At 44.7% G+C, this 60,948-nt stretch overlaps 2 protein-coding genes across 53 annotated transcripts in view; one reads left to right on the top strand and one right to left on the bottom strand.

The window, feature by feature from the left end:
* Positions 1–21,486: 21,486 nt before the first annotated feature.
* LOC110967738 (UPF0606 protein KIAA1549-like) lies at positions 21,487–48,696 on the bottom strand. 3 transcript variants are annotated; one of them, XM_051946012.1, is made up of 21 exons: positions 48,058–48,696; positions 45,706–45,920; positions 39,210–40,472; positions 38,254–38,336; positions 37,839–38,138; positions 37,562–37,748; positions 37,064–37,123; positions 36,799–36,950; positions 36,399–36,576; positions 35,334–35,518; positions 35,045–35,250; positions 33,100–33,227; positions 32,987–33,001; positions 31,971–32,170; positions 31,103–31,338; positions 29,730–29,865; positions 29,351–29,644; positions 29,205–29,257; positions 29,006–29,133; positions 28,682–28,836; positions 21,487–28,181 (listed from the first exon to the last, which is right to left on the bottom strand). In XM_051946012.1, the coding sequence occupies exons 2-21, from the start codon at positions 45,857–45,859 to the stop codon at positions 27,957–27,959; spliced, it is 4,338 nt and encodes a 1,445-aa protein (XP_051801972.1). In that variant the 5' UTR covers positions 45,860–45,920; positions 48,058–48,696; the 3' UTR covers positions 21,487–27,956. The 3 variants fall into 3 exon arrangements, with proteins under 3 accessions (XP_051801972.1, XP_051801977.1, XP_051801974.1); XM_051946017.1 differs by having other exon boundaries at positions 29,450–29,644; XM_051946014.1 differs by lacking the exon at positions 32,987–33,001.
* Positions 48,697–57,955: 9,259 nt separating this feature from the next.
* Positions 57,956–60,948, top strand: part of xpot (exportin, tRNA (nuclear export receptor for tRNAs)) — a 19,014-nt gene continuing 16,021 nt past the window's right edge. For all 50 annotated transcript variants that reach the window (XR_007946777.1, XR_007946771.1, XR_007946684.1 and 47 more), the window contains exons 1-7: positions 57,956–58,095; positions 59,114–59,239; positions 59,893–59,975; positions 60,051–60,107; positions 60,185–60,254; positions 60,328–60,546; positions 60,801–60,948. The exon at positions 60,801–60,948 is cut by the window's right edge and continues 37 nt beyond it. Coding sequence is in view for 1 of the 50 variants with exons in the window: in XM_051959114.1 (XP_051815074.1) it covers positions 59,159–59,239; positions 59,893–59,975; positions 60,051–60,107; positions 60,185–60,254; positions 60,328–60,546; positions 60,801–60,948 (658 nt within the window). In the remaining 49 variants the exon portion in view is untranslated. The remainder of the gene's footprint in view (positions 58,096–59,113; positions 59,240–59,892; positions 59,976–60,050; positions 60,108–60,184; positions 60,255–60,327; positions 60,547–60,800) is intronic.

Below are 60,948 nucleotides of genomic sequence, written 5' to 3'. Positions count from 1 at the left end.
CCTCCACAATGGAACCCTCAGGATCTACAGCTAATCTACAAGATTATTCTGTCCTAAATGAATCTTTAATCAGTTAAATAATCAATAATTAATGATTGATGACTAACATCTCTAGCATCAACTCCAAAATCCCTACAAGATTTTTTAAACCAGAAATCTGACTTTTAAAAAACACATAAATCTAAGAAATACAAGAAAATGTAACTTTTTCAGCAATTAAAAACTTTAACAACTTTAATTTTTGTATGCTTTGTGAAAAGGTTTGCTTGATTAATGATTCATTTAAAAATGAAACTAAACTTTTGTGAGATTTTCCCTTAAGTTGCTTCTTGTTTCGGTCTTTTTGTGTCTCTTTGTTGATGTTTTGAATCTTTTTTCCAGTAAATGTGTGTGTTTTTGTCTCAGTTTTGTGTCATTTTGTGTTCATTTTGTGGGTCTGTGTAGTTGTTTGTCTGTTTTAGTCACTGTTTGTGGCTCTTGGTGTCTGTTTAGAGTATTTTTGCACATATTTGAGGTTGTTCTGCCTATTTTTGCGCTGGTTTTGCGTGTCTTTTTGTTCATTTTGCATTGATTGTCGTGAGCTTTATTCTCTTTCTGGTCGTTTTTCTTTTGTGTGTCTAACAGGTGAATTTTACCCTCATTTGCGTTGAATCAGAATCTGTTTGTGTTCTTTTTTTTATTTGGTTCTGTCTCTTTATGGTTAATTAGTTTCTCATTTTGAATCTTCATATTTGTTTTGAGTAATTTTAAGTCTTTCTTTGCATCATTTCTGAAGCTGTTTGTGTTCATTTTACGTTTTTTATCGTCTGTTTTACTTTCTTTCTGGCCTTTTTGAGTGTTTCTGTAGTTGTTTGTGTCTTTCTGCTTGTTTTGTTTCTCTTTCTTGATGTTTTTGATGTTTGTTTGGATCTAAACATTCAGTAAATAATAAATATTGGATTCTTGTAACTAAGCCAGCCTCCCTAAACTAAACTGTCTGTATAATAAGAGTCATTCTATTTTTAATTTAATGTTTTTCTAAAATTTTCTATCCAGATGAGGAACCTTCTCCGAGCCCCGACACACCTGCTGGCTCCGCCTCCAGCCCGCTGCCCTCCACACCCCCCTCCGTGACGCCGTCCCTCGGAGCCACGCCCTCCACTGCCTCATTCGTCACCACACCTGACTCCACTCTGGACGAGGAGGCCGCCATGGCTCCGCTCACACCTGCCGTAGTCGTGGAGACTGCTGCCCTGACACCTGCTGCTGGAGGGCGGGGCTCCTTTGATGACATCACCCCCGAGCTGCCGCAGAAGAAGCCCCTCTTCCTGAGAGAGAGGGAGGTGGGGTCAGATGATGAGGGGGTGGAGTCAGAGGAGGAAATGGAGTCAGAGGGGATGAGGAGGAAGAGACACAAAGGAGCTCGCAGCCTCCCCCCTCACCACCTCCTCCCCCCGCTGCACACCGGGGGCAGGGCTCTCTTCCTCCAGCTGAAGAGGCTTGCAGAGGCTCCGCCCCCCGGACAGGTGGTGGAGGGAGGAGGTGGAGCCAGAGCCCTATTGAAGGCGGTGTTTTCTGGAAAAGAGCCGACCAAGAAGAGGAGCGGGACTTTACCTGGGGAGAGAGCAAGGAAGGAAACAGCCAATGAGAGGAGGCTGACAGGTGATGATGTAATAACACACGCACAGACAGTGTGATGCCACTGTGATGATGTAATAACTGGGCTTTCTCTGTTCAGGCGTGAGAGGGGAGGAGTCTGATCTGGACTCGACGACGGTGCTGCAGAGATGTTCGCTGGAACCCCGGAACAACGTAAGAATCAAACCAGCCAATCAGAGCACAGCTGCACGCCAGCCAATCAGAGCACAGGTTAAAACCAACCAATTAAAGCATAGCATCTTATCAACCATTTGGTGCACAGGTACACAACAGCCAATCAGAGCACAGATATCACAGGGATCAGACTAACACCTGGATGTCCTTCTGATGTCCCTTAGTTGCTGTTGGACGTCGCGACGGAAATCCAGAGAATCACAATAAAGGAGGAGGAGGAGAACCAGGAGGTACCAGCGTTGTGTTCAGTCGGTGTTGGTTGTTGTCACCTGGTCAGAGTTTACCTAGTCCTCCAGTTTGCTGCTGGTTGTTGTTACCTGTCTCTTTCGTTGCATGTCGGTTGTTGCTGCCTGAGCAGAGTATACCTTGTCCTGTAATTCAGTATTGGTTGGAGTTACCTGATCTAGTAGTCCAGTACTTCAGTGTTGGTTGTTACTTGAGCAGGGTATACCGAGTCGTCCACTTTAGTGCTGGTTGTTGTTACCTGGGTAGAGTGTACCTGATCCTGTAGTTTAATTTTGATTGTTGTTTCCAGGTCAGATTTTGCCTGGTCCTCTCGTTTAGGGTTGGTTGTTGCCTGGTCCTCTAGTTCACGTTCATTGTTACCTTATCCTCGAGTTTAGGGTTGGTTGTTACCTGGTTCTCTAGTTCAGGGTGGGTCGTTACCTGGTCCTCTAGTTTAGGGTTGGTTGTTACCTGGTTCTCTAGTTTAGGGATGGTTGTTACCTGGTTCTCTAGTTTAGGGTTGGTTGTTACCTGGTTCTCTAGTTCAGGGTTGGTTGTTACCTGGTTCTCTAGTTTAGGGTTGGTTGTTACCTGGTTCTCTAGTTTAGGGATGGTTGTTACCTGGTTCTCTAGTTTAGGGTTGGTTGTTACCTGGTTCTCTAGTTTAGGGTTGGTTGTTACCTGGTCCTCTAGTTTAGGGTTGGTTGTTACCTGGTCCTCTAGTTTAGGGTTAGTTGTTACCTGGTTTTCTAGTTTAGGGATGGTTGTTACCTGGTTCTCTAGTTCAGGGTTGGTTGTTACCTGGTCCTCTAGTTTAGGGTTGTTTGTTGCGTGGTCCTCTAGTTTAGGGTTGGTTGTTACCTGGTCCTCTAGTTCAGGGTGGGTCGTTACCTGGTCCTCTAGTTCAGGGTTGGTTGTTACCTGGTCCTCTAGTTCAGGGATGGTTGTTACCTGGTCCTCTAGTTTAGGGTTGGTTGTTACCTGGTCCTCTAGTTTAGGGTTAGTTGTTACCTGGTTTTCTAGTTTAGGGATGGTTGTTACCTGGTTCTCTAGTTCAGGGTTGGTTGTTACCTGGTCCTCTCGTTTAGGGTTGTTTGTTGCGTGGTCCTCTAGTTCAGGGTTGGTCGTTACCTGGTCCTCTAGTTTAGGGTTGTTTGTTGCGTGGTCTTCTAGTTTAGGGTTGGTTGTTACCTGGTTCTCTAGTTCAGGGTTGGTTGTTACCTGGTCCTCTAGTTTAGGGTTGGTTGTTACCTGGTCCTCTAGTTTAGGGTTGGTTGTTACCTGGTCCTCTAGTTTAGGGTTGGTTGTTACCTGGTCCTCTAGTTCAGGGTGGGTTGTTACCTGGTTCTCTAGTTTAGGGTTGGTTGTTACCTGGTCCTCTAGTTTAGGGTTAGTTGTTACCTGGTTCTCTAGTTTAGGGTTGGTTTTTACCTGGTCCTCTAGTTTAGGGTTAGTTGTTACCTGGTTCTCTAGTTTAGGGATGGTTGTTACCTGGTTCTCTAGTTTAGGGATGTTGTTACCTGGTTCTCTAGTTTAGGGATGGTTGTTACCTGGTTCTCTAGTTTAGGGATGTTGTTACCTGGTTCTCTAGTTTAGGGATGGTTGTTACCTGGTTCTCTAGTTTAGGGATGTTGTTACCTGGTTCTCTAGTTCAGGGTTGGTTGTTACCTGGTCCTCTAGTTTAGGGTTGGTTGTTACCTGGTTCTCTAGTTTAGGGTTGGTTGTTACCTGGTCCTCTAGTTTAGGGTTGGTTGTTACCTGGTTCTCTAGTTTAGGGTTGGTTGTTACCTGGTTCTCTAGTTTAGGGTTGGTTGTTACCTGGTTCTCTAGTTTAGGGTTGGTTGTTACCTGGTTCTCTAGTTTAGGGTTGGTTGTTACCTGGTTCTCTAGTTTAGGGTTGGTTGTTACCTGGTTCTCTAGTTTAGGGTTAGTTGTTACCTGGTTTTCTAGTTTAGGGATGGTTGTTACCTGGTCCTCTAGTTTAGGGTTGTTTGTTGCATGGTCTTCTAGTTTAGGGTTGGTTGTTACCTGGTCCTCTAGTTTAGGGTTGGTTGTTTCCTGGTCCTCTAGTTCAGGGTGGGTCGTTACCTGGTTCTCTAGTTTAGGGTTAGTTGTTACCTGGTTTTCTAGTTTAGGGATGGTTGTTACCTGGTCCTCTAGTTTAGGGTTGTTTGTTGCATGGTCTTCTAGTTTAGGGTTGGTTGTTACCTGGTCCTCTAGTTTAGGGTTGGTTGTTTCCTGGTCCTCTAGTTCAGGGTGGGTCGTTACCTGGTCCTCCAGTTTAGGGTTAGTTGTTACCTGGTTCTCTAGTTTAGGGTTAGTTGTTACCTGGTTTTCTAGTTTAGGGATGGTTGTTACCTGGTCCTCTAGTTTAGGGTTGTTTGTTGCGTGGTCCTCTAGTTTAGGGTTGGTTGTTACCTGGTCCTCTAGTTCAGGGTGGGTTGTTACCTGGTCCTCTAGTTCAGGGTGGGTTGTTACCTGGTCCTCTAGTTCAGGGTGGGTTGTTACCTGGTCCTCTAGTTCAGGGTTGGTTGTTACCTGGTTCTCTAGTTCAGGGTTGGTCGTTACCTGGTCCTCTAGTTTAGGGTGTTTGTTGCATAGTCTTCTAGTTTAGGGTTGGTTGTTACCTGGTCCTCTAGTTCAGGGTGGGTTGTTACCTGGTCCTCTAGTTCAGGGTGGGTTGTTACCTGGTCCTCTAGTTTAGGGTTGTTTGTTGCATGGTCTTCTAGTTTAGGGTTGGTTGTTACCTGGTCCTCTAGTTCAGGGTTGGTTGTTACCTGGGGAGGGTATACGTGGTGCAGTAGTCCACTGTTGGTTGTCGTCTCTCTAACAGCCACATGTTTTCCATTTGTCTAACTGTTTTATGTCCTCCGTGTTTCTTCTCTCTGGTTCTCAGCTGGCATACGTTCCTCATGCTCTGGCTTTCAGACGATCGTACGTCATCAAGGTACCTACAGATCTGACCTCCGAGGCTCCTGCAGTCCGATGCTCTGTCTGTACAGTAAACTCTCTGTTGTTTCAGAGACGCATTCTGAGGGACAGAGTTCCCCTCCAGGACTCTGATGGACGGTCATCCTGTCCCACCGAGGTGGTGGGCGTCCTGACTCAGCCCAAAGAGGCGTCCAGCATGAGCGTGAAGGAGACGATGTTCCTAAAGAAGCACGAGGACGAGGACGAAGACCTGGATGCCAAAATCACTCGACGGGTTCAGAGAGCCGCAAGACGACAGGCCAAACAGGAACAGCTGAAGAGACTCCACAAGGCTCAGGTGAGTTTACCTGTCTGAGGTCAGGACCATGTGACTTTACCTGAGGTCAGAGACAACCAGGTTCAGGTCTATGTGAAGGACAAGTACATTCTAGGTTCAGGTGAAGGGCAGGTAGAACCAGGTTCAGGTCCAAGTAAGAGACAGTTACAGTCCTGGTAATGGATGAGTATGGTCAAAGTGAAAGACAGGTACAGATCAGGTTCAGGTAAAGTAGAAGGACAATGAAAGGACAGGTGAAGGACAGGTCCAGTTGAAGGACAGGTGGATGTAAACTGATGTTCTTTGTCATGTGTCTCAGATGATCCAGAGGCAACTGCAGCAGGTGGAGGAAAAGCAAAGAGAGCTGGAGGAGAGAGGAGTGATGGTGGAGAAAGCTCTGAGAGGAGAAGCAGGTAGAAACACCCTGAACGTCTCCAGGCTGAAGGAACACCTGAACTTACCTCAGCTCACCTGAACTCTCCTAAACTCATGTGCTGTTCTCCTTCATCAGATTACTGGGAAGACTCCACCAACAGTCCAGACATAGAGCTCCACCTTGGAGGTCAGATCACCTGTACCTCTGTGTCACCTCATACTGTAACTTCAGGTGTTCTCTGCCGGTTCCTGCAGTATCGTGTGTTCTACAGGTCTGGGTAAACTGGAGAACCCGGCTCTGATGCAGCAGTGGTTCCAGCTGGTCCAGCAGAAAAACGCTCTGGTTCGATACGAGTCCGAACTGGTGATATTGTGAGTATCTGACCTGCAGATCAGAACCTCCTGCGGCAGGTTCAGTGAACCAGAACCTGCTGAGACCCACCAGGTTCTGGTTCATGTGGACCTTGTCCTGTTTCAGTGCCCGAGAGTTGGAGCTGGAGGACAGACAGAGTCGACTGCAGCAGGAGCTCAGAGAGAGGATGGCAGTGGACGGTAACACACACCTCTACACCTGTCTGTCACCTGTCCACCTGTGTGTGTGTGTGTGTGTGTTACCTACTCACCTGTCCACCTGTGTGTGTGTGTGTGTTACCTACTCACCTGTCCACCTGTGTGTGTGTGTGTGTGTTACCTACTCACCTGTCCACCTGTGTGTGTGTGTGTGTGTGTGTGTGTGTGTGTGTGTGTGTGTGTGTGTGTGTGTGTGTGTGTGTGTGTGTGTGTGTGTGTTACCTACTCACCTGTCCACCTGTGTGTGTGTGTGTGTTACCTACTCACCTGTCCACCTGTGTGTGTGTGTTACCTACTCACCTGTCCACCTGTGTGTGTGTGTGTGTGTGTGTGTGTGTGTGTTACCTACTCACCTGTCCACCTGTGTGTGTGTGTGTGTGTGTGTGTGTTACCTACTCACCTGTCCACCTGTGTGTGTGTGTGTGTGTGTGTGTGTGTGTGTTACCTACTCACCTGTCCACCTGTGTGTGTGTGTGTGTGTGTGTGTGTGTGTGTGTGTTACCTACTCACCTGTCCACCTGTGTGTGTGTGTGTGTGTGTGTGTGTGTGTGTGTGTTACCTACTCACCTGTCCACCTGTGTGTGTGTGTGTGTGTGTGTGTGTGTGTTACCTACTCACCTGTCCACCTGTGTGTGTGTGTGTGTGTGTGTGTGTGTGTTACCTACTCACCTGTCCACCTGTGTGTGTGTGTGTGTGTGTGTGTGTGTGTGTGTGTGTGTGTGTGTTACCTACTCACCTGTCCACCTGTGTGTGTGTGTGTGTGTGTGTGTGTGTTACCTACTCACCTGTCCACCTGTGTGTGTGTGTGTGTGTGTGTGTGTGTGTGTGTGTGTTACCTACTCACCTGTCCACCTGTGTGTGTGTGTGTGTGTGTGTGTGTGTGTGTGTGTGTGTGTGTGTTACCTACTCACCTGTCCACCTGTGTGTGTGTGTGTGTGTGTGTGTGTGTGTGTGTGTGTGTGTGTGTGTGTGTTACCTACTCACCTGTCCACCTGTGTGTGTGTGTGTGTGTGTGTGTGTGTGTGTGTGTGTGTGTGTTACCTACTCACCTGTCCACCTGTGTGTGTGTGTGTGTGTGTGTGTGTGTGTGTGTGTGTGTGTGTGTTACCTACTCACCTGTCCACCTGTGTGTGTGTGTGTGTGTTACCTACTCACCTGTTCACCTGTGTGTGTGTGTGTGTGTGTGTGTGTGTGTGTGTTACCTACTCACCTGTCCACCTGTGTGTGTGTGTGTGTGTTACCTACTCACCTGTTCACCTGTGTGTGTGTGTGTGTGTGTGTGTGTGTGTGTGTGTGTGTGTGTGTGTGTGTGTGTGTGTGTGTGTGTGTGTGTTACCTACTCACCTGTCCACCTGTGCTCAGACCACCTGAAGGGGGCGGGGCAGCTGGCTGAGGAGCGTCTGATCCTGGAGGAGATGCTGGAGGTGGTGGAGCGTAGAGACTCTCTGGTGTCTCTGCTGGAGGAGCAACGTCTTCAGGAGCGTCAGGAGGACCAGTACCTGCAGCAGGTGATGTCAGCTGGAGGGCTGGGACTCACCTGGACCTGACTCACCTGGACCTACCAGGTTAGGACTGTAACCAGAAATCTGATGATCCACCAGTGGCTCAGCGGTGGAATAATTTGGTCTTTAGCTTCTGTTTGTCTGTGAAAGCAGTTTAGTTTCAGTTTGTTCTTCATGAAGTCTACATGATGTTCTCACTGAGGGGAAAACCTCCGGTACAAACTGAGGATGAACTTTTTCTACAGACATGCAGACAGAAGAGATTTGGACCTCCGAGATTGTTCTGGGTTTGATACGCCTCAAACTGTTTCACACAAATTCAGATGGTTCGAGGTTACTTAAATTAGACAGTTTCAGAAGGTATCAGGAGGTTTTAGATGGTTTGTTTTGGGCAATTTTAGAAGGTTTCAGAAGGTTTCCAGTGGTTTATTTTCGATGGTTTCAGATGATTTTAGGTCTCTGATATTTTTACAAGGTTTCAGATGGTTACAGAAGGATTCAGATGGTATTAGAAGGTTTCAGACATTCAAAAGGTTTTGGGAAGTCTCAGATGACTTTAAAACATTTAAGGAGATTCAGAAGGTTTCAGAAAGTTTAAGATGTTTTTTTGATTATTTATTTTGAATGGTTTGAAAGATTTCAGAGGGTTTCAAGTTTTAGAAAGTTTTAGGTGGTTATTTGTGGACAACTTTACGAGCTTCTAGATGATTTCAGAAGGCCTTCAGGTGGTTTGTAGTTGGTGGTCGTGGTTATAGACATTTTTACAAGGTTTCAGGTGGTTTTGGGAGGTTTTAGACAGTTTTAAATAATTTCTTTCAGAAGTTTTCAAACTGTTTATGAGGGTTTTTTGGGGTATTCTGAGGGTAATAGCAGGTTTCACACCACTTAAAAGGTTTTGGGAAGTCTCCAATGACTTTAAAACATTTAAGGAGGTCCATGAGGTTTTGATCAGCTCAGATCAGTTCAGTTTCTACAGTTTTAGGTGGTTTATTTCAAAAGGTCTCAGGAGGTTCGGATGTTTGCAGGTCGTGTCAGGTAGTTTGTTTTGGAGGGTTTCTGACAGTTTTAAGAGGTTTCAGGAGTTTTCAGAAGTTCTAGGTAGCTATTTTTGGATGTTTCATACGGTTTGAGTTGGTTTGCTTTAGATGCTTTCAGACCGTTTCAGAAGATCTCGGGTGATTTTAAGAGATTTTAGGAGGTATGAGGAGGATTTATTTGGACAGTTTCAGTTTGTGAAGCTTTTAGAGTATTTCAGGAGTTTTCCAAAGGTTATAGGAGGTTTGTTTCAGAAGGTTTCAGAAAGAGTACAAAAGGTTTCAGAAAGTTTTTGACCTTTTTTTTTTTAGGGTTTCTGATGTTTTAGGTAATTAGTTTTGGACAGTTTCAGCTGGTATGAGGCGGTTTGTTTCATACTGTTTTAAATCGTTTCAGAGCTTTACAGAAGGTTTAAGTCCTTTTATTAGAAGTTTTTGGAGGTTGTCTGAGGTTTTGGGTAATTAGTTCTGAAGTGTTTCAGCTGGTATGAGGCGGTTTGTTCCGGATGCTTTCTGTCTTCATCGGTCTTCGTGGTGTTCTTGCTGCTGTTCTTGCTCTTCTTTCTGTAATCCTTCCTGTTTCTTCAGGAAGACGGTTGATGGTGAAACTCAGCAGACTTCTGATGGACGATCCGACTGAAGCAGGAAGAGGAACCATGAAACCTTCTACAGAATGAGCTGAAGTCTGCAGCCTCTCATGTTGGTAACAGAATCTGAACTGGAACTGAACGATGCAGTTGGAGAACCTGATTTACCACAGTGCTTCATTTCTAACGCCATGTTCTCACACATTTCACCTTTATTAAAAAGCTGTTTGCATGTTCCACTTCCTGTTGATTAAGAACAACAGAGAACTTTTTTACTGGTTAATCTGACAGGTTCTTGTTCTAACAAAGCTCCCTCTGGGCTTAGGATTTGTTTTCAGATGGTTCTTGGTCAACTTGCAGGGAACGTTCCCACAACATCACAAGTTCTAATCCTGTTAAAGTTTGTTCTGACAGTTATAGAACATTTCAGGGACATGTCTCATTTCCAAAAATGCTCCCGTGAGGTGAAACGTTTTAGCGTCAATGTTAAAAAGATGTTTTTAGAGCTACGGAACACGTTCTATGATAACAAAGGAAGAACGTTCTCAAACATAAAATGCTTTCCAGATTTTATTGAAGGGTCCCAATGTTCCACGATGACAAAGTAAGGACAACATTGAAAAACCGTTTTCCTGATGTCATCAAAGAGTCAGATGACAGAACATTGTTAAGAGAACCCATCACAGAACATTTTTCTGTTAAACATTCTTACAAAAGAGAAATGTTCTCAAACGACATTTGGAAAACATTATCCAGATGTTATTGAGGGCTCCACTGTTCTTCAGACGTCTTCTTTGAAAACAATGTTCCATGGCGTTGGCAAATGGAGAACGTTCTCACGGCATAAAAGACCAAAAACGCCTTTATTTCTTCTACCTTCATGGATAAGGTTCTGGGAGCCAAACAAAGACCAGGTTCTGGTTCCTACCCGTGAATCCACATCGATATTTAGCCTGAACATCTAAAAACTGGAACCTTTTCTCTTCAGCCTCAACAGTTGGAGACACCGACCAGCCTGGACTGGAGATTTGTACGATTCCATTTTCAAGGTCATTCTGAACAGGTTTGATGTGTTTCTAAGTGTTAGACAATTTTTGTGCCACTTTAGACATTGTTTCAAGACTTTTTGATTAATTGTTCAGGTGATTTTTCACTGTCATTTTCAAGGTCAAATAATGATTTATCATTGTCATTTACAGTCATTACAATTTTTTATCTTATTTCTGGTAAAGTTTTGAGTCATTTTAAGCAGGTCTCAAGTCTAAAGGACAAAAAAACTAGAACTTTCTCTGGTCAGACTGTAACCCATCAGATTCTACTGATGTTGGAGAAATGTGGACCAGACTGTATTTCAGTAGAAATATGATTCATCCATAGATAAACAAGAAACATAAATGTAGCGTACGGGGAACACTGGTTTTGGAGGTTTGGTTCTGCCAGAGGGAGCTTTGGAACCTCTGGGTCTTAATGATACCAGACTGATCTGTTGTTCTTTGATTGTTTGTGTTTCTACAGTTCACTAACTCGAGTTCCTTTAATGTTCTGCACTGATCAGCTGATGTTCTCGGAACCTTTTGTACCGCTGTTCTCACCTCCTACCTGTTCTTGCCTTCAAGGTCTCTGACCAAACACTCGCTCAATAAAGAGATTTTTTTCACAGCTGTGTGGATGTTTTTCTCAGCTTCAAAAACATATTTCAACTTTTATTTTGAAAGGCCGCTTCAGCAGGAAATGAAGGTTTAATCAACAGGCCGATTTCAGGAGTTTAACTTAATTACTTGGTCTAATTAAAACGTTCTGGTGAGACAAAGAAGAACTCGGAGCTCAGATTTAGTTTATTTCTTTAGAAAATCTGTTTGATGCCAACAGAAAGAAGAGAAAAAAACCAGCAAAGAAACTCTTTAATCAGCCGAGAAACAAAAACCGCAGCCGGTTAGTAAGGTTTAATACTGATGGAGCACTGCTCACTGGTTAGACTGCTTATAAACTGGCTTCTAAACTGGTTACAGACTTTTAACGGACTGGTTACTGGCTGGTTTCTGACTGGTTTCCAGCTGGTTACTGGCTGGCGGTGCTGCTGCTGTCCACTTTCAGGTCCTTGCTGACCAGGCCGGAGGTAACCGGGTGCATCGCTGCTCGATGTTCCAGAAACACTTTGACAGCTTCATTACGAAACTTGTCGAGGTTAAAAACTTCCCTGAAAACAGCAGAAGAGAAAGGTGAGGAAACGGTAGAGTGAAGGGAAATGAAGTGAAGTCAGAGCAGACGTACTTAAAGAGCGGCCGGGTGAACTTCATCCTGCCCTGCTCCGTCGCCATCTTCAGCGCCAGGGGAACCGCCTCCTCCCACTTGGACCGGACACACAGCCGCAGCCACCTGGAGGGAGAACAGCCAATCAGCAGCAAGCTCACGGCAGGGGGCGGGGCTTACAAGCAGGAAGGAAGCTCACCTGAAGCGGATCTCGGCGTTCATGCAGGCGTTCAGGTCGTAAAGCTCCTGCATCTTCTTCACGTGAGTCAGAGGGAGCGCGTCCTGAAGGAAACGACAGGAGAACGGAAAGGGAACGGTGAGGGAACGGTGAGGGAACGGAAGGGGAACGGTGAGGGAACGGAAGGGGAACGGTGAGGGAACGGAAAGGGAACGGTGAGGGAACGGAAAGGGAACGGTGAGGGAACGGAAGGGGAACGGTGAGGGAACGGAAAGGGAACGGTGAGGGAACGGTGAGGGAACGGAAGGGGAACGGTGAGGGAACGGAAGGGGAACGGTGAGGGAACGGAAGGGGAACGGAAGGGGAACGGTGAGGGAACGGTGAGGGAACGGAAGGGGAACGGAAGGGGAACGGTGAGGGAACGGAAGGGGAACGGAAGGGGAACGGTGAGGGAACGGAAGGGGAACGGTGAGGGAACGTGAAGCTGAAGTGTGGATGAGGTGGACGGTGTTGAGTTGAAGTGGACTGTAAGGTAGACTGTGGGGAGTTGAAGTGGATCTGTGAGCTGTAGAGGACAGTTAAGTGAAATGAGGTGATCTGAAGTAAACTGTGGTGATTTCAGGTGGACTGTGGTTAACTGAAGCGGTGGTGAGGTGGACTTTGGGGTTGTGGTGAGTTGAAGCGTCAGACCTCGTGCAGCAGAAGCGACAGGAACTCGATGAGCTGGTGGGAAGACAGCGTCTTGACGTCCGACTCCTTGAAGCCGCTCAGGTCCTGGTCTTTGGCCTGAAGGGGGACGAAGGTTTGAGTCTGAACATAGAATCAGCCATAGCAAATCCAGGTTTGAGTCTTACCTTGATCCACTTCTGGCTCAGAGCGATGCAGGCGTCAGCCAGCGTGGTATCGTACCTGAAACACAACGACCAATCAGAAGAAAGGGATCAGGTGTGAACGAGAACCAGGTCCAGGTCTGAGAGGATCCACTCACTGAGGTTTGACAGGAGGCATCCCAGGAGTGAACATCCAGGCGTTCCAGTCCACCTTGTTCAGGACGTCCACCTGAAAACACCAGGAGTGTCACGGTTTGTTTCTCTCTGTGAGTTGTCTCACCTGAGGGTCCAGGTGTTCCTCACCTTGTCTTTGAAGTAGGTGAAAAGGTAGTTCTTCCACTGTTCTGTGGTGACGCTGCTGTAGGCAAACAGCTGGATGTAGGACTTCACGAAGCCCATGAACACCTCTGAGGAGAAAACCGACAGATGTGTCAGCACAGGAGCAGGAGCCAGGTAGGAGTGCAGGTGTGTCTACAGGTACCTGGTCCTCCCATCAGCTCCTCCAGGTGGTACAACAGAGCGAAGCCCTTCTCGTAGGGCACGGAGGAGAAGGCATCATCAGGGTCTACGTCCTGCAGACTGGGGACCAGGTTGGTCAGAGGGTTGTTGGCTCCAAAGGTGTTCACCTGAGAGCACAAAGACCAAAGTCAGATATGTAGAAGATCTGAGGCAGGTTCAGGTCCTGGTTCTGGTTCTCACCGAGTCCTGCAGGTCCTTCCAGCCCCCCATGGCTTTAAACTGCCTGAACTGTTCGCTCTCCATACTCCTGCCGATCATCCTCTCCAGGTAAACCGTGTGACCTTCGTTCAGCCTGAAGGTCAGAGAAGGCAGCTGATTGGTCAGAACTAATCAGGTTTGTTTGTCTCACTGGTTGTTTATCTGTTTGTTTGTGTGTTTACCAGAAGTGCTCCCAGGTCTTGTTGGTCACCAGGTTACCGGTCCAGCTGTGAGAGATCTCGTGGGCGATCACCTGAGCGACACATGATCACAGGTGAACACGTACGTAAACATGTCTGACAATACGCCTGTTGCCTGGCAACGGCGGAGCTGTACTCACGTTAGACAGAGATTTGTCTCCGGCCTGTGGAGAGACAGAAACAGCTGATCAGTGTGACATGGTAGCAGGTCAGATGACCTCATTATGACATCATCAGGTGTGTGTTTACCAGGAGGGTGGGGGTGGCGAAAGTCAGGCAGGGGTTCTCCATGCCGCCGTACGGGAACGACGGAGGGAGAACCAGGATGTCGTACTGACCCCAAACATACGGACCAGCCAGATCCTCAGCCGTCTTCAGCATCGTCTCCGTCTGACGGACGCAGAGACGCGTTAGAGTTCTACATGTTCTGTATGTTCTACGTGTTCTATATGTTCTATGTCAGTGGTCGGCAACTGACGGCCCGCGGGCCAAAAGTGGCCCGTCAGGAATAATATCTGGCCCGCCAGATGATTTAGAAAATTTGATTTGGCACGGAGCCAAGCCAGTCCGTCACCGCAACACCAAACTCTCGTGGTCGGCTGCTGCCGGGCATTTCCGTGTTTACACTACTGGTCTGACACGGTTGTAGCCAGATTTCACTGAGCAACAGTGTGTGCAAAACATGTGTGTGTCTCAGGAGTCATTTTTAATACATTTGTGATCAGAATTGAGACGTGTGTCCCAAGCAGCAGCGATCAGCTGTAGAAGCTCCGCTGCTCGCGGTATCGCCCCCCCCCCGCAGGTTGGCCCGCTGTTCGATTGTTTACAAACATTTTGGCCCGAAGCCACATCTACTTGCCGACCCCTGGTCTACATGTTCTTTATGCTCTACACATGTGGACAAAACTGTTGGTACCCCTCAGTTAAAGAAGGAAAAACCCACAATTCTCACTGAAATCACTTGAAACTCACAAAAGTAACAATAAATAAAAATTTATTGAAAATTAAATAATCAAAAACAGCCATTACTTTTGAATTGTTGATTAACATAATTATTTAAAAAAACAAACTAATGAAACAGGCCTGGACAAAAATGATGGTACCTCTATAAAAGATTGAAAACTATTTGACCAGAGTGACATGATTAACTCAGGTGTGTCATTTAATTGACATCACAGGTGTTTCCAAACTCATAATCAGTCAGTCTGCCTATTTAAAGGGAGACAAGTAGTCACCCTGCTGTTTGGTGAAAAGGTGTGTACCACACTGAACATGGACAACAGAAAGCGAAGGAGAGAATTGTCCCAGGACATCCGAAAAAAAATGATAGACAAACATCTTAAAGGTAAAGGCTATAAGACCATCTCTAAACAGCTTGAAGTTCCTGTGACAACAGTGGCTCATATTATTCAGAAGTTCAAGACCCACGGGACAGTAGCCAACCTCCCTGGACGTGGCCGCAAGAGGAAAATTGATGACAAATTGAAGAGACGGATCGTTGGAATTGTATCCAAAGAGCCCAGAGCAACCTCCAAAGAAATTAAAGGTGAACTCCAAGGCCAAGGTACATCAGTGTCAGATCGCACCATTCGTCGTTGTTTGAGCCAAAGTGGACTTCATGGGAGACGACCAAGGAGGACACCACTGCTGAAAAAAACTGATAAAAAAGCCAGACTGGAATTTGCAAAAATGCATGTTGACAAGCCACAAAGCTTCTGGGAGAATGTCCTTTGGACAGATGAGACCAAACTGGAGCTTTTTGGTAAGGCACATCAACTCTATGTTCATAGACTCAAAAACCAAGCATACGAAGAAAAGAACACTGTCCCTACGGTGAAACATGGAGGAGGCTCAGTAATGTTTTGGGGCTGCTTTGCTGCATCTGGCACAGGGTGTCTTGAAAGTGTGCAAGGTACGATGAAATCTGAAGACTATCAAGGCATTCTGGAGAGAAATGTGCTGCCTAGTGTCAGAAAGCTTGGTCTCAGTCGCAGGTCATGGGTCTTCCAACAGGACAACGATCCAAAACACACAGCCAAAAACACCCAAGAATGGCTGAGAGAAAAGCGTTGGACTATTCTAAAGTGGCCTTCTATGAGCCCAGATCTGAATCCCATTGAACATATGTGGAAGGAGCTGAAACATGCCATTTGGAGAAGACACCCATCAAACCTGAGACAACTGGAGCTGTTTGCTCATGAGGAGTGGGCCAAAATACCTGTTGACAGCTGCAGAACGCTCATTGACAAATACAGAAATCGTTTAATTGCAGTGATTGCCTCAAAAGGTTGTGCAACAAAATATTAAGTTATGGGTACCATCATTTTTGTCCAGCCCTATTTCATTAGTTTGTTTTTTTAAATAATTATGTTAATCAACAATTCAAAAGTGATGGCTGATTTTGATTATTTAATTTTCAATACATTTTTATTTATTGTTACTTTTGTGAGTTTCAAGTGATTTCAGTGAGAATTGTGGGTTTTTCCTTCTTTAACTGAGGGGTACCAACAATTTTGTCCACGTGTGTATATGTTCTGAGTTATATATGTTCTGTATGTTCTATACATTCTGTATGTGCTGTAAGTTCTGCGTGTTCTATATGTTCTATGTGTTCTATGTGTTCTGTATGTTCTCAGCAGTTCCTCCCAGTAGAACCAGTGGGACTGATGTTCCTCTGGTTGCCATGGTGACTCACCTCGGAGAACTCGAATGCTGCTTTGTCCACGAACTCCTTCTCAGACCAAACTCTGGACCTTGGACCGATCTCCCTGTCGACCAATCAGAACACAGAATCACTGTCAGTTGATGCAGGTAGCATGATGACATCACAGCAGGCGAGCCAGACTGTACCTGCTCTCCAGAGCTCCGACCACAATGGCTATCAGGTAGGACGGCATGGCAACCTGAGGACAGACAGAGCAGTCACACCTGAGCTCAGGTGATGGTGATGATGTCATAGAGAGAAGAGGCGGCTCCTCCTACCGGCTGCCTGAACCTGTAGATGATCCGGCTGCTGTCCTGAGGGTCCACCTCATGTCCGTCTCTCACTGCACTCATCACCGCCACCAGGTCCTTAGGGACGGACACCTGGACACAACACACAGCTCACCTGAGACACATTTACAGACACACCTGAGACGTAGGTACAGACACGTTTGACTCTGGAATGTGTGTTACCTTAGCAAGTGTTTTTTACCTGAGTGGGTGAGGGGTGTCATCTAAGCATGTGTAGTGAGTGTGTTACCTGAGCAGGTGAGCGTTACCTGAGCAGGTGAGCGTTACCTGAACAGGTGAGTGTTACCTGAGCAGGTGAGTGTTACCTGAACAGGTGAGCGTTACCTGAGCAGGTGAGTGTTACCTGAGCAGGTGAGTGTTACCTGAGCAGGTGAGTGTTACCTGAGCAGGTGAGTGTTACCTGAGCAGGTGAGTGTTACCTGAGCAGGTGAGTGTTACCTGAGCAGGTGAGCGTTACCTGAGCAGGTGAGTGTTACCTGAGCAGGTGAGTGTTACCTGAGCAGGTGAGCGTTACCTGAGCAGGTGAGCGTTACCTGAGCAGGTGAGCGTTACCTGAGCAGGTGAGTGTTACCTGAACAGGTGAGCGTTACCTGAGCGTAGTAGGAGTGTTTGATGGACGGACTGTCCTGACAGGGAACCATACTCCTGCAGTGATGAGCCTGTAAGACAGAACACAGGGCTCAGGTCCATACTGGTGACTAACTGGTTCCACTGGTTTCTGCCACTGAAACCATCATTATGTTGAAACCAGTTAAAAGCAGAAGAAGCAGTGAAGCAAACAGTTTGTTACAAAAAGATTCTGTCAACAGAAAAACCACAAAATCTTCAAACCACTGGAAGAACAGGAAGAGAACTCAGAGCTTTGATTATTAAAGTTACAGAGAGAAACTCGCCATAAACATCAGGAAAGAACGTTCAGAGTACATTCAAATAAATGTTTAGAGTTGACTGATTTTCAGTTTACTAATGTTGAAGTTTAATCAATGAGACCGAAACATTTTAATGCAATAAAGAAGAAAGTGTTTCTTAAATTAAAAAGTGAACATCTTTTAAAATCATCTAAACTTCATATCTGATTGTTTAAATTTTCTCTTTTATAACTTGATTTTAGGTTTACTTCATACATTTTTATTTTTTATCTTAACAGAGCTTCAACAAGTTTATTATTGTTTTACTGATAGTTTATATTGAAACCTGAAAACATCCAGAGAATCAATAATTGATATAAATATCAAACTATTGATATGGTGGCAGGTGAGCTGCTCGGTGAGGCTCTTGCTGACGTCACAGCTCACCTGGCACTGGCTGAACAGGTACGGCTGTTTCTTGCCGGCGGTCTGCTCAGGTCTGAGCCACTGCAGCGCCGACGCTGATGGAGACGTCTCATAGTTCACCTCCACGATCACGTGCTGCCCTCTGATTGGTCCAGACAACAGACAGCGGTCAGGTTTGACATCAGGAACACTCAGGTGTTTGTGGACGGAGGCGGAGCTCACCTGGACAGGTCGAAGGGCAGCGTGATGTCCAGCGGCGTCCCCTTGAAGCTGTGTTTCTGGCCCAGGCTGAAGCGAGCCGGCTGCCCGTTGGCCGACACCGAAACGATCTTCAGGTCTTTGGTGTCCAACGTCTGACGAGGAAAAAACACTTTTATTATTCCTGACGTGATAAACACCGGCCCAGCTGTCCTAGCGGAGCAAAGTCCACACTAATGCAGCCTCAATAATCACCGAGAGCACACTCCATTCAGAAACACTCCATTTAAAAATCTGTTTATAAGGTACAGAAACACTGGACTGAATGTTAGCCAGGTGCTTCACAGGTGAGTTAAACCTCAACGTTTCAGGTGCAGCTCTGTGGAAATAAATCAAAACATTTGCAGAATGACACTAAATTTGTCCAAGATGCTTAAATATCATCCAAAAATGACTTGAAAATGATCCAAAATTGGAGAAAATTTGTCCAGAATTTCACAGAAGTTATCAGAAAAGACAAAAATTCTTCACATAATGACCGAAAATATTCACGTTTTAGAGTCATAAATGTTTAACTGTGGAAAAATCGTGATTGTGATTACATTTGCAGTTCTAAATGGCAGCATCATCATCAAAATGTTGGATTGATTCATGGACTGGAGTGCTAGTTTGGGTTTTTAACCGCTTACAGTTGGACTTTGATGACTGAGAACAACTTTAAGATCTGTCCACATAAACAACAAACACGCCTTAGAAACCGCTTCCAAACCCTTATTGTCCAAGATGCTTCAAAAATGATCAAAAATTATTCAAAATGCTTTGAAAATGATCCAGAATTACAGAAAAGTTTCTAGAAATGATCTAAGACACCGGAAATTTGTTCAGACCGGAACAAAAATAGGTTAAAATGATTAAAAATGATCCAGAATGACTGAAAATTTGCACAAAAGTAAGCCTGCTCAACCAGATCACATCCATTACCAACACACCTGAAGAAAATAAAACAGGTTGTGAGAATTAAACGTACCTGCAAACACCTTCAGGTGCAAAAACAACGGCTACACTGAGCAGAAAACTGTACAGTAATAGAAAATATATGTAAAAACTGGAATAAACTCGGTAGGTTTGTGCAGAATTCAACATGTTCAGATAGAAGTTTTGTTCATGAAGCTGCAAAGTGAGTTGATTTGATCTCAGGTAAGCTCACCTGTCCAACCAGATCAGCTTCACAAACAGGCTTAAGAGCGCCAATAAAATCTACTCTGGTGAATGCAACGACTACAAACAAAACCAGAGAATAATTCAACATTAAAGCGACAAACTTCTGTCTGCAGAAGGATTTAGGTTTTAAAAGGTGACACTCAGCACGTCACCTGATAAACACCTGTATCAGCCTGAAGTCAAGGTTCAGCTCCACACAGTCCTGATAAATCCACCTACTAGTGACGGACTTCACACCAGACTCCATTCAGAAATGGAGCAATTTAAGATTTCCTTCCTTAAATGTGTTTTTTATAGGAGGCAGCAAGAAAAGTTTGCTCAAAAACAGAACTATTTAACATTTTCTGACTAAAAAATATGTGAATATTAAATGTAAAAGCCTCAAATAATTACTTTCCAAATACCACAGAGTCGGTGTACATTAGTTTAGAATTGTTTGATCAATTATTAAAATCAAATCTGGACTTTTAGGGAATATTTTGTCAAACTAATGTAATTAATAACAGTAATTTAAAGTTCCCATCATGAAATAGCATTTAAAGCTCTCATAGGACCTCAGTAGTGTTGCCTGAATGAACGGATAAAAATTTACTGTTTATTACACTAAATAGTTTGATTTCAAAGTAATAAATCCACACCAAACTCCTTTCAAAAATACAGCAATTTAAGGTCAATCTAAACGGACAAGTCTCCCCAGAACTTAGTGACAAAAGATTAAATATTATTAAATATAATACACACAAAAAGAAGTGGACCGAGCCGAATTGTAGTTCTACATGTGAGGGATGAGCAAAAGTCCCCAATTACCGCTGAAACCGGGTCCGTTCATAACCAGACAGCGGTTCCGTTTAAAACTGCCGTTTTGATGTAACTGCAGGCGGTTATTTTATTATAGCACAGACCAGACTCCATTTAAAAAGATTTTATTCAGTTTATCTCATCTGTGAGATCTTAAATGTGTTTCATGTCAGCAAAGAGACTCGTGTAAATTTATTATGTGACAGGTATAAGCAATTAATTCAACATTTATTACACTTAAGTGCAATTTCAACGATAGTCATATTTTAATAACGTGTTTTTGTGACTGTTCGGCCTTTAAGTCCAAACACCATTAAATTCAGTCCTCTTGTCGCCCAACCAAACTCCATTCAAAAATTAATTTTAAAGTGTTCCTGAATGGAAATACTCTCAGACCTCGGTGATAAAAGGTAAATTTTATTAAATATGACACAAATATGAAGAAGTGGAAAGAGCCGGAATAAAGTTCTACATGTTAGGGATCGGAAGAGTCAAACAACAACGCTGAAACCTGGTCCGTTAAGAACCGGACGTCGGTTCCGTTAAAACGCACACACAGCTGGTGTAGTACTGCGCTGTAACACAGACCAAAGTCCGTGTGGATTCTGTGGGATTTTAGCGGGACTTCCGGTTAGCTCAAGAGGCTAGCAGCCCCGGTACCGGAGCACCGGGGCCGGTAAACGTTACCAGAGTGGAGAACCGGTCCTCCAAAGCCTCCACGGTGAGCGCGACCCTCCCGCTGATCACATGTCTGTTGAAGTCCACGCGCAGCAGCAGGTTGAGGTGTTTGGTGACGCATCCGGTGAAGGAGCAGAAGGAGCAGGGGTCCACCATGTTGGTCCGTCCGGGAGCAGCGACTCTCTGAAGGTTCCGAGCGAAGGACGGCCGCTTTTCTACCGGAGACAGCGCCGGTAAAATGACGTTAAGCTTCCTGTGATCTACCGGAATACGGTGAGTACACATCCGATTCCTTTTCACAATAAGACACATTTAACCGGTCTTTTCATAATAAAAGTCACAATAATAATAATAATAATAATAAAAATAATAATGATTCTACTACAAGTAAAAATACACTTTTGCTGACATTTTTATATTTATTTTTCTAATTTTTATACAGCTTAAAAAAGATATATTTTTAATTACTTAGTTCATTTTCTCATTTTTTTGTCATGTTAATTTTAACTTTTTTATGTATGTTGAATTTTCTCTATAATTTTTTAAAAAGCATTTCAATGTGTGTATTTGTCTTAATTTTAATTGATCTTTTTTCAGTATTTTTGAACTAGTATTTTCTAAATCTGTTTATGTACCTTAAATTACTTATCACAAACTTTTTTCTTTTGCAGATATTATTGTTATATTTTTGATTGTTTATAATTTTATCTATAATTAATTCCATAAATCAAAGTAAAGATTCGTTAATGATCAATAAAGACAAAAGTGGTCTGTGTGGATCTGAACACATCTCTTTAATGTTTAACACAATCTTTCAGACTTGAAACACCACAGGATGCAGCTCACACAGAGTTTGGGTGGAACGAGTTCCTGTCATGTGACCCGCTCAGGTCAGCTGATTGCTCACCTGGCCTGTTGGACAGGTGAGGCTGCTGGCAGTGTTCCCAGCTCACGGTTTGACGTTAAAAGAACTTTACCCTCTGACTCCGTTTCCACAACGCAGCTTCGCCGAGTCACATCTGGAACCTGGACAGATGTGGCCGAACCTGCAGTGGGCGTGACCTTAAATACAGGGGGCGTGGCCTCGGCGATGCTACGTTTTGTACCATAGTCTGAAGAGGAACAACAGGAATGTGGTTGGACTCAGAGCAGCAGCTGTTTGAAGGTTCATTCATGACAAAACTGATGTTTCATAACAAGAGCAAGCAGAAGAGAATCAATGATGAGTTATTTATAATTTAGTACGTCTGTAACACGGTTAGTATATTTCTACACAGGCTGAAACATCTTGTTTCAAAAGTTAGAATCTTGTGCAGCCAGGTTATTTTACTCCTTTTAGTGTGAATGCTTGGTCACAAACATCTGGATCTTGTGCACAAATGTTCGTATCTTGTTTACAGAAGTTTGCATCTTTTGCATTCAGATGTCATTTGTGAAAACATTTGTACGTTGTGTGCAAACATTTGTATCTTGTGCAGAAATATTTTTCTCTTGTGCACGAGTTAGTGTTTTATTTCAGGATTTCTGTATATGTTGGTGTTAAATGGGATCTAAAACTCTGTGCACACAGGACCAGAACCACCCGGAGACCTCGTGGGATTTAAAAATGAACCTTCACATTTGGTTTTTCAACGATGTTTAACTCTAAGTAAATCAAATCGGAGTTTTACTTGAGTTTACCGACATTATCTGTGAATGTGTTGTTAACAGGCTGCCATTTATTAATCGTCCAGACAGCAAAATGTTTCTTACTGCATACTGCCAGGCGTTTACCATCTAATGATCATTTAAGATGTTTAATGAATTTGTTCATTCTGTGAATCGGTCTCTGTGAATTTGCTAAGAATGCTTAAAAATTTCACTTGTAATCGCCAACCGACCTCCAAAACTCTGGAAGAAAGCAAAAGAAAGGTAGAACAGGTCCTCGGTTTACGGCGTCCTCGACCTACAGCGTTTCGTGGTTACGTGGCCATCTCCCATAAATTTACTCAGGTCTTGTTCCTTCATTTCAACGTACAGCAATGTTAAAACAAATTTCGGATCGAGTTGGCGAGCGGACAAATACGTCGTCATGCGGCGCTATGCGAGGAAGACGGCTTCGTTTACATTCACCACTTGTACGCCACCTTGGACTGTGCTACATTCACAAACTTTCACTTGCCTGGGTTTTTTGAAACTTTTTGCCCTTCATTATGGCAAAAAGAAGGGCATTAGAGATTTTCAGACGAGACGCGTTTATCTGTGAGAGAAACGGATTAAGTGGACACGTACCATAAGTCGAGAAAACAACCTTGAAAAAAAACAATGACCAAGATATCGCTTTGGGCAAACATCATCCCAGGACTTCTGTGTTCAGCCAAATGTGGTTGACAATTTGTGGTGAAAGTTTTGAACAAATTTTGGTCACAGAAGATCCAAAGATCTCAGCTGATCGTTACAAACCACCAGAGGTCAGCAGGTAGAACTGGTTCTGTGTGAAACCGTCTGACTCCAGAGTGGATCGGTAGTTTTGTCATGGCTGAACGTCCACAGCTCGCCTGGTCGTCTGCTGGATTCTCGCTGAGGATCTAGAAAACACTGAAACTCTAGAAAACACTGAAGAAAACATTCAGGAGAAGCTTGTGACGCCTGCAAAGCAGCAGCCGAGTCCACAGTTTGACATGAAAAGACAGACTTCTGCAGGTTTTTAAAATGTTCGAGGAGTTTCCGTCACACCTCGAGTTGTTGAAGTAGCACCATGTGACCCTGTAGGCGTGGCCAAGTCCAGCAGCTTGACTGACAGGTGCCTGGTCCAATCAGAGAGTCTCCAGCCGGTAAAGAGTTCTGCGGTTGGTTTCTGGTCCATGAATGATGTCTTGGCAGATGTCTTGGAGTCCGTTCAGCAGACTATATATTTTCTATATATATTGTTTTCTATTCAACACCATATCCACTTTCATTTATACACTTATACCATCTTCATTTAGATTCAAAAATATCTTTTGGAAATGCGAAACAAAAAATAACATGACGTTTCTCAGGATGTATTTTTTTCTACTGTGCTTGGATGGACGATGGATTCATAGCACTGTGACGTTAATCACTCTTTGCTCACTCTTTACTCGATGTGGAACAACTCTTCACTGTTTATTTGAATAACTTTAACATCTTTTAGCAGCATGCTAAACATTAACTGGAACATCACGAATAGCTAAAGCCTCAAACTTAGTAGAACGTGCTGAAGAAGAGCAGAGACGAACAAACCCCCCACATCACCAGATGTTCATGAACAACCGACCTGCTGATGACGCCACAGAGGAACCGGCAGAGAGGAACCGTCATCAGGCGGAACAACCAGAACAGGAAACTAAAAGCTGAGTCTAAATTACTCAACACTGGCTACAACGGGATGATTCCCAGGAACTACAGGAGTGTTTGTGGAGCTGGTTTGTTTGTTTGTAGCTTCAGAATTAGACATGCATAAGTTCGTATTAGTTCAGTTAAGAAATGGTGAATGGACTAGCAATCCAGACTTAATACTGAAGCCAATACCGACAATACTGGAATCAGTCTCCAGAATGTTTTTTTTTTTGTCCTTTTACTGCTTTAATGAAAAAATGCCCAAAATGTTTGAACCAGGGATGAGCATGACTGCTGAACTTGAACGATTGAGAATTCCTATCTTCTGCTCGAGGAAAGCATTCATAGCTGGTTTAAATAATTATTCTGGGATTGGTTCTCAGTGTTGCATTTTAATTAGTATCAGAACCAATCGAAGCTTGAACCTTTGCTAACATCTCCTTATCACACAGCAGTCAAACTGTGGTAGACACCTTAAATTCTCCCAACTGGAGGTCATTAAGCACCACAGAAGTCTTTGTCATGGTGCCCATTGCTAGCAAAACTCCCACAATGCTCTCTGGTGTAGTCTGGCCTCTACAGTACTTAACAGGAAGAGGCTCCACTTGGTGGAAGAACCAGGTACTACTACAGTTAAACTACGGTTAAAAATGATCAAAACATCTCAAACGTTCTCCACTGTGACTCAAAATTTGTCTGAGATTACATAAAATTTGCCAAAACATCCTCAAAATGGTCCTAAATGGTGCATCAGAGAGCATCATCTGAGAGCAGACAATAGATATGAATATTTAGATCATTCTCCAGAACAAAAAACAGCAGAATTAGACACAGGAATGTTGTCCCTGTTCATCGCACTCTGAGATTTGGCTGGAGGTTAGTAACCTCCACACAACTCTTCGTCATGGTGCCCTTTGCTGGCTAAGCCCCGACAATGCTTTCTGCTTTAACACGAACTGTAATCTGAGAGACGCCTTCTCTGGTCTCTACAGGATTAAACAGGAAGAGGCTCCACCTGCTGGAACAACCAGGAACTACAGCTGATCTACATTAATGACTTTATATAGAGAATACAGTTTTTTTTCTCATCTTTTGGAGGCTCAGAACATCCTACCTTCTAATACTACAGTTCAGACAGTGTCCTACCAGTTATATTGCCTAATGCACGGATAAACTAATTAGTTTCATCAGATTGGTTTGGTGGACGATATCTGCAGGTAGTTGTTGAATGTTTTATTTTGTGAGTTGTAGTTGTGTTTTGTAGGGTAATATTCATGTGAACGACCCGTCATTTCAGCTGCTTGTAAAATACAGTTTGGTTATTGGAGACAGTAATACCTTCAAAAGTCCTCTTCAGAAGCTACATGCAGTATTTTTTCCTCATTGGTAAAGTGTGGAAATAGGAAGCTGATCTTTAAGAATATGCCTAATTCTGATGCAAATGTTGAGTCTAGAAGTGTAAAATTTGGACTTTTGGATTCAGCAGCAGAAATTACTCCTGAATTCTGACAGAAACTATCCAGACTAGTTTCCATCTCTGCTCCTCACTTTTTGGTCGGTGTTACTCATCTGCAGCGTTCTGAGCACAGACTGATGGATGCAACAAATCAGCAACAAAAAGCTCGATACCAAAGCGATGCATTAGCTGTAATTTTTTCTTTTTTAAAAAGAATTTGCCACCGATACATGAACACGCGAGCGAGCAGCTACGCTAAGCAACGTCTTCACGGAGAAACAAACGCCGGCTCATAATCTACAGCGAGCTCAAACACAAGAGGATTACAACCATACAACAGTAGTTTGGTCTTTTTTTGATCAAAATAAATGATTTAAAGTATACTTTCATATATAAGCAATAAAAAATAAGTAACATCTCAATACTCCAATAATAACTCTTACATTAATATTGTGCTCATTGGGTTTCTATCTCTTTACATATATTTTATTAATTCTTATAGATATTTAAATATATTATTTCGCCTGTTTTGTGTTCCCGTGCTGTAGGAACTGTACGGCACCTCCAGCTGTCAACAGTGCAAAGACCTCATCGATATGGTTGATGAACAGAGACCTGATCACCGTGGCTGATGGGAGTGTGGAAGGCAATAAGTGGTCGATGAGGAGATGGTATGAGGCTGACGGTTAGCACCACAGAAGGTCCAGAGGGACAATCCACTTTAGAACTTTAGGAGAGGCGATCAAATCCAGACGGTCCAGAACCACCATCCACTTGGAAGGCTGAGAGCAACCATCTACTTCAGGATGTCTGGAAGGACGATGCAACCGAAGGCCAGGAAGGATTAGAGAATGTCCATTCATTCTGGGGGTCTAGCAGAGATGATCCACTCTACAACTCCTGGAGGGACCATCCACTTGAGAAGGCCCGAAAGGTTCAACTCTGTCCAAAAGTCCAAGATGAATGACAAATCTCTGGACGGCCATGATGGACCATCAGCATCAGAACACCAGGGTAGATGATATACTCCAGAACTACCAGAGAGACCATCTTCTCCAGAAGGCCAGGAACCTTCAATTTGGTGATCCACTTGATAAGCTAGAGAAGGTCCATTAACTCTGGACATCTAGGATGGATTATGCACTCTGGAACTCCCGCAGGGACTATCTGCAACAGAAGGCCAAGAACATTCAATTTGACGATCCACTCCAGATGTTAAGAAGTTTCATTAACCTCAAAAGTCCCAGAGAGATGATCCACTTCAGAAGCTTAGGTAGGTCCATTTACTCCAGAACTCCAGCAGAGACAGTCCACTCCACAAGGCCAGGAACATTCAACGATGCACTACAGGTGTTAAAAAGGTCCATTCACTCCAAATCTCCAGGACAGATGATCCACTCTAAAACTTAAGAAGGTCCATTTACTCCAGAAGTCCAGGATTGATCAACCACTCCAGAAGGCCAGGAACACTCCATTTTTTTCCAGAAGTTCAAAATGGACGATTCACTTCAGATGTTTAAAGGAGATCCATTCACTCCAGAACTTTAGGACAGATGATCCACTGTAGCAGGGGCCATCCACTCCAGGCACCCATTAATAATTATTTTACTCCAAAAGTCCAAGAGGGATGACTAAACTCTAGAAGACCAGGTGGCCTACAAGAATTAGAGCTCTCAGAAGGGTAATCCATTCCAGAAGATTAGGAGGGAGCATCTATTCCAGAACTTTGAGGAGAAGATTACCTTCTGAGGGAAGGTCTAGAGCAACCATCTACTCCAGAAGGTCTGGAAGGCCAGGAAGGGATGGTGTGCTTCAGAAATTCAAAAAAGATGATCAACCTCTGAAGTTCAGAAGGTTCATTACTCCAGAACTCTGGGAAAGATGATCCACTCCTGAACTCACAGAGACACCATCCACTCCAGAAGGCCAGGAACATTCGGTTTTCTCCAAAAGTCCAAAAGGGACAATCCACTCCAGAGGCTTAAGAAGGTCCATTCACTCCAGAACTCCAGGGCAGATGATCCACCCTAGAACTCCAGGAGGGAACATCCACTGCAGGAGCTCAGCAATGAATCGCTGCTCCAGATGATCAAAAGGGATGACTCAGTCGAGAAGTTCAGGAGGAATGATCACTGAATGATACACTCCAGGAAGCACTTCAGTGGAAATGTGAGTCAAACTTATGTCCAATGAAACACTGAGTTGGGGGGGGGGGGGTGATGGATCGACAGACGGAAAGACGGGACCCTGTAAAATACCGGAGGTCTTCAGGAGACACTGTCCTAGTTTTCAGACATGGATCGCGGTTCAGAGTTATTTTGGGCTTCGTGGCACAGAGTCCAGAGTGTACATTAGTTAGTTTTAGGGTTTTAATCCAGTCTTTGCAGGCTCTGAGTGGTTTACAATGTTTGAAACCAGCTGAGTCCTGATCCAAAGAGGTCCAAACCAGTCTAAGGGTAGCTAGTCACTGCAGCCTGTTTCTGGGCCAGACGTCGCAGCTCCTCCCTGATAGCCTTTATAAGGGAGGCCGAGGTGTGGGCGGATGGCGAGGCGTCATCCGGCGGATACTCGGGAGTCGGTGAGGTCAGGAGGAGAGGTGGAGCCGACGGATCCCGCAATGAGGAGCTGGGCATCTGGAAAACCGAGGAAGAGGAGAACTCAGGAAAGGACAGCACCTGTGGGAAGAAGAGAGAGAGAGTGAGGAAGCCAAAACCAGAAAATCAAGAGCATCTATTTATTGGTCAGTATCCAAAGATGACCAGTTTAAACAAGTTTATAGTCATTTCAGAGGTTTCATGCTATTTTGGACCATTTTTGTCATTTTTGACTAGTTTTGAGCCAACTTAACAACGCGTGTCCTCCTAATGATGCACAGCCCTTCTACCAGTTGAAAATATATTAGTCCAACCATGAACAGAAGACTCTCCACAGGCACTCTAGATGTCTGACAATGTGATTCTGTCTCCTAAAATTTCCGTTAATTGCAATGGGTACTTCAGACGAAGAAGCATCATGTCCCTATTGTCCTGTCCACTGTAGTCGTATCTCACTTGTACAAATCGTATTTGTTAGAACAACAAATATTTATTCTCCAATTTTGAAAATAATGAAAAATATAATAAAATATTAAATTCATATTTTTGTTCAGCATATTTTGTTTGACTTTACGACTCACGCTCTCTCTGCTGGCTCCCGGTCTGGACAGGTCCTGGTCTGAGTGCTGCTGGTTCCAGCTGGAGCCGGTGGGCCCAGACATGCTGCGACCCACCCCAGGGTACGCACCAATCTGACTGGACAGGCCCACCTGGGTCAGGTGGTGGAGCTGTGCACCTGGAGGTCAATGAATTCAGTCACTAAAAGCAACAAACGCAACAAATGTTTGCCCCCATGTGGTGGAGGGTCTGTGGGCTAAAAAATGTGTTGGGGATGGATGGGTTGGAGTGTTTTCTGACTTTCAAACATCAACAGTGTGTGTGAATGTGTCACAGTATGATTGTACCTGTGCTGCCCCCTACAGGTCGTGGTCTGGAGGAGGAGGGGGGGTCCTCATACTGCCCTCTGCTGGAGTAAACTGAGTCCTGCAGCTGGTCTCCAGTAGAAACATACCCTCCAGAGGTCAGGCCCTGCCTGGATGAAACATGCAGAGAGTCAGTGCTGGTTCAGGTCCTGGACCTGGTTTTAAATGTGCTGACACTGACCTCTGCAGCAGACCCTGGACCGATGAGGGCGACATCCCCAGCTCCGCATATCTCTGCAGAAAAAACAAAAAGACCAGGACATGAACACTGAACATGGATCATGACAGAATTATTCTGTAGCTTCAGCTGCAGACCGACGCACTCACTGCAGAGAAGGGGCTGTGAGAGGGGACTGCTGGGTAAGAACCCCACTGCCGGCCCGGGGGCCTGGCCTGAGGGGAAGGGCTGGGCAGGGCAGGGCTTACCCCGCTCACCCCGGCGCTGCCCTGCGAGGATGGCGATACCAGGGCGAAGGCGTCATCCAGGAGGGAGTGCATCTGCTGCCGAGCCTCTTCAATGGATGGCTGGGGGGGCATGTAGGGCGGAGGGGCCGGGGCGGGGTCAAACACCTCATCAGTGGGGGAGGGGCTGCCGTGGTCTGGGGGCAGGTCAGGGTCCGACTGCAAGAGATCAGACAGAAGGTTAGCATGCTGGAGTTTACCACAACGACATTACGGTTTGATGGTTACAGTCCATCTGTGTCACCATGTAGGCCACGTTGTTGAATCCGGGGTACTTTCTGTAGGTGGCGCTCTGGTCGGTCAGCAGCCGGTCTCGGTCTGTATCAGGAAGACTTCCAGGTCCTGGTTGAGCCCGGTGACCCCGAGGAGAGCGCCTCCCTCTGGACAAAGAAGCACAAAGGCAGTAAGACTCCAACAAATAAAATGCTTCAAGTCTTTGTAGCAAAGAATGCTGGATGTGATGTTGGGGGGTCAATCAATATCGATCAATAATCAGCTGCAAAGACTCCAGTAAATGTTCATACACCATGCTGATAAAGCCATTCTTTGACCACAGACATTCATCATTCACCACACAATTAGCTACATTAGCATTTGGGCTTCAGGATGCTGTACTGGTAGCCTAGCCATGCTAGATCCCATGTTTCTGACGGCACAAGGGTCTAGGGAAGCTCGACAGGGAGGGAGGCGGGCTAAAAGGTTGTCTATCAAATCCCTCTGCAGCAATTGGGTAGGTATACAACCAATCAACGTAACGAATAGGCTGACGGAGTTCCGAGAGCACCGGCGGATTGTGTGGCTAAGTCCCATTAGCTTCCCAACCAGCGGAGCCGCGGAGCCAACTGGTATATTAAAGATTTGCCATATCCCGTCGGCATAAGTCCAAATACGTCTTTCTTCTCAATGAAACACTTCAGTGCCGTCCTTTGTTTATCTTTCAAGTTGAATTTTAGCTTCAAATCTTTAAGGGCTGTGGCCAAAGCCGAGTCGAAAGATAACTGTTTATTGTGCGCCGGTTGTTTCTGTCAGAATCGTCACACCTCTGTCGTCACTTCGTTACGCCCGCCTTCTGACTCTACACTTCATGGTGATTGGTCCGGCCAGTTTTAGGAGAATCCAGCCTCGAGCCTTATGGAGGGTAACTAGACCCTCCCTGGCAGAGAATTAAATTCGTTGCCGTGGGTTGTCTAGCGCGGCTAGGCTACTGTACTGGTGGAGTTATGCTCATTCTCAATGAATGAGCACTAGCAGTAACTCATTAACCTTCACAAAGTATTTGTCATGGTGCCCGCTGCTAGCTAAACCCCCACAATGCTCTCTGCTTGCCAACATGAATTGCCTGCTGGACTTTTCTGTGAATGATTAAAGACGGTTCTTGTCACCGTACATGCAGATGTTCCACCAAAACAATTCCCTTGTCACTATCTTGCTAAGACCCCATTGCTTAGCACTGCCCAGGATGCTTGGAGATGACTGGGATAAAGAAATAAAAACAAGCCAGAGAGATTTCCTGATGTAGTTAAATGACGAGGTGCAGTCAGACCATTCTACACTGCAGTGGGTCAACAGTAGAGAATAGTCTGACTACACGAGTCTACCGCTTGGGTAAACTCTCACCTTTTCCTGGAGTCGGTGGGGGTGGGGGGTGAGGGGGCGTCGGCTTGCAGGATGCAGTCCATGTGGTCATGGGCGGAGCTATAGAGTCGCTGCGCCACCTCGCTTTGGACCGGTCCATCTCCGAACGCGTCCATGATGTCATCCATGGACGGGAACTCACACTGGCCCCGCCTCTTAGCTCGCTGTCGCAGTTTGTTCCTGTGATGCTCGATCTCTGACTTGTGCCGCAGCGCCACCTGCAGGAGAACCGGTGAGAACACAAGTCAGATTTATTCATAAAGCACTTTTAGAAACTGCTGGTTAACCCTCTGAACCACAAGAAGCTTCTGGACGTTCTGAGGCATACGTTGAATTTCTTTAGGACAGTTTTGTCTGTTTGTGGTCAGTTTGTGTCTCATTTCTCTTATGGTGTTTGTCATTTCTATTTTTGTGTCATTTCATGTCTCTTTTAGGTTTTTTTATCTCCACAAAAAACCTGAAATCCACATGTCAAACACTGTCCTCAGGTGGCACCAATGGTGAAAAAAATGGTCTCTACAAATTATAGATATTGTAGTACTTGTATTTTAAAATTTTCTGTCGGTTCAAACACGACCTGCAGTTCAGCCAAAAAGTCCCTGAGCTGAAGGTTGGTTGGAGGTTTGTCACAATCTGTTTAATGCAAAAGGTTTATTTTGAATTGAATGAAACGTAGATTCGTTGGATCATTTTCCCAACAGAAGTACCCATCACACGATTAGCTCAAGGACTGTTGAGTTAAAATGAAAATCCAACGATTCTTTGTGTTTTTACAGCTTCTAATAAATGGTATTTTATTGGAGGTTCAAGGGTTTTCAAGGTGAGTGTTTGGTTGCCGTCATCGTCCCACCTCAGTGTTGACCTTCTCGGTGAGCGAGGGACTCGGCTGCAGAGGGGCGTGGAGCGGTGGCGGACTCGGTCGCGGCTGCATGGCGATGAGCTGCACCTTGTTGGCCTGACGACGGGTGCCGTCGGAGGAACCGCGGGACAGACGGTCGACGTGGTCAAAGATGGAGGACGAGGACAGGAGTTCGTCCGGACCGCTACCGGCTGGACCGGTGGAGGAGGACAGGTCAGAGGTGAGAAAGGGTTGGAAGTCAAACTGTCGGTGTTGGCCTGCTGTTAACCGCTCATTTTTAGCTGCTTTCTCCGCTCCTTCACTGGCTTCAGGTTGTATTTGAAAACCCCCTTAACCACAGTAAACCAGTTTCTACCAGGGTTTGGATCATGCAGTGGATTTGTTTTCTTGTTTTCTTTGGCAGTTTGACAGTTTTCACCTCCCTGCATGTAAATATTCCACCAAAACACTTCCTCTGTCACTATTCAGAATATGACTGGTGCATTTTGTGTCTTGTTTTTGTCATTTTGTGTCTTGTTTCTTATGTTTTGTGTCTTGTTTTTGCTGTTTTGTGTCTTCTTTTTGTCATTTTCTGTCTCGTTTCTGTCATTTTCTGTCTTCTCTTTGTTGTTTCCATCATCCAACAGTTTTCCTACAGAATGGGTAGAGCAAAGCTATGTCCTCTCTTCTATTTTCCATCTTTTCATCCATTGTCAGCCTTGATTGAATGTCCCACTCTACCTCATATAATCAGGATCAGACTCATTCTTTGGACTGTTTTCCATCAGTGGTCAGCAGTAACAGCTAGCTAAATATCTAGAATCTGAGTGAATCAATACCTATTATTGATCAATATGGAGCAGAAAACTGGAACAGAGAAGGCTTAGTTTTCAAACATTTTGAAGCCCCAGTTCTAGAATGACCCTAATTAATGAATTGTTTGCAGCCCCAGTGTGCGGAGTTGGTGCAGCTTCACATTTGATTCAGTGATCAGAGCGCCGTTATGAATGCCGTCGGTGTAAACGTACCCATCTTGTTCCTCCCTTCAGGTTCGAAGGCATTAAACAGAAAAGGTAAATGGAGTTTAATATTGTTAATATAACAATAACACGCCACGTCACCATCACAATCAATGTCTGACCATTTTTGGGCATCTTCCTGTGCTGTTTTGCGTCACTGGGCGTGGCCACAGGTCTGGTGCTCTCTTCTGCCGACTCTCTGCCGCTGGATTGGTCGCTTCCTAACGAGTCGCCGTCAGACGGGCTGAGCCTGACGAGAGACACGACAGGTGAGTTCGTTTATTATTCTAACCATCCTGAATCCTGTTTAAACCTTCTGCTGCTTGATTTGTTCACATGATGTCGAGTTTAATCTCATAAATACAGAATTCTGGAGCATTTTAGTGTTTTTAGTTCATTATTTTAAATGCAACAGATCAGGAATCCAAGTTACTGATGAAGGTTCTTATCCTCCAGAAAATTTCACCACATCAGACAAAGAATGAAAGTTTTTTCTTTTTATCAATTTGCCATGAACCTAATCCCAAACATTTGTCTACCAAGGACAGGACTTAACTCATAAATTCAGTTTTATTCATCAACAGGTCTCAGGTTTTCTTAAGCACATTAACTCTGGTTGAGGTCATTAACCACCACAGAAGTCTTTGTCATGGTGCCCTGTTGCTCACTAAAATCCCACAATGCTCTTTGCTTGTTGACATGAAGGCTGAATCCCAAACCCCCCCTACACACTCCCCCTCCACTACTGAGTGTCACTCCAAAAGAAGTCACACTCGCAGCTGTGGAGGGCACCTATTATTGAAGGGGGAGGGTATAAATACGATCGTCAGGAATGGGACGCCCAGTCGCCTCACCGGAAAACGGAAGACGTCATCGCCATGGTAACACAAAGACGCCTACTGTCATGGCTGTAGCGCTGTGGCACAGGTTGCAACTAACAAGGATCGCTGCTGCTTCCAGAAGACGGAAGCATCCCACTTTTTTTTCACTCACATGTTTTCCAATCCTATTATCTGGCATTTCAAATCCAACAAATGAATGAATGAATAAATGAATTCTGTCAGTTGTGTTCAAATTTTAAGGTGTCAGGGGGTGCACAATTAAATCAAACGTCAGCAGAGAAGATGATTTGTTTCTTTTGTTTTATCTTTTTTCACCACTCTTTTTGTGATGTTCTGTCAGTGTGAAAAAGGCGTGGGAGAAATAAAGGACGCATGTGGAACTTACATCGATATGTTGTTTCCTCCTCCATTTGGACGTTGCACTTCCTGAAAAAGTTGTCCAGAGTGAGCATCGATGCAGACTCGCTATTTAAGGGCTGAACAGTCCACTCTCCCTCCGCACTACGCGGTTTGGGACGGCCCTTAATATGGAGGACCCTCCACGGGAACGCGCAAACGGAGGGGTAGTGTGTAGGGATAGTGTGTAGGGGGCGGTTTGGGATTCAGCCGAAGTGTAGCCTGAGAGACACTTCCTAGTCTCTACAAGATTAAACAGGAAGAGGTGGAACAACCAGGTACTACAGTTAAACTCAAGAACATCTTGGAACTTCTCCACAGTTACTCAAAATGTGCATAAGATGGCATAAAATTTGCCCAAATATCCTCAAAATGGTCCAAATAGATTCATAAGAGAGCATCATCTGAGGCCAGACAGTAGACAAGAACATTTAGATCATTTTCCAGAACAAAAACCAGCAAAACGGAACATTTTCACAGTTGATCCTACTTTGTGTAAAACAGCTGAGCTCTGGTTGGAGGTCTTTAACCTCCTCATTAGTCTTTGTCATGGTGCCCCGTTGATGCTAAACTCCCACAATGCTCTCTGCTTTAACATGAACTGTAGTCTGACAGACGTTGGTTTTGTCAAGACTAGTTACAGTTTTAGACATTTCTGCAAGTGAACAACAACTTTCAGACATTTTTAGAAAGGAGATTTTGATGACCGCGGTGTTGGACATTTTGAGAAATTTGGGATAAATTTGTTTGGGAAAAAATCCAACGCTTTAGAAAGTCAGGACATCTGAACATTTAACAGCAAGGTAAAATCGTTTAAAATCATCCTGACCTTCCCCTGCGGCGGCTTGACCGGGCCGCCTTGGTGGACGACCCTTTGGACTTTGGGGTGTTGAGGTCTCCGGCGTCAGAGGGCGTGGCCTCTTTGACGGGTGCAGGTATGGGACCGGGCTCCTGGATCACCATGATGTCGTCTTTGCTGTGCTGCCCTAGGTGAAGCTTGGCGAAGTCGAAGCCTTTGACGCTGGGAGCCTGAAGCTGAAAGACGACAGACATTTGAGCCGGCAGGTTGTCTTCATACCTGACAGGTGAGGTAAACCCGCCTCCTGATGACCTCTGACCTTCTGCCGCTGCTGGATGGTGTTGATGGCGTCCGGCTGGAACTCGAGCTTCTCGGAGCCACACAGCTTCCAGTAGAGGATGATGATGATGAAGACGGCCAGCAGGACGGGGACGACCACGCCGACAATCAGCCAGATGCTGCTGCTCTGGGTCTCCGCCGGGGGGACAGAAAGAGTCTCCACAGCTGGACAGGTGAGAACAGGTGAGACGTGTTGTCACTATCCAATGAGGAAGTATGTTCGTCAGCTAAAGGTGTGTTTGTTTGATTGAACAGATGAGTTCTATTGGGTTAAATTAATGGTGGATGTTTAACAGTTGAACTGACTGTTGGATCCATTTTTTCACTAAATGAAGCAGAATGTTTTCAGGAAGCTGGACGTAGAGGAAGACCACAAACAGCTGGAGCAGTAATCATGAAGTGTTTTGTTTTTCTGTTGTTGTAATGGATGTCTAACCCTTCAACTCTAAAACACGCCATTGGGGTTTAAAGGCATGTTTTTTTTAATTTAAATCACCAAAATCACACCATTTATCAGCCAAAAACTAAAAAGATTTTCAACTTTACAATGGTCTTTAAACATTTTTGGTTTGGAAAAGAACCAAATCCAAGGAAAAAAATTGAAATATTTAATTAAAATCACTTTATTCTATGTGTCTTTTTGGATTTAGAAAAAAATATAATCTGTTTGCTTTGAACGGATTCTGTAAAAACAAAAAATTCTGCACCCCTCGCCACCAACACGTACCTGGTAAAAACTCAGAGGTTTAGGATGAGCTGCAGGCAGTGTTTCCACAGTATAAAGAGGAGAAAGTTGTTGGGAGATACATGCTGCATGGTGAAGCATCTGTCAGCAGCTGGTGTTATCTAAATGAACTGAACTGGAGTCGGTTTCCATGCAGCCTCTCTGCCAATCACCTTCTAACTCCTGTTGTACATTAGCATGTTAGCATGTTTTCTGCTTTATTCTTTAGTCCTGATGGGCCTGATTCTTTCCTTTTCCTTCATCCATTCAGTGTGTGAACCACAAACATCCTGGTTCTGGACCGACTGGGTTCTGACTCACGTTGGGCCAGCGGTCTCTGGACTCGGTGTCCGAGGACGATGGCGGCTCTCTGCAGGTCCAAGCGGTTCAGAGTGGCGGCGGTCACCTCAGCCGGGATCCTCTCTCCACCTGGACCCTCCACAAAGTAAAACACCTCCAGGGGGCGCTCTGGTCCAGACAGCCGGGACACCCGGACCACCTGAGAACAACAGGTGAGGCTCAGTCACACCTTCTGGTCTTTGATGTTTAGCTTGGTTTGAAGACACAGGAGACGCATTAAGAGGTCAAATACACAAAGTTAACCTACACTTCACCACTGTACACCTGGTATGTAGATACACCTGTATGTTTGTGTCTACACCTGTGCGTTTGTGTCTGTACCTCGATGTTTGTGTCTACACCTGTGTGTTTGTGTAGGTACCTGCAGACTGTTGTTGCCCACCGATGTGGCCCTCCTCCAGCGCCTCCTGCTGGTCTCCTGCAGTCCTTCCTCCAGCAGCAGAGCCAGACGTCTCTCCAGTCGAGCTTTGAAGCTTCTCTCGGCCACTAGCTGCTCCTGAACTCCCAGCAGCACTGAAACCACACAGACTGGAATTCACCGGGTTCTCTGGTGGAACGTCAGTTTTCTACCACAGAACCCCTCTAATCTGACACACAGGTGTAGAGTCCAGGTGGGTGTTTGTTACCTGTTCGGACCCAGGTGGATCTCAGGTGGTGACTCGTGTTTAGCTCAGGGTAATGAAACGCTGTCAACACAAACACACAAATCACACGTTAACAACATGTTTAATACAACACTAACAGAAAGCTATACCTGTTTTCACACATTTTGATTTAAGACAAAACGTTTGACATGTTTCAGTTTTTGTTAAAAGTTTGTTAATTGTGTTTTTTGTCAAAATCTTTGCTTTTGTTCATAATTTGTTTCCTTTATTTTTTAAACCAGAGTTCCTCATGTTTTTTTACTTCTGCCTTTTGTCTGTTTTTCCCTCTTTTGGTCTCACCACTAAACCCTGTGAATATGTTAATATATCATTCATCGTATATGTCTTGTCGTCTTTGAGTTTCCAGTTTGTCCTAAATTTTTGTTAAATTTAATTTAACATTGTAAATGTGTTTTCACAAGTTTGTTAAATGCTTTTTAAAGGTTGTAAATTCGTTCTAAATGTGTGTCTCTGTCATACGTTCTGCGATCTGCAGGGCAGGAAATCCAACGTAGAAGCTGAACTCCACCAGGGTGAGCTTCCTTAAGTGTTCGCTGACCCCCGACCCTGGCAGGTAGCCCCGCCCATCACGCACTGCAAACGTGATGTCAACAGGAACCTTCTGCTCTGCTGCCGGCCGGGCTACGCCCATAGTGATGTTCAACAGCTGTGAGATGGAAGAAGACCAGCCGGTTGGATAAAACAACGACAGAAGTGAAGTCAGACAGGCAAGACTCACCTGTACAATCCGACTCACCTGTACGGTGACATTTCCCGCCTCGTGCGCTCTCCTCCGTGTCTCGGCGTATGCCAGTGTCAGGCCTCTCTCCACCCGTTCGCTGAAGTTGCAGACCCGGACATCGACGTGGGCGGGGACGAACTGCAGCACCGAGTGGATCTGGTACCTGAGGTCAGGTACGGTGTAGAGCGGTGACACGGTGGGAACCGGACCGGAGCTGCGCGGCGGCTGACGGAGGGCGTTGATGACGGACATGGCGGTGAAGATTAACGGTCCTGACACGACGCGAAAAGCAAAACTGGACGGAGTTCTGAGGAACTAAAGAGAAACAGGAGACAGACAGCTGTCAGTCATCATCGGTTTATTTATTACAATAACAGGAAGTTAAGGTTTGTGACCTGATGGAGCAGCAGTGAAGGTGAGATGTTCGTACCTGAAGCTCCACCGAACGGTTGAACTCTTTCTTCAGAAGATCTCTGACCTGACTGAAACCAGCTGACGAACCTTTGGAGCTCACTGTAGGACGCAAACACAAACACATCAGAAACATTGGTGAAACATCAGCAGAAGACTATTTCAGTAGAGATATGGATCCATCCATATATATGTACACTGACAGGAACTTCATGGAGACACAATACCAACCTGGACTGAATATTTTTGTAGTGTTTTCCACTTTTAAGGGCCAGTAATTATTTAGTGACCAGTTGGACTCATTTTGGATGAATCTTGAGTCTTTTTGTGACAAATCTGAGTCATGTGGAAGAAGTTTTGATGCATTTAGGAGAAACTTGGGTTATTTGAGACAGATTTTAAGTCCAAACAGGAAAACAAACTAGTATCCAATCCCTTTTTGACTCATTTTGGACAATTTTTGATTATTTTTTAAAACCATTATCTCATTTTGGCTAATTTTGAGTAATTTTGGACAAGTTTAAAGACTGAAATGCTAAAAACTGGAACCTTGTCTGGTCAAATTTCCACATATCAGATTCTACTGATGTTAGAACCTCTACAGTTGGAGAAATGTCGACCAACAACTGTATTTGATTAGAAATATGAATCCATCCATAGATAAACACTTGTAGGAGCTTTATGGAGACACTAGACCATCCTGGATTGAAAATTTTGCCCTTTTGTCCATTTTCAGGAGCGAAGAACTAAAACCGTCTCCTCGGTTTGATCCATTCAGTCATTTAGATCTGTTAAAAACTATTCCGTCTGTGTCGTCACCACATTTCATGTCTGCGAGAGTTTTATTCATGGAGACACTGAACCATTAAAATGGCTTCTCAGGTCTGAAAGCATGAAATTCTCTAAGTACTTAACAGAACAGGACAGTTGAGCATCAACCTGGCCCAGCTGCAGGTGCTGTCATGTGACCCTTACCTACTCGGACCAAGTACATCTCCGGCTTGGTGACGTTGCACAGGTACTGCCTGGTGGGCGGGGTTTGGGCCACTCTGGGCGTGGTCACCGGGGGGGCTCTGGTCAGGCTGATGGCTGTGATCTGGGTGGTGGTGGTGATGGCGGTGGTCGCCTTGGTGGTGGTGGTGATCCTGGAGGGTGGAGCCTTCGCTGGCTTCTCTGTGACAGCCGAAGGCCTCTCCGGTCGATCGGGGCGGGTGGGTGGTCCCAGTGGGGGAGGGGGAGGCACCCGGCCGGTGGTGTTGGATGGAGGGTAAGGAGGGTATCGACCCGGCACTGGGGCTCGGTCTCTGGGTCTCGGAGCAGGCGGTGGAGGAGGGGTGGATGGAGCTCTGGGGGTGGCTGATGGAGCCTCACCTGGGAGAGTGGGTGAGAGGGTGAGGGGAGGCGTGGGACCTGATGGGGGACGTTTGGGCTCCAGTACCGGAGGAGGACCAGGGCTCAGGGATGGGGTCGGAGAAGGATGGTGAGTTAGAGTGGTTGTCGGACTGATGGGGGGTTTGGTGTCGGTCCGGTTCAACCGATCCAGGTCCTTCTCCCTCCCCCGGTCCCTCTCCCTCTCTCTCTCCCGGGCCAGCAGGTTGGTGTAATACTCCAGACTGTTCATGTCCGGCAGCAGCAGCTCCGTCGGCTCCAGCGGCATCATGTCCTCAAGGTCGTAGTCCTCCTCCCAGGTGGGGAAGACATCCGGATGGGGGGACCGAGTGTGCAGGGGGATGCCAAGGGTGGAGGAGGAGGGTGAGAGGGGGAGGCGGGAGGAGAGGGGGAGGGTGGGCCTGGCGGGAAAGGCGGTGTCGTAGGAGACCCAGTCCCCCTCGGTGTCCTTGTCGTAAGGGTGACTGGGCAGCGGCGTGGCCAGGGCCAGCTCCTCGCCGTCGGGCACCATGAAGGACAACGTCTCCAGGTAGTCGCCGGAGCCCCAGGCCTCCTCCAGGGAGGGGCCCTGCTCCCACGGGGGAGGAGGGGTGAGGGTGGGTTGGCTGTGGGGAGGCAGGGGAGGTGGCAGGCTTGGAGACAGGAGGTCCGGGGGCCTCAGCAGGAGGTGGATCCCCTGAGCGCCGGAGTCCGAGTCCTCCGCTGAGCCGGCGCCACCGCCGTTACCATGGTAACCAGAGTCCGAGGGCTGGCTAGGGGAGGGGGGTCTGGGAGGGGAGGAGGATGATGATGATGATGATGATGAAGGCTCTGATGAAGGCTCAGCTGTCTCATTGAAGTCCAACACACCTGCAGGACAGAAGTACAGAATTCAGGTTATGTCTTCCCAGAACAACAGAACCCAGAAATTCCCCGCAAACACCTGAAGATCCTGAAAACCCCTGAGGATCCTGAAAAAATCTGAGGATCCTGATTACACCCCAAGATCCCGATGACATCTGATGACCCTAATTATACCTGAGAACACCAATTATACCAGAGGCTCCTGATCAAATTTGAAGATCCGGATTATATCTGAGGACCAAGAAAACACCTGAGGAACCTCAACAAACCAGATAAACTCTGAACATATCCGAGGACCTTAAATACAGCAGAAGGTCCTGAATACATCTGAGGACCTTAAATATATCTGGTTGATCCTAAGTACACCTTGGGGACCCTAAGCACACCTGTGGACCTTGACCCACTGTAGGAACCCCAAACAGACCTCAGGACTCTCCATGTACCTGAGTATCCTGACAACATGTAAACCTCCTAAATACACTTGAGGAGCCTGAAAACACTTGAGAACTCAGATTACACCTGAAAAACTGGGACAAACCTAAAGACCCTGAAAACACCTGAGGATGCAAACCAGGACAATAAATACACATGAAAACTCCCGTTTCACCAAAAAACCTGGCCAAAACTGAAGATTCTGACTACACCCGAGGACCCTAACCAAACTTGAGGATTCTGACCAAAGGTGGCATCATCTATAGGAAAACCAAGGTCAAGGTCAGCAACAATGAAAGTTGTCTTATGTTTATTTAGAGGTTGTGGAGATGCATCAAATAGTCCCACCCCTTCACCTTTAAAACACCTTTCAGATACAACACCTTAGTCAGCAATTGCTGGGGAAGTTGTAGTTGTAAGGAGCCACGCTAGCAGTTTCCCTCTGTTTCCAGTGTTTATGCTAAGCTACACTAACCAGCTATGTGAAATCAAATGGTTTAGATTGTTGGATTGATCTCTAACCAGTCCCTTCAGGAATTTGCGATGTGGCAATTTCAACAGTGAATGCAAATTCAATCGATCTCTGTGAATTCTGTGGGACATTCCAATTTTGTCAATGAAACATATCAGGAGAACAGCTAAAAGGAGCGGACTACAGACCAGACCTCTGCCAGACCACTACCTTGACCTCTACCAGACCAGTACCAGACCTCTATCAGACCTCTGTCAGACCTCTACCAGACCTCTACCAGACCTCTACCAGATCACTGCCAGACCTCTAGACCACTACCAGACCTCTACCAGACCTCTACCAGATCACTGCCAGACCTCTAGACCAATACCAGACCTCTACCAGATCTACGTGTGTGTCAGGATGTGAAATTAACTTTTAAGCCACTGACAGATGTGTCCAAATATGATCCATTCAACAGTAAATGATCATTTAGTGCCTTAAATCTACCAACCACTTCCTGTTAAACCAAGATCTGGCTGCTGCTAATTTCCCACCGTGGTGTTCCAGCTTGTGGAAATGAGTTGGCGCGTTAAAGAATTAGTTTAGTTTCAAAATGCTGAAACATGTTTTAAGAGTTAAAAAAAATCCAACTTTTTATTAATTGTCACTGTCTCCTGCAATTTCATCATAACAAATACGCTCAAAAAAATCACAATTTTTTTAGAAAAGCTGCCACGAATTCAGGCATCTTTGGCCACAATGATCTCGAAAAACACTCGCGAAATCCTGGAGGGCATGACTATCTGACTGATAATTACCAGATTAATGACAGTTAAACATGATGAAATGCTGTTGCTGGTGACATAGATGTGCAAATGCAGGTTTCTTGCACACATCTGGTTTCATCACTGACTCCACACAGCAGGAGCTCCGTCCTCTTTCTGGTTGGAACGCTGCATCTCTTCCTCTTTTTTTTCACCTCCTCTGCAGTGAGTTTAAACCTATTTGTCTTTGTGTCACACACATACCAACACACACCGACACACACTCAGCCTTGACTGAGGCTCTTTCATCTGGTTCTCGGCCTTGTTGCCGTGGTGACGCCGTGCTTTGCGGCAGCATCACGTGCCGAACGGAGACGAGTCATTGGTATTCAGAGGACGACGCCCTCGAACACACGAGTAGATGGATGGATGGATAGATGTACTACTAAACAATTATTGACTTTTATTTGTCATTTTGTCTATAAAATGGTATTTTTTTTCTAGTTTTGGTAACAGATTCATGTCATAATCTTGTTTTGCAATCTAAAAAATTCCAAATATCTGACTCTTTCCCTTTAAAATATCCCTTAAATACTGATTCTAGCGTCCCACAGCTGCAGCTCCAACACTCAGAGCAGGATGCAGCAAAGATCCTCTGTAGGATTTGACCCAGGAAGCCTTGTTCAACCACAGGGGGGCGTCCTGCACCACAGGAGCTCTGATGTTCACCTGGTCGGACGTTCAGCTGCAAACCTGCTACTCTGGCGTCACAAAGTCATACAAAATGACTGTAAAAAGATCTAAAACAACCATTAATAGTGTCCCACACGTGATCCTGCATTTCCATCTTCAGCAGCAGCTCTTATAGCTTTTAAAAAGGAAAATCTGTAAAATAACATCATTTCTCTTTCAAATAATGATCTATAAATACTTTTGACTGATTTAAATACAGTAAAACAGTGTAATTTTACAGTCATATGTTGCAAAATACAGATTTTTTTATTCACATTATGTTTTATTTTACAGTCAGCATGTAAATTATTATTTTTTCTGTAACTTTATAAGATATTTTCTGTAATCTACAATTATTGACCCTTTTTCAAACCATGATAGTCATTTTCTTTTAAATAACGCCACATTTCTGTAAAATAATCATATTTTTTGTAGCTTAAGAGCCTCCATGATTGTAGATTCTATCGTATGGAGCAGATTTATGAATAAAATTGTCTTTATTCAAACTGCCTCAAACTGAGACGCTTCAATCAAAAGACGTCTCTGAGTCTGGATCTGATTGGAGGATCGATGTGTCACTTTAAACCTCCACAGTGTGACATCAGCAGGTCATGTGACTCCTCTGTGCGTGTGTGTGTATGTGTGTGTGGGTGTGTGTGTGTGTCTACAGACTGACTCAGTATCGTGGGAGGATCAGGACATGGAGATAAAATAAGATTCCTGCAGCTTCACTGAAACCACTGATGGCAGTCTGACTGAATGTCCTTATAAGGAAATGCACCTGTCACTTCTTGCTGCGCACAGGTAAATCAGAGACACAACAACACCTGAAACATCAGCAGAATATGATGAGCTGTTTGAACCTTTAGTGTCTAGACTGGATATGTGTCAACAATCGACTGTGAACAGACAAAAAGAAAAAATAACACCAAAAATGACATAAAACAACCACAAAGACACACAAAATGACCACAGAAATTTGTGGAATTATCACAAAGAGACACATAACAACCAGAAAAAGGCAGAATATTGACACAAAATGACCAAAAAATGACATAAATAAAGCGCAAAAGTGGCAAAATGACTACAAATTGGCACAATGTGACAATAAAGAGACACAAAAGCAAAATGCATAAAGACACAAATGACCACAAAGAGACAAAAAAACAACCATAAAGAGACGCAACAAGTCTAAAAAATGGCACAAAATTACAACAAAGACACAGAAAAGAACCACAATGAGATGCAAAACGACTATAAAATGATTGGAAAGAGACACGTGACCTCCATCAACCATAAAGAGATACACAATAAATCAGGAACATTCTGTCTCAGAGTGATGCAGAAAAATTAGTTCATGCTTTTGTTACTTCCAGGCTTGACTATTGTAATTCCTTATTATCGGGTTGTCCAAATAGCTCTCTCAAACATCTACAGTTGATCCAAAACGCTGCTGCCAGAGTACTGACAGGAGTTAGCAAAAGAGATCATATTTCCCCTATACTTGCTTCTCTTCACTGGCTTCCTGTTAAATCCAGAATAGAATTTAAAATCCTTCTTCTGACATATAAAGCTCTTAATAACCAATCTCCATCATATCTTAAAGATCTGATAGTACCTTATTATCCTAGTAGAACTCTTCGCTCTCAAACTGCAGGCTTACTTGTTGTTCCTAGAATTTCTAAAAGTAGAATGGGAGGCAGAGCCTTCAGTTATCAGCTCCTCTCCTGTGGAACCTGCTCCCAGTTTGGGTTCTGGAGGCAGACACCCTCTCTATTTTTAAGACCAGGCTTAAAACGTTCCTTTTTGACAAATCTTATAGTTGGGGCTGACTGGGTGACCCACAGGGGTTCGGCTTGTGTCTTCATTGCACAGCTGACTCCCTCTTGGACGTCCCTTCGTTCTGCCTCTAGTCATGCTGCTATAGGCCTATAGGCTGCTGGGGGACTTCTCTTGACGCACTGAGCCCTTCTCTATCTACCTTTACATTTAATATGTATACCGTTATTGCAGTACATTCACTCTGTTTCCCCCTGTGCTATTTCTCCGAGTGTCCCTGGTCCCAGAGCTGGATGCTTCAGATCTGTGGTTGATGTTCCACCAGCTGGTCCAGTCTCCATCATGTCCACTGTGGGATGCTGCTGCTGACCTTCCTCCAGCCCTCTGCTTCCAACTCCCCTTTTCCACCAGTCAACTCTGCATCGCCTTCACTATACTGTTATGCTAACTTACATACTGTTTGAATTTTACTGCTAGCTATATATGGAGTATGTTTAATGTCAGAGCCGTACATCATCAGAGTAAACTATGAGTCAGTTTTCAATGTTAGCTTATACTTTGTCTGTGTCACATATCCTGTCATGCATGTATCCAAATGTGTGTTGTGTTTTCCTTGCTTTCCCACCCCTCCCTCTTCTCCCATCCCTCCCCCTTGCCCTCTTCTGTCCCTCTCAACCCCCCGGCCAGCAGGCAGATGGGTCCCCCCTATATAGAGCCGGGTTCTGCTCGAGGTTTCTTCCCTGTTAAAAGGGTGTTTTCCTGCCACTGTCTCCTTTGGGCTTGCTCTGGGGGTCAGGCATTTGGGTTCTGTAAAGCGTCTTGAGACGAGTTGACTGTAATTGACGCTATATAAATAAAATTGAATTGAATTGAATTGAATTGAATAACTGGAAAATGGCACAAAATGACAACGAGAAGACTCAAAACTACCACAAAAACATACAAAGCAACCATAAAGAGAGACAAAACAACAACAGAAAGACAAAATAAAGCCACACAATCCACCGTAAAATCATCCAAACGTCCAAATGAACCGACAGAACGACTAACGGGTCGGCAGTGAAATTCTCCAGTTTACCTGCAGCAGGTGAGCTCGAGGTCACCACGGAAACCAGCGTCCCGACCACCAGCAGCATCACGCCCAGGCTCCGTCTGCACGCCATGGTCCTGGGGTCTGTCCCGGTCCTGGTCCTGGTCCTGGAGCCGGGGCCCGGCAGGATCTCAGGGTCCATGGTCCTCAGAGGGTCGCCGGTCCAATCCCGGTACAGAGAGCCGAGGGCCCGTCAGGAGGACCTGGTCACATGATCAATAACCAATAATCAGGTACCTAATGAAACACGTGACTCTACGACGCCATCTAGTGGTCGTACTGTTTATTACAGCAGCAGAGCAACTATCAGACTTTTAAAGAGCTTTTAGAGAACTCGTAGAACATTTAAAATAATGTACCCAATCACAGAACGTCTGGAGAACATTCTAATGTAAAAAGATTAATATCACATGTTTATCTCACTTCAAAGCTTTAGAATTCACATCAGAACCACAGAGTCTGTAGAGACGAGGCTGGGCCGGATGGACGGGTCAGAATGTTAAAAAGACGAATCAGCCACAAAAAGACACAAAACGACTAAAACAAGACACAAAACAGCCACATAAAGACACAAAACGACTAAAACAAGACACAAAACAGCCACATAAAGACACAAACAGCCACATAAAGACAGAAAATGACTAAAACAAGACACAAAACAGCCACATAAAGACACAAAACGATTAAAACAAGACACAAAACAGCCACATAAAGACACAAACAGCCACATAAAGACACAAAACGACTAAAACAAGACACAAAACAGCCACATAAAGACACAAAACGACTAAAACAAGACACAAAACAGCCACAAAAAGACACAAAACGACTAAAACAAGACACAAAACAGCCACATAAAGACACAAACAGCCACATAAAGACACAAAACAACTAAAACAAGACACAAAACAGCCACATAAAGACACAAAACGACTAAAACAAGACACAAAACAGCCACATAAAGACACAAACAGCCACATAAAGACACAAAACAACTAAAACAAGACACAAAACAGCCACATAAAGACACAAACAGCCACATAAAGACACAAAACAACTAAAACAAGACACAAAACAGCCACATAAAGACACAAACAGCCACATAAAGACACAAAACAACTAAAACAAGACACAAAACAGCCACATAAAGACACAAAACAACTAAAACAAGACACAAAACAGCCACATAAAGACACAAACAGCCACATAAAGACACAAAACAACTAAAACAAGACACAAAACAGCCACATAAAGACACAAAACGACTAAAACAAGACACAAAACAGCCACATAAAGACACAAAACAACTAAAACAAGACACAAAACAGCCACATAAAGACACAAAACGACTAAAACAAGACACAAAACGACTAAAACAAGACACAAAACAGCCACATAAAGACACAAAACGACTAAAACAAGACACAAAACGACTAAAACAAGACACAAAACAGCCACATAAAGACACAAACAGCCACATAAAGACACAAAACAACTAAAACAAGACACAAAACAGCCACATAAAGACACAAAACGACTAAAACAAGACACAAAACAGCCACATAAAGACACAAAACGACTAAAACAAGACACAAAACAGCCACATAAAGACACAAAACGACTAAAACAAGACACAAAACAGCCACATAGACACAAAACAGCCACATAAAGACACAAAACGATTAAAACAAGACACAAAACCACAAAAGAATCCAGAAAAGGAGTTTTGATCATTTTTCTGATCAAAGTTTTCTCAGATTATTCTAATTTTTGGACATTTCTGCTCTAATAAATGATAAAAACTGAACCGGATGTGAACTCCTGCAGCGGTTTACCGGTTCTGGTCTCCGGTTCGGTTCGGATTAAATCATCTTTTTACTTGTTGCTGCCGTTAACGGAACCAAACCCGAATATTTCCACCGGTTCTCTGCCCGGAGCCCGGCTCGGTTTTGATCCGGTCTCGCTGCTCATTCAGCAGGTCCCGGGCCGTTCACACCTCTCTGTTCGGTTCGGCTCTGCCCGGTTCGGCCTCCTCTCACACTGACCCCATTACCGTGAACGTCCTCCTGCAGTCCGTTAATCAGCTTCCGTCCCGGTAGAGCTGCACAGCCTCTCTGCTCCGGTTACCGGTCCAGCGGTCCAGCGTGCTAAGAGGTCCTGGAGGATCCGGTGCAGCAGCGGCTCCTCCCGGAGCCGCCGGCCGCAGCTGGAGCCTCGGACAGCCGCAGCGGCGAACCGCCCTGAAACCGACGGGAGGAGCCGAGCCGAGCCGAGCCGAGCCTAGCCGTGCTACCCCCTTTTCCAGCCCGCCCCGAGCCCCGGTACCGGACCAGGACCTACCTGCCATCCCGGAGATGCGATTCGGGCGCGTCACGCCTCTCCAAGCCGCGCGGCGCGCTCCCTGCCCGGTGAGGAGGAGGAGGAGAGCTGCAGATCTTCCTCCTCAGCCGGAGTCTTCCTCACCGAGCAGCTCCGGTCTGTCGGTTCCGGCAGCGGTCTGGTGGTTCAGGGCGGTGCCAGTCCTCTCCGGTACCAGTCCTCCCCGGTACCAGTTCTCTCCGGTACCAGTCCTCTTCGGTACCGGTTCTTCCGGCTCCTTCTGGCTCCGCTCAGCGTCAGATGATCCAAAAATCTACAATTCTAACGAACCGAACCACGTCTCGTTTGTTTGAGCCTCACAGAGACGTTCAGAACCGGGACAGAACCGGAGCGAGCTGAAGGCAGCGGTTCAGAATCCAGCGGTGGTTCCGCAGCTGCATCCGGTCAGAGGATCTGACCGCAGATCAGCTGGAAAAGGATTCATTTCATTCATTCATCTTCATCACAAACCATCAATATTCACAGAAATAAAAACCACAATGCTGAAAAATCTAGAAAAAAAATAAAGGTTTTATATTTTAAAGAAATCTGCTGCTGGGTTTACATTTAAATATATAAAATAAATAATAAAATCAGCTAAATAAATGTAAATGCATGACCCACTGGTTCTATGGATGTTTATGATGAACAGAAGCTGTGGAGGACCAGCAGGGGGCGCTACAGGAAGCTTCATCAAGATTCAATTCAATTCAATTTTATTTATATAGCGTCAATTACAGTCAAATTGTCTCAAGACGCTTTACAGAACCCATATGCCTGACCCCCAGAGCAAGCCCAAAGGCGACAGTGGCAAGGAAAACACCCTTTAACAGGGAAGAAACCTCGAGCAGAACCCGGCTCTATATAGGGGGAACCCATCTGCCTGCTGGCCGGGGGGGTTGAGAAGGACAGAAGAGGGCAAGGGGGAGGGATGGGAGAAGAGGGAGGGGTGGGAAAGCAAGGAAAACACAACACACATTTGGATACATGCATGACAGGATATGTGACACAGACAAAGTATAAGCTAACATTGAAAACTGACTCATAGTTTACTCTGATGATGTACGGCTCTGACATTAAACATACTACATATATAGCTAGCAGTAAAATTCAAACAGTATGTAAGTTAGCATAACAGTATAGTGAAGGCGATGCAGAGTTGACTGGTGGAAAAAGGGAGTTGGAAGCAGAGGACTGGAGGAAGGTCAGCAGCAGCATCCCACAGTGGACATGGTGGAGACTGGACCAGCTGGTGGAACATCAACCACAGATCTGAAGCATCCAGCTCTGGGACCAGGGACACTCGGAGAAATAGCACAGGGGGAAACAGAGTGAATGTACTGCAATAACGGTATACATATTAAATGTAAAGGTAGATAGAGAAGGGCTCAGTGCGTCAAGAAAAGTCCCCCAGCAGCCTATAGGCCTATAGCAGCATGACTAGAGGCAGAACGAAGGGACGTCCAAGAGGGAGTCAGCTGTGCAATGAAGACACAAGCCGAACCCCTGTGGGTCACCCAGTCAGCCCCAACTATAAGATTTGTCAAAAAGGAACGTTTTAAGCCTGGTCTTAAAAATAGAGAGAGTATCTGCCTCCAGAACCCAAACTGGGAGCAGGTTACACAGGAGAGGAGCTGATAACTGAAGGCTCTGCCTCCCATTCTACTTTTAGAAATTCTAGGAACAACAAGTAAGCCTGCAGTTTGAGAGCGAAGAGTTCTACTAGGATAATAAGGTACTATCAGATCTTTAAGATATGATGGAGATTGGTTTCTCTTTGTTCAAATCAGTGGCATCATTAGGCCTATTTTAGGGGGTTTCAGCCCCCTAAAATATTCTTCAGCCCCCCTAAATAGTTTTATGTTCATTTATTTAAAAAGAATAAATTTAAAAAAAAAAAATTTTACAAAAAAGTGCTTACAAATTCAATATAATGTGGCCAGAATATGAGTTTAAATAAATAATGACATAACCAGTCATTATTAACTTAAATATGATCATAAATCTTAGTTTCCTTCACTTCATGGTTGAAGGTTGTTGCTAGAGGTACGGACCGTACCCGTAGCCTGTGGCCTACGGATACGACACTTTCCATTTGCCAATCAGATACGGGAGATCTGGTCACGTGACTCCCGGTAGACACTAGCGGTACAGACCCGTAGCATCGGTACTACAGGTACGGACCCTAAACATAACCCTAACACTAAACCTTTGCTTACCTTTCAACAGTTTGCAGTGGTTAGCAGCTTCTTGACTCGCAAGACTAGCGTACGGGTCCGTATCTGTCTGGCAAATGGAAAGTGCCGTATCCGTAGCCCACAGGCTACAGGTACGGGTCCGTATCTGTAGACACTACCATAGTTGAAGGTAGAGAGTCTGACCCAGTGCATCGTTATCCAGTCCATTCCACTTGTTCATATAGAGCACAACCACATCACTGAAATCCAGTCCACGTTTTCCCTGAAACCACTCGGTACCCGCAGCATGTGTTTACCGGGAGGAGCACACAGAACCGCTCATCGATATGTATAGAACATAGACTGTATATAAAGATGGACGTAGCATCTGGTTCCAGAATTGAAGCCAACCCGGAAGTGTCAAAAACTTGCGATATCACGCCGTCCGCTAGGGTTGGCTCCAAGAAGCTTTTCTCCATAGACCCCAATTCATTTTTGGAAAAAATAAAATTTGATAGACTGATGTTCTACAGCTCAGGATTTTTTTCCCGTTAGTTTTCATGGTCAAAATGAGAGATCAGGTGGCCGATCTTAAAATAAATCAACACTGAATTTTAAATAAATTGTTAAAGTTGGTGGAGCCAGGGGGCGTGGCTATACTTGATAGACAGCAACAGAAGCCTCTGCGGTAAAATGTGGGCGGGATAAGAGAGTCCTCAGCCAATCCTGCCCCTAGTTGCTCTCCGGTCCAGTCTGTTTGATGACGCTTTTTACGTCACTGGCTCCAAAAAATCCAAAACGGCGACCAGGAAGTAGCAAAATCCGGGCTTCATTTTCTCGGCATTGAAACCAAAGGGTGACGTCACGGTTAGTTTACGCCTGGTATAGAAGAGTCGATAGGCCACGCCCCTCTGAGCAGCGTGCTACTGACACTAAGCTCGTGGGGGCAAAGTTTCAGTGTTTTCCATTGATGTGTACGGTGTGAAAACTAAAACAAGAAGAATGCCGGCTCATTGTGCTGCATACAGTTGAACACTCCGTCAGACCATCGAGACAAGGAAACTTGGAATTACTTTTCAGTGGTAAGAATAGTTTTTGGCTCTTTTTTCATTTTTAAATCTTGTTGAGAGCTTCTGGTCTATGAAAGCTAACTAGTTAGCCACTAGCAAAACACTAACTACATATGAATATCTCCTCCAAATGTCTCACTAATAATCAGTATCAGTCTTAAAAACCCACAAACACCCCTCTATACTGGACCACACTTAGTACAGTCCGGTTCTCCCTTCTATAAATCTGCTTGGAATCTTCCACTTCCTGTTTGTCAAAGTGGCCTTCTACCTGGACAGGTTTTGTTGGAGCTCATCAACAAACATTTTGGGTAACTGCACTGTAATCTGGATGGATGACACTGAATTAGAGTCTGTTTTAATGAGGCTGAGTTCAGATGTGTAGCTCTGTCATTAAATAGGAAATTATTTGTCAGAATTCACAGAGAAAAGTCTGAAATGTTTGCTAGGTTAGCGTCCCACATGTTCTTTGGCTCAGCTAAAGCTAACTCTCTCCAACTTCTGGATCTCTGGAGTTGCTTGTTGTTCAAATATCTTCTAGAGGTGCTGAAGCTCAGAAAGTCTGAGATGTTTGTTCAGAATCAGCTCATTCTCAAGTCTGATCTGAGCTGTCCTCTTTAGTTTGAACTTTCCCTAAACTTAGGAGTTAATGACAGAGCAGCACATCCAGACTCAGTCTCATTTACGTAGAGATTAAACTTCAGTGTCATTCATTGATGTTAAAGTGCAGTTTTTCATGTTTGTTGCTCATGCTCCCGACCAAACCAGTCCAGGTGGAAGACGATGTGAAGAGAAGCTCCAGAGGATGAAGATCACACATTTATGTTGGAAATAAATGTCCTTTAATGAGACATTGTCATGTAGAAGTTGGATTTCCCTTTAATGATGTTCAAATCTTTGAGTGTTTTGTTGATGTTGGTTTCTAAATGTTTTCTGACACTCGGCCCCAAACATTAAAACCTTCTACGGCTCACAAGCTGCAACAATTCACACATTATCAACTACACTATATTGCCAAAAGTATTGGTTCACCCATCCAAATAATCAGAATCAGGTGTTCCAATCACTTCCATGACCACAGGTGTATCAGATCAATCACCTGGGCATGCAGACTGCTTTTACAAACATTAGTGAAAGAATGGGTCGCTGTCAGGAGCTCAGTGAATTCCAGCGTGGAACTGTGATAGGATGCCACCTGTGCAACAAATCCAGTCGTGACATTTCCTCGATCCTAAATATTCCACAGTCAACAGTCAGCTGTGTTATAAGAAAGTGGAAGTGTGTGGGAACGACAGCAGCTCAGCCACCAAGTGGTCGGCCACATAAACTGATGGAGCAGGTCAGAGGATGCTGAGGCTCATAGTGCCAAGAGGTGGCCAACTTTCTGCAGAGTCAATGGCTACAGACCTTCAAACTTCATGTGGCCTTCAGATCAGCTCAAGAACAGAGCTTCAGCAGAGAGCTTCATGGAATGGGTTTCCATGGCCGAGCAGCTGCATCCAAGCCGTACATCACCAAGTGCAATGCAAAGCGTGGGATGCAGTGGTGTAAAGCACGCCGTCACACGTTCATGTGAGAGTCAAGGCAGGTGAGCGAATACTTTTGGCAGTATAGTCTATCTTTGTGACTAAACTAAGATAAAAAGTGAAAAACTGTCTGATTCCTGCATCATGAATGTAAATCTTTTTGTTTTTATGACAGTAAACTGAACATATTTGGGTTTGACATTTTATAAACCAAAACAAGAAATGAATTAGTGGAGAAAACAATCAACAGATTAATGGACAAAGAAAATGTGTTTTCCAACATATATGTCTGAATTCCTCCAACATTACAGGATACAATTTAAATTCACTTTTATTTATAGAACACTAATTACAGGTCAAACTGTCTCAAGACGTTTTATTTTTATATTTTTGTCATTTTTAAAATATGACAAAGTGAGAAATTTAAACCTCTTGACTAATCCAATTTATTATTTGGTTTTTAACAGACTAATGGACAATTAAAATAACTTTCTGCACTAAAACTAATAAACATGAGGTCAAATAGAAGGAACAGTTTTAAATCCTGCAGTCCCACGACGACAAGAATAAAGTTTGTGAACAAAAACTAAATCTGCTGCTGGATTCCATTAAAGTCCTAATAAATGATCATAAAGTGTGATACTAAAGGTTTGTGGAGCTAAAAATGTCAAAGTGAAGACATCAAGTTGAACATCTGGATGGAGGCTGATAAAAGTTGACCTCCGTTCATTTCTCTGGAGCGACTCCATGGATTTTAGGGATGCTGGTTAAAGACCTGCTCTTCTAGTCGTCTTCCTTCTCGTTGCTGTAAAAAGTCACTCCATCCTCGGCGACTTCAACACATCTTCATGTCAACTTGTTCTGCCTCTGATCTGGTGGAAACAACAGAAACTCTGGAAAACCTGTCAAGACTCGGATTTTCGAAAAACTGGTCGGGTGGGGGAAGGTGTGGTGGGCGGTGGGCGGTGGGGGGGTAGAGGGGGGAGGCCGCCACCCACCTCCCCTCCCACTCTCTACCCAGACTCTGCCTTGGCTCCACCCATGTGGTCACTTGGAAACTACGATGTCAAAGGGACGACGAGTTTATTTCTTTTTATCTGATCTGTAGCTCAGTGAGTTAAGGGTTTATCTATGGAGCTGTAAGTTGTTGGTTCAAGACCAGACCTTTGTTAAATGTTTTGAAAAACTCAGACAAAGAAAGAAAAACACCAGTGGTGGGTCTTGATCCTTCCACTTGGTAGTCTCTCCTCTTATCCCCCTGAGCTACTCACTCAGATGCTAATTCTTCTTTCTTTTGTGCATTTCTCATCGATTTTTTGATGTTTTCGAGTTTTTTTAACTTGAGTCTCGACTCGACCGTTTTTCTCAGGAGGTTGGACTTCAGCCTTTGTGCTGGAGGGTTGAACCCTCAGTTCCAAGACTTTCCAAAGCCTCCACACCTCCTGAGTCCTCAGGACCTGAGCTTTCACAGTCTGAGGGCTGAAATTTTCTAAGTCCCACAGTAGATCTCTGTTAGATTTAACTTTCAGACAGTCCAAGGACTGAAATCTTCTAAGTTCTTGAGCAGTTCTCTGTTAGTTTGAACCTTCAGACAGTCTGAGGACTGAAGTTTTCAAAGTTTCTCAGTACTTCTGTGTTAGTTTGAACTTTGTGGTGAACAGAAGCCTTAAAACTTGTGACCATGAGTCCTGATTTCACATTCAGACCATCCATCTGAGTTCTTCTCAGACCTTCACCTGTGGGTTCTTCAGAAATCCTGAACAAACTTTGATTCTCTTCACTGAACAGTAAAGTTTGTGGAGATCAGAAGGTAACATTAGTTTGATCGATGCCTTCAGCTACTAGTAGACTTTATCTGGAAAGCAGTTTTCTGAAATGAGCTCTTAGTAAATCTGTCCACAGTCAAACCAAGAACACAGAAAGAGGAAATGTTTGAAGAAACAACTTGATGTTTTCATTTCAGACTAGAAAACGCTTTAAGACCTTTATCTGTTTTTGCTCTTTTTCATCGTTTTATCGTCTCTTCTGTTTAATTTGATCTTCTACTGCAGGGTTCCCCAAACTTTTTCCTGTGAGGGCCGCATAACGTTTCCCTTCTCTGGTGGGGGGCCGGGGTCAGTTTGTAACAGAAAAAGTGTACCTAAACGTAAACATTGTTTTCCAGAAAGCCACACATAACCAAATATTTATAACACTTTCCGGGTTATTAATATTTTTTTTCACAGAAAAAAAAAGTCAGGAAATAAATAATAACACTATTAATGACATAAATAACACTATTTATGAAATAAATAATAACCAAATTACCCTCTCTGGGTTCTTCGCAGAAAAAAAAGTCCGTGGAACATTAATTTTCTGTTGTGTCGTGCACAATTTTAACAGGTAACAGTTCAGCTTAGTTGTCAGAGCAGAATCTCTGACTTAAATGACTGAGCAGTGTCTCAAAGGTCTTGTGTTCCTTCCTTTGATTCCCAGGCTACATTCATTCTGCAGCAACAGCCTGCTGCTACTAAAATTCCAGCGCTGCTTCTTTAAATTTTTTTTTTTTAATCGTCGCAAACACTCCACCACCGCATATCTCCACCTTCACAGCAGTCTTGCACTGTGTCGGGTACTCGCGTGTACTAAGGTAAACTCCAGATGTGGTGCTCTCAGTAGCTACTCTGTCTGTGTGTGTGTGTGTACGTGTTTATCTATACCGGTGGGGACTTTGACCTGACTCCACGCCATCTCGGTGGGGACTCGCGTCATGGTGGGGTCAAAAATGAGGTCCCCACGGGGGGAAACAATGTTTTCTTGGCCATGTTGTTGTTCCTGAAAAAAGTAAAAGTGCAAAAACGTTTCTTTAGGGTTACGCATTGTTTTGGTCTGGGTTAAGGTTAGGGTAAGGGTTCGGGTTAGGGGTTAGATATGAATGGGAGTCAATGGTCGGTCCCCACAATAATAGAAAAACATAGTATATGTGTGTGTGTGGGGGGGGGGCGAGTGGGGAGGCTGCCGCCTACAGAAAAAAGTCCTAGAGGAAACACTGAATCCTTTTGTAGGTTCCAGTAGAACGTTCTATGCGTGTATTCATCTCGATCGCGTGGCCAGACTGAAAAAAAAAAAATCATGCGCTGTGTCTGAAATGTCATACTAACGTACTACATACTACATACTCAATGAGTACATACTGTATACTGCGTACTATAAGTATGATTAGAATGCCAACCATTCACACTGTAGTATACTACTACGTTTCCCATAATGCATTTCAAACCTCCTACGACAAAAAAACGGAAGTACGGCTATCAAATATCTCGGCTGAATGCCGGCTTCAGGTCGATTTTACGCTAACAAACAGTCGCATAATTAATGTGGCAATTTCAAGCCGGCACTCCTCATGCAGTTATTAGCCAGATTATGCGAATCGTTTCAATTGTAGCTGCAGGCTACTGGAGGTAGCTGCTACTTGTTCTGTATGCAAAGCGAGCTGCTGCAACTAGCTGCAAGCATTCAGTAGCACGTTGTGAGGCGTCTGACAAATTTAAAACGTTGGTCAGAAAACGCCTATTTCTCAAATCTGTGGGGTGATTAGGATGACTACTTAACCACATAAAATAAAATAAAAATCACCCCGGTCCGGCCACAGATCCCACGGAGGCTTCCATTTCGGTGGATAGCTTGCAAAGCATTATGGGGCGGTTGAGTATGACTAGTGTGGTCACCGCGCATACTTAAAATTTTTCCGGATATAGTATACATCCGGGTATTTCTCGCGTACTCAGTCTTTTCATAGTATCTAATGTGAACGCACTACATACTTATTCAGACGTCCCACTTCGTATGAGTAGTACGTTAGTATGCCATTTTGGACACAGCCATAACGTGTCTCTGGTGTTGTTCAGGGGGCGGGGCCAAATGTGGAGGCGGGTCGTAGTTTGGGGACCCCTGTTCTAAAGTCTAACTGGGGTCTTTTCAAAAGTTTTTTCTTTAGTTTAATTCTTCTTAAATGTTTAGTTTTGCTCTTTTCTCACCTTTTATTCTTTTCTAATGTCTGATTTTGAAATGTTTCATCTTTTTAATGTTTAATTGTTTTTTCAAATGTTTTATCGGCTTGTTTGAAAAATGTTCTTTTCTTTCCCAATGTTTAATTTTTAGATTAAATCTTTAAGGTTTTTCTTTTTAAATGTTTTATCACCTTTTAATGTTTAATTTTCTTTTTAAATGCTTCATTGTATTTTCTGTTAAATTCCTATTTAAAGTTTTATTTTCTTTAAGATTTATTTTTCCAACTAAACATCGGATGTTTTAATTAAATGTTTTGTATTTTTTAAATGTTTAATATTCTCTTTTAATTGTATTTTTTAAATGTTTAATTCTGTAAAATATTTCATCTTTAATCTTTAATATTTTTGTTTAAAAATGCTTAATTTCATAATTACATGTTTTGTATCTTGTTTCATTATCTAATTAAATATTTTGTCTGTTTAATATAATTTAATTGTATTTAATGTTTAATTTTATTTTAAAATGTTTTTTTCCTTTTATTGAAATGCTTTTTTAGTGTAGTTTATTTCTTTCATCTTTTTTTCTGCCAAGATTTTAACCCCAACCTTAAAAATGAAACAAACCCTTAAATCACAATAAAAATACTTCTGTTGTCACAATCATGAGTTAGTCAGTTATTCAGTTTATCAATTCACCTTTATTTGTTTAGAACCTTTCACACAGATGACAAAACTCGACAAGCAAAGAGAAACCCAAACCCTTCAGACCAAAGCAGGAACTCAGTGAAACCAAAGTGAGTCCAGCTGCGATTCCAGTGCTGTGGAGCCTGATTTTAAATATAGTAATCTGATAGCAGAGACAGAAGTAATCAGATTACTGGTTGGGGATACAGGTTGGAATCGTTAGATCTTTGGTGATATTGATCAGATATTGATCAGGGAAGCTGCTGTTTTACTGAAAACGTTTTTATCTTTAATAAAATGCGGTTATAAAAATTTGAAAAAGTAAAATATGTCTAATAAAAACTCTGATGAGGACAGAATAATAAAAAAATATTAAATGATATTCTCAGTTTTCCTTATTTAAACCCTCCCTGGCTCCGGAGCTTCCGCCGACGCGTCTCTGAATCTCTTCCCGGACAAGTGACCTGTGACCCGGATGCTCTCGGGCGGACACGCCGTGGGATCCTTCGACATGCGGCTGGTTCCTGCTCGGTGATCTGAGGGAGACACACCCGAACGGTCCGGTTCGACTAAGGTGAGCAGGTTTATGTCATTCTTACCGGTAGGTGAACATCGGTACCGTCGGTGTCACCGGGACGGTCCCCGGCGGGATCAGACCCACGGAGCCGAACCATCGGCAGGTATGGGCCGAGCTAAGCCGGGATAAAACACCGTAAAGCGTCTCCTGCCGGTCCAGCGGGTCCAAACAGGTGCCGGCAACACATCTGGACCCGGTTTTCTGCCGGTTCTGGTTTTGGTTTGAGCTCCACCGGCCGTCAGCTCCGCCGTTAGCCGGTTAGCTCCGGCTAGCAGCTAGCAGGTAGAATGAGCTAGCTCAGTGAGGAGGCTAACGTTAGCGTCACCCGGACCAGACCCGGTTCTGACCCGGTGTTTACACGAGTCTGACCGCGGTGCTGTCCAGTAGAGCTACTTTAGTACTTATTAGCTCTTGGTGTTCTGGTGGTACCGGGACCGGAGCTGTTGCCACCGGGTTGCATCATGCCAGGCTTGTCAGGTAGCTGTTCCCGTCCAGACCCGAACCGGTGCCGACACACTCAGCTGGAGCCCCGGTACCGGAGGCCGTCAGCAGCCTCGTATTAACCTGTAAATGAGCGGAACTGATTCCGTCTAAACAAACTCCTGGATTCTGATCAGAAACTTCATTTAATTAAAAACTTAAAATCTATTAAATAAACAAAAAACAAAACTTGTCAGAAACACAAACATCCGGCGTCTTGTTGTTGTGTTTAATAATCAGATCAGATTAATTTAATCTGTGGCCACCAGCTCTGTTCTTATTGGTCATTTAGTTTAATTTTAGTATTTGTTCTGGAGGTTTCTAATATTTTGTTCCCTTCATGAATGTTATTGAGATAAACATTCAGCAGCCATTTTATTAGGAACACCTGCAGGATCTAAACTGTCACGCTGTTTGAGCTGGTTCTGGATTACTAGAACCTTCCAGAACCTTCCGGCTGGTTCTTTGTTAATCCGGTTTACAGTTCTGAACCCGATCGTCTCTGGTTCATTTATCTGTCGTTTCTCTGACCCAGATGTGTGGATTCTGACCCGACCGTCCAGGAGGAGCTATCGGACCCATGGCCTGCCAGTCTGCCGTCATGGACGAGCAGGCGCTGCTGGGCCTCAACCCCAACGCCGACGCCCGCTACCGGCAGCGGGTAAGAACTAGCTGGTACCGGTTCTAGAGGCCGGTACGGGTCTGTAGGAATCCTCATGTTTGTACTGCAGCAGCTTATATAGAACCTTAGAGCAGATTAAAATATCAGAAACATTTTGTGACACTTCTTGAGTCATTTTAACGGAGTTCATGTAAATTCAGACGTATTTTGGGTAATTTTCGGCCATTTTTACACTGATTTTGCACAAATTTATGTCATTTTAGATAAATTTTGCATAATTTTAAAGATGAATAATTAGAACTTTAGACAGATGTTTTCAGTCTTCAATGTCAGACGAAAAAACAAAACGAGACGGAAAATGACAAAAAGAAGACACAAAACTAGATGCAGAAAAAAACATCTCCAGGATGAGGACAGAAAACCACGAGACATAAACTTACTGAATCTGTAGGTTCTCAGTCGTTAAGTCCTGGTGATCATAGCTTCAGGAGAAACTTCCAGAACCTCCAGCTGGTTTCTCCTGACTGAGAATCTAAACAGACAAAAATGAGACTCAGAAACTTCTCATAGAGCAGAGACCAGTCCAGGACTCCAGATCAGTGGAGATGGTCTGGTCTCCTAGAGTTGGAGGTCTTCTACATGAACTGATGAAGGGCTCCAGGTTCTTCTGATACATGAACCTGTGTGTTTAGGCCATGGCTTACTTTGAGCAGCTGAAGGAGTCTCAGGATGCCTGGGAGGTTTGTGCAGAAGCTCTGGCCAAAGGGATCTACAGGTGAGTCCAGATGTCCATACCTGCAGCCAGACCTCCTGGTGTTGAACACATCTGTAACATCTGTCTGTCTTCCAGTGACGACCACGTCAAGTTCTTCTGCTTCCAAGTTCTGGAGCATCAGATCAAGTTCAGGTGAGCAGCAGGGTTCTGGTAGATGTTCCAGCTGGTTGGTTCCACCTGTGTGACCTTCTCCCCCTGCTGTGTTGCAGACATGCAGGTCTGAGTGGCACCCAGCAGCAGCTCATCAGAGAGACCCTGATGAAGTGGCTCCAGGTTCAGGTAGGTTCTGGTACCACGGCCGGGTTTCTGGACGTTCTGTGTGGGTTCTCCACTGATGGTGTTCTCCTGTCAGCTGATGAACGCTCAGCCGGAGAAGCCCTTCATCAGGAACAAAGCTGCTCAGGTGTTGGCCCTCACCTTCGTCATGGAGTACCTCACTCTGTGGCCCAAGTTCTTCTTCGACATCCTGTCTCTGGTCGGCCTGAACCCCCACGGAGTCGACGTCTACCTGAGGACCCTGATGGCCATCGATGCCGAGGTGGTGGACCGGGACATCCTGCACTCACCTGAGGTATCATCGTTTCCAATATTATTATTATTTATTATCATATGCAGCTGATGGTCTTTATTGAACCTAAACTGAACGGTTAAAGGCAGACGGATGTCTGGAGATGAAGGTTTCTGTGAAGAAGATCAGGCAGTAGGTTTGAGGAACCAGAGCTCTGCAGCACCCTCAGCTGGTTTTAAGTTAGGGTCACAAGCTTCCAGAACATGGTGGAGATACGTGTTCATTAGAAGATGTTTGGACCTTATGTTGATTTTCAGGAGACCCGTAGGAACACTCTGATCAAAGACTCCATGAGGGAGCAGTGCATCCCCAGCCTGGTGGAGTCCTGGTTCCAGATCCTGCAGACCTACCAGCTCACCCACCCAGAGCTCACCTGCCAGTGTCTGGAGGTGGTGGGAGCCTACG

Source organism: Acanthochromis polyacanthus, chromosome 1 (genome assembly GCF_021347895.1).
Source record: "Acanthochromis polyacanthus isolate Apoly-LR-REF ecotype Palm Island chromosome 1, KAUST_Apoly_ChrSc, whole genome shotgun sequence".
Taxonomy (NCBI): domain Eukaryota; kingdom Metazoa; phylum Chordata; class Actinopteri; family Pomacentridae; genus Acanthochromis; species Acanthochromis polyacanthus.
Note: the sequence above shows the minus strand (reverse complement) of the source record. Positions and strands in the feature narration are given on the sequence as shown.

What these genes read in the sequence shown, in the direction of transcription:
- LOC110967738 (XM_051946012.1), bottom strand. Translation starts at nt 45,859, where the DNA reads ATGGACCCTGAGATCCTGCCGGGCCCCGGCTCCAGGACCAGGACCAGG. An exon ending in CCAGAGACCGCTGGCCCAAC is followed by an intron (nt 35,519 to 36,398) that starts GTGAGTCAGAAC and finishes TCACCTGTCCAG; the next exon opens with CTGTGGAGACTCTTTCTGTC. An exon ending in CGGGAGCCAGCAGAGAGAGC is followed by an intron (nt 28,182 to 28,681) that starts GTGAGTCGTAAA and finishes TTCTTCCCACAG; the next exon opens with GTGCTGTCCTTTCCTGAGTT.